The sequence below is a fragment of the Dama dama genome, chromosome 12 (assembly GCF_033118175.1).
Source record: "Dama dama isolate Ldn47 chromosome 12, ASM3311817v1, whole genome shotgun sequence".
Lineage (NCBI taxonomy): Eukaryota > Metazoa > Chordata > Mammalia > Artiodactyla > Cervidae > Dama > Dama dama.
In genome coordinates, this window is record NC_083692.1 from 75,218,155 (window position 1) to 75,290,243 (window position 72,089).

The 72,089-nt window shown below is 42.3% G+C and overlaps 4 protein-coding genes across 4 annotated transcripts; 3 read left to right on the forward strand and 1 right to left on the reverse strand.

The window, feature by feature from the left end:
• The first annotated feature begins 19,883 nt into the window (after positions 1-19,883).
• On the forward strand, positions 19,884-20,360 carry LOC133066900 (angiogenin-1-like). Its single transcript, XM_061158287.1, has one exon. The coding sequence runs from the start codon at positions 19,884-19,886 to the stop codon at positions 20,358-20,360; it is 477 nt and encodes a 158-aa protein (XP_061014270.1).
• A 3,926-nt stretch (positions 20,361-24,286) lies between these two features.
• On the forward strand, positions 24,287-26,238 carry LOC133067324 (ribonuclease 4-like; the record flags this gene model as incomplete). The annotated part of the gene is made up of 2 exons (XM_061158474.1): positions 24,287-24,710; positions 26,207-26,238. Coding segments are annotated over exons 1-2 (417 nt in total), but the record flags the coding sequence as incomplete, so codon positions are not given.
• A 647-nt stretch (positions 26,239-26,885) lies between these two features.
• Positions 26,886-27,326, forward strand: EDDM3B (epididymal protein 3B). The gene has a single exon (XM_061158475.1). It carries the CDS (start codon positions 26,886-26,888, stop codon positions 27,324-27,326), a length of 441 nt encoding a protein of 146 aa, XP_061014458.1.
• A 20,859-nt stretch (positions 27,327-48,185) lies between these two features.
• LOC133067326 (brain ribonuclease) lies at positions 48,186-49,840 on the reverse strand. The gene is made up of 2 exons (XM_061158476.1): positions 49,785-49,840; positions 48,186-48,986 (listed from the first exon to the last, which is right to left on the reverse strand). The coding sequence occupies exon 2, from the start codon at positions 48,959-48,961 to the stop codon at positions 48,428-48,430; it is 534 nt and encodes a 177-aa protein (XP_061014459.1). The 5' UTR covers positions 48,962-48,986; positions 49,785-49,840; the 3' UTR covers positions 48,186-48,427.
• Positions 49,841-72,089: the final 22,249 nt, after the last annotated feature.

The following is a 72,089-nucleotide window of genomic DNA, read 5'->3' on the forward strand; positions in this document are numbered from 1 at the left end:
TTACAAGACTTCCCATGTCTCTTCCTGTCCATCCCACCCTCATACACCCAGCAGCACAAACCGGGAAAGAAAGGGGTTGCCAGAATTCCCTGGTGGACCAATGGCTAGGACTCTGTCCTTTCACTGCCAAGAGTCAAGGTTCCATTCTTGGTTTGGGAACTAAGATCCCACAAGACACGAGGAGCAGTCAAAAGATAAAGGGGGAAGGGGTTCCAACACCTGAGCACAGGCTGCACTTTCCCAGAGGGTGGCTCTGACTCCCTTGTGACCCGCCAGGTGCAGTCCATGGTCTGGACTTAGGTGCACACAGGACTGGGCCCCCGTCTCCCGCTTTCCACCTCCCAGCCTCTCCACGTTATCACTGTTTCCTCAGCCCAAGGACGCACACATTCTCCACATGTCCTTTCCCACTCCAGTTCCTAGCTCTGGTTCTTCTTAAAGCAAGGTCAAATATTGCCTAAGGTGCCTAAGGAAAGAAGACTTCGGTGTCTGCAGTTTCTGATTGGAGGATACTTAATTAACTAATTAGTGTGGGTTGTTCAGTGGTCTCTCCATTTCAACCATTTTAGGAGACCACCCCCGCCCCTGACCCTTCCTCCTGCTTCGAGCAAGCCCCAACGCCCTCACCCCTCACATCAGGGATAGCCACTTGTGCCAGCTCTTCTTACCAGAAGAAGGCTCATTACAGGGGCATTAATTGTTGACCAAGACGCCTGTGTGAAAGAAAACAACTGGTAAGCGAGGAGGGCAGGGCACCTGAAGAATCTAGGAACATCAGATCTGCAGTCTCCCCCAGAGCCATACACTTGTCTTCTCCTAAGAGGGGCTGAGCAACTAAATCACGGACTTTTATTTAAGACCCAAGTGCTGAGAATTCTCCCCAACAGAAGCAGCCTCTAGAGTTGTAATACAAACTAGACCTTGAGAAGAATTCCAACAGAGGTGAGGATAGAGTTATCAGAAAGCAACAGGAAGAATGGGGTGGATTGAGGGGGAATCAGGGAAGGTTCCAGGGCAAAGAGTTCCCTGGGGCACACTTTTAAGCATAAATAGGGTTCCCACCCCATCATGAAGAGTAGAGGAAGGGCAATTCAGAAAGAGATACTAGACACATTCGGCAAAGCACCATGTGTTAAGAAAAGGGCAAATTTCTCCATGTGGCCAGGAGGAGGCAGGGGATGGATGGCACAGAAATAAAATGCAGGCCAGGGCAGAAGTCTGTTGACGCCATGGAAAACACTTCAACTCGTAAAAGATATAGACAGTTACCTTGAACTCAAGGAAGAACTGCACACGAGCAATACACACCCGAGTAGACTGAGAGCCAGAGCGGTCCCGAGGTCGGATGGACGCGTCTTGGCAGCTGGAGCGTCAGCTCAGCCCCAGTCTCAGGCTCCCAGGGCAGGGCTCTCACTACCCTAAGTGGCCTGGTGTGCTGCTGGGGAGGAACCCGCTCTCGGAATGGACTCCAAAGGACCTGCAATTCCTCATTGTGAAATAATCCCCTTCTTCTAGCCTTCCAGCTCTTCCTGCTGTGCCCTGTGGTGGGAGATATTGTTTAGGTGGGGGCTCATGTCAAGAGACAAACCACGTGGATGGGGAAGTCATGCCGGCATCTAAGGTGAAGAAAGTCAGCTTTATCGAGTTTAGGGGATAATCTCACCTTTACTTAAGTGGGGTCTATCATGGGGTCACTAAGTTCACTGTCTTGACCTGTTGGCTGACCTGCTTTGAACTCTGAATTAAACAGTCCTGATACCTTCCCTCATTGCAATCGGATCCAGCCCTTTTTCATTCCCTGACCTGAGTGTTTCACTTCTCCAGAAGGGCTAATTCTTAATCTCTCTCGTTTTCCCGGTTCTGCCCCAAATTCAACTGTTTTTATGTTTTATGTAATTCTATTTCTCATAAGGAAGCTAGAAAGGGAGACATCAGCAGGGCTCTGGGTATTTTCTATGAATAAGAGAGGGTATCTCCCACTTGGCATACACGTGTATGAGAAAAAGTATGTGATCATGGAATTCCAACTCCCTCTACCAGCTGGGCCAGCAGACTTCCCTCGCTGGACCCTGCGGTGACTGGCTAGGTCGTGTGATCTCTCTGGTCCTTAGTATTATTTTCTGAGAAATGGAAGTGTGTAGAAAGATGATCTCTAAGATTTCCCTCAGTTAAAAATTGTTTTGTTTCTTTGTAAGTATTTCTTATTTTAAAAACCTGCTTATATTTCCCAGGAAGAAAGACAACGTAAGATCTCAATATCAAATCTATTTTCTTAAGACTTTTATGTTTTTCACAGCGCCAAAGTTGCTTTTATGAATCTATTTGCCAATTGCATTCAGTTCTACTTGGTTTGCTCAGTGGTAAAGAATCCGCCTGCCAACTCAGGAGGTGCAGGTTTGATCCCTGGGTTGGGAAGATACACTGGAGAAGGAAATGGCAACTGCCTCCAATATTTCCACAGGGGAAATCCCACGGACAGAGTAGCCTGGCGAGCTACTGTCTATGGGGTCGCAAAAGTGTTGGACATGACTTAGCAACTAAACAACTGATTGTGGAACGAGTCATTCACACACATTAGTCCAGAAATACAGATATACACAGACAGAGGGGAAAGTTCTCACCTACACTGCCCCCCCGCATCCTTACCCTACTGAATTCCCATCACAGATCAGTAAGAAATGGATTTTGTGTATTTTCACACAATACACAAATTCCTATCTCGCTATGATAAAATTAAATGCCTTCAGTATATTCAGAGATATAAGGGGAGTACAGAGAAAGCATTGTCCTGTGCTTGCCAATTAATTCCCAAATGTCTTAAGCTCAAAACAATCCTCATGCCACTGTGACACTTTCTGGAACTCTTTAGGCATACACAATTATTTAAAGAAAAATCTGACCCAGTTTTCTCATTTAGGAATGAGAATTCCTAATGTAGAGGACAAGAAACTAGAAGGAAACTTGCGGTGGTAGATTGAAACTTGAACAAAGACTAGTCATAATTTTCAATGCTGATATAAAATGGAGATGTAAATCTGTGTGTGAATTTACATTCATAAAGTCCCTCTATCTGTTCATTCAAAGATTCTGGGAATAGCAACACCCCAAGAGTGACAAGCATGCTTAGCTTTTAGCAAGAACTTGGCTTTTAAATACCGTGTACTATCCTTAAAAGAACCTTGGAGAAAGGGCTTCCTGAAGAAATGGCTGACCCCAGGGCTAGGACAGGGAGCACAAAAGAGGAGACTAGAATATTTTGTGCCAAAAAGCAAGGAAGTACCCAAAGAATGATGGGGACATGTCAAAAGGACACGGAAGTCAGTTTAAGGGGCTCCAAATGGCCAAATCTGTGACAATTTTAGCATCAAGATAAATAATGAAAATAATTTTTAATATAAAATACTAAGAAAGTGAGAAACCATGAGGTTACACTTGTACAATAAATAAATGAATAAGTTGAAAGTTTGATGAAGAACAGGATATTGACATAGTTTCAAAGTACTGTCTCCCCCAACACTTATTAATCACAAAAGGGAAAATAGTCACTATATCTAGAAGCCTGGAAGACACTACCTTAATAAATGCTCAAAGTGAATTACATATTTAACAAGGCAAATGTCTAAACGTCATGTGCCACCTAATAAGGTACAATAACATACAATACAAATAACAAGGCAACAATTCCCTGACCTTTCTATCAAAGACACACACGTTGAATTTAGTCATGAGGATACACTAGACAAACCCTCATAGAGAGGTACAGCTTCAAAATAACTATCAAAATCATCAGAGTCAAGAAAAGACTGAGGCACCGCTCCAAGTTGAATAAAAATAGACACAACAAATAAAAGCAGCAAATTATTCTCAATGGAAATTTTTTGCTCTGAAAGACACTATTGAGGAAATTGGCAAAATGTGACTGTGCCTCTGAAGATTAGAGGTAGTCATAAATCAAGGATCATTTCCTGATTTTGACGGCTATTTGATGATTGTGATGAAGTAGGAGAATGCCCTTGTTTGTACAAAATGCACATTGTTATATTTGGCAAGTGAAAGGGAGAGGAAGGAGGTGAGGTGAAGGTGAAGTGAAAGTCACTCAGTCGTGTCTGACTCTATCAGACTGTGTAGCCCATGAAATTCTCCAGGCCAGAATACTGGAATGGGTAGCCTTTCCCTTCTCCAGGGGATCTTCCCAACCCAGGAGTCAAACCCAGGTCTCCTGCATTGTGGGTGAGTTCTTTACCAACTGAGCCACAAGAGAAGTCCAAGAAGACTGGAGTGGGTAGCCTATCCCTTCTCCAGGGGATCTTCCCGACCCAGGAATCGAACTGGCTTCTCCTACACTGTAGGTGAATTCTTTACCAACTGAGCTATGAGGGAAACCCAGGAAGGAGGTGGTGGGCATCCATCTTCATTTGTCTCAATTAGTTCAATAAAGAAACAGCTCATGGAACTTTCCTTTCAACTTTTGTGTAAATTCAAATTTTTTTCAAAATTTAAAAGGAAAAAATATATCACAGTGGAAAAGTCCTGGCAGATTTTACAGACTTTGCTCTGGGTGTTTTCAGATTATGCTACTTCACAGGAAGTGATTGCAATAAGCAGGCCAGGGTGAAAACAAGAGAAAGTGAATTTAATGCATGGAAAGCATAAAAATATGACTACAACAATAACAAAAACTCATCTATGCATCACAAACTGCTTGGATTATTTATAAGATTTTGAGCAATGAGAATCTCAGAGTTCAAGTTTTCAGCACAGAGAGGTGAGGAGATAAAGAACATTTGCATGAGAGGGAACCAGACGATCACTAAAGTGAAAGGAGGACCTGGGTTACTCTTGTGCAAACAGACCTCCCCAACTCTATTTGCTCTGTGTACTGAGCCTGCCTTTATGTACTTGAGTCTTTCCGTGTGTTTCCCCCAAGCTGAGTTATAAAATTTAAGGCCATTCTTCAGCCAGTGATACTTTTCATTTAAGAAGTCCAGATCCAGTGGCAGAGCTGTGCCCTGCACAGGAACCTGGAATTAGATTTGCTACAAGAGAAGCAGCTGTGGTGTGTCCCTGGGGACACGTGGATTGGCAATTGATGAAACAAAGAGGCTCATTGCATAAGTGGGCCCTGTGCCAGTCTGTGGGTTTCTTCAGGTCTTAGACTCAGAACCCTTGTGTTTCTGCTGGCCCCACCCACAGGGACTGCTCTATATCTCCAATCCCAAGGATGGGGGTAGACCAGCTGCCCCTGAGCCCCAGGACTACCAGCTGGATCAGTTTATGCAGGAGTCACAGCAGAGATACTGGGTAAGACAAGGAGCCCTAGAGCTGAAGTTAGTGACCAGGACACAGAACAGACTTTGGGGAGCAGAGGGAAAAGGAGCTAGAACCACAGTGACAGCTGGGGGCCTACTGGGTGAGCAAGGAGGGAGTGTGTTATTAGTTGCCAGGATGCAGAAGATATCCCTCTTTTCACAGGAAGTATGGTTCCTATACGGTAGGATTCCTGGCTGGCTTTCTCTTTTTTTTTTAATTTACTTTTATTGGAGTATAGTTGCTTTATAACGTTGTACTAGTTTCCACTGTACAGCAAAATGAATCAACCATACATATACATATATTTTGTATATGTACAAAATGATGCTGAAATTGAAGCTCCAATACTTTGGCCACCTGATGCAAAGAACTGACTCATTGGAAAAGACTCTGATGCTGGGAAAGATTCAAGGCAGGAGGAGAAGGGGACCACAGAGGATGAGATGGTTGGATGGCATCACTGATTCAATGGACATGAGTTTGAGCAAGCTCTGGGAGATGGTGAAGGGAAGCCTGGAGTGCTGCAGTCCATGGAGTCACAAAGAGTTGGACATGATTGAGCAACTGAACTGAACTGACCCTCAATGCAATGCTGCAATGTTACAGGATGGTATGCAAAGGATGAAGTACTTTTCTCCACACAATGCTTGCTCATGTAGCTCATATTTGTACCATCAAAAATGTAACCTTTCCTACATTACTCGGAATGAATTGTCATAATAGCTCAAAATGCCTGTAACCTCCTGCAATCTCATAGGACATGCACTGCATTCATTATACGAACTGCCCAATGGTCAGACACAGACACAAAGTCTGTGGTCACCTCGTCCTGTGGTCACACAATCTTCATCGTCGCACGTGATCACAGGACAATACCACATCGTTCTAGCTCACTTGCATGAGATCATCTAAACTTTGGGTCAGCACTATGGGCCATGCTCATTGGCCAAGGCCCACAGTTACAACCATGGTCCAGCCCTATCATCCACCCTGCCTATCAGCATCAGTCCTTGTGGCACAAGCCCCCAGCCTCCTTTAAGTCTGGCTCAGCTGGGTGATTCATGTTGATACATGACAGAAACCAACACAATATTGTAAATCAATTATCCTTCAATTAAAAAAAAATTTTTTTTAATGAAGCTCCCTGCATGCATGCTAAGTCACTTCAGTCCTGCCCAACTTTTTATTACCCTATGGACTGTAGCCCACCAGGCTCCTCTGTCCTTGGGATTTTCCATCAAGAATACTGGACTCGGCTGCCATGCCTTCCTCTCTGGGATTGAACCCACATTTCTTACAGTCTCCTGCACTGGCAGGCAAGTTCTTTACCACGAGCACCGCCTGGTGAAACTCCTGGTGCATACACAATAAACTTTACAGAACTACCCACGAGGCTGTGTGTCTGCTTGTACCCTTCTTTAATGTGGTTACATTCTGCTCTAGAAGCTTATCCCCTCCTTTGTGTCTGAGATTTGTGGGAAATAGAGAGATATGAGAATACTGTGGCTCATTCACATTTGGGTCAGGAAGGGGCACAGGCTCTAGAATCTGGAAATGTAGACTGACAGAAAAGGGGACAGATAATGACAGCTCCTACCCTCCCTCCATCACAGAGCTGCACTCAGGAATCAGTGAGGAACAGGAAGGGAAAACTCTTCGCACTCTGTGGTCAGGAGCAGCATTCAAGTGATTGCTTGAGAGACAGTTCGAATCTTTTGCAGGACTTCTCTCAGAATAGAACAGAGGTGGCTTGTCATCAAATTTGTACGTCTGTCCTTGAGTCTGGGGCTCCTGACTTCCTTTCTATCAGCTACTTTTCCAGGCCTAGATATATGGCAATTTCCATTCCTTCCACCCTCCATATGGTCATTCATTCTTGTTCTTGGCAATCCTACACACAGCAGCTGCACTTAAGCATCTTTTCCAGAGAAACCACTGAAGGATTTGCTCCTCCGGGTAGATCTGTTGACTCAAGCTATGGCATAGAGATCCTAGGTTTGGAAATTTTCAGGGCTCAACAGAAACCACTGACTTCAGCTTGAAAAAGAGTGGCATGATATGATCTCATTCTTCCAACAGCCTAGGAGTAATAGAAGGAGGGCTTGGAATACTGCAAGGCTGGAGTCACACTGGCCATGAGACAATGAACCTTCCTTGTCTTGGCAGACTGCATGTCCCTTCCCAGTCATGGACACAACATCTCCAACAGTTAACTCAGCTGCCCCATCACTCTCTGCTTTGTGTCATCATCCCCTCTCCCATCACTCATTCTTAATGACAGGAAGCCATGCAAAGTAACCTTGTAGGTTATTCCATCTGTATCCCAGGTCAGAAAAAAGCAATCTTTACCACCACAATGATGGCTCTTCCCAGAATCAGAACCAGAGGGGTGTATAGAAGATGATAAATGACAATTCTCATTTCAGGTAGACACTTAGGCCAGGTGTTTTATCAGACTAGTTAAAATCTTGTGGCTATAGCCAGCTCCACTCTTTGAGTGTGAGGATTCAAGCTTCCTCATTGCTGAAGATGTTTAGGCAGGTGTACTTGCTCCATAGGTATCCACTCACTTGGAATATGTAAGTGAAAAGGCATGAACCTGATTCATTTCCTGATCCAAGGCTGCTCCCCAGCCCACACCCAAATAAAAGCACCACAGGCCAAGCCAGTTCTTAAGACGTTTGTGGTGAGAGGAGGCCTTCAGAGATCTGAAGCCCAGTGGAGGGAAGCTGTGTCCCGCTGAGCCGGCATTGCAACAGGAGGACTCATTGACGAGGTGAGGCCTACGGTGGAACATGGGTAAGGGGAGAGGACAGGGAAGGGATGGGTTCTGGTCAGATAAGAGTACCCTCAGGTGAGTGACAAGGTGGGCAAAGGAGGGACTCAATGTGGAGGGATGAGGACACACAGGGGGGAGAGGAGAGAGATGCTGGGGGCTGAGGGCACAAAATGGGACTTTGGAGGAGATGGGGATGGAGTCGTGGATGGGATGAAACACAGAGAAATCAATAGGGACACAGGGATTCGGGGACACAGAGGGATTGATGTGAGGGAGAAGAGAAGGAGAGAGGAATGGGAGGCATGGGGCAGAATGAATGAAAGAGGGCAAGGATACAAGGTGAGGGGGACAGGAAGTGTGGTCACAGCAGTTGTAGGCACACAGTGAGGAGAGGAGGGAAAAGACAAAGGGGGATGGAAGAAGGAAACAGCAGGGCAGGAAGATGCTAATCAGTTAGAAGAGGCAGGTGTTCAAGGTAAGACTCCTAAGACATCATGAAGCCACATCAGTACTGGCTGATCCCAGGCCCAGCTGAGAAGGTGAAAGGAAGTGTACATTGGTCCCCTTCACAGAATGCTTGGAAATTAACCCCTGAAATCCCCTTAAATTCAAAGGCAGTTTAGGAATGTTAGAACTACTATACCACACCACTGGGCTCCAGGCCCCAAGGAACCCTTAGAGAGGCTGTGGCCAGGCCCACCTACACCTCCCACACTCTTCTCTCAGGTAGGGCACTTGCCCCTCTCCCAAGTTATACAGTTTTCCTGGCTCCTCTTCAGGAGTGGGGCTCTGGATTCTGGGTCCTCTGAAGCCAGCTCCATGGAAACAGAGGTCACTGTGGATGGAGGAAATTTGGGAATTCCCTAGGAGTCAAACAGCCCAAGTGGCCCATCAAGCCTGTCACAAAGCTATGCATTGATCAACCTTTACTGAGCAGCCCCTTCCCCAGGGAAACATTGTTCAATCTTCTCCTAATTTCCACCTCCTGCTGACACCCCAACACTTTACCTCTCAAGACAAATCAACTGCCAAAGGATAAAAAGCTTTTGAGGCTGTGCAGGTCCCTGTTGATGATCCCCATGTTACAAGACTTCCCATGTCTCTTCCTGTCCATCCCACCCTCATACACCCAGCAGCACAAACCGGGAAAGAAAGGGGTTGCCAGAATTCCCTGGTGGACCAATGGCTAGGACTCTGTCCTTTCACTGCCAAGAGTCAAGGTTCCATTCTTGGTTTGGGAACTAAGATCCCACAAGACACGAGGAGCAGTCAAAAGATAAAGGGGGAAGGGGTTCCAACACCTGAGCACAGGCTGCACTTTCCCAGAGGGTGGCTCTGACTCCCTTGTGACCCGCCAGGTGCAGTCCATGGTCTGGACTTAGGTGCACACAGGACTGGGCCCCCGTCTCCTGCTTTCCACCTCCCAGGCTCTCCACTTTATCACTGTTTCCTCAGCCCAAGGACGCACACATTCTCCACATGTCCTTTCTCACTCCAGTTCCCAATCCTGGGTCCTCTTAAAGTGAGGTCAGACATAGCTAGGGTACCTGAGAAAAGAAGACTTCGGTGTCTGCTGTTCCTGACTGGAGAAGACCTAATTACCTAATCAGCCTGGGTTGTTCAGTGGTCTCTGGGCTTCAAGTATTTTAGGAGACCCAACCCCTACCACCACCCCCTAGAGCAAGCCCCAGTGACCCCACCCTCACATCAGGGATAGCCACTTGTGCCAGCTCTTCTGGTAGCTTATCACAGGGGCATTAATGGTTGACCAGAACGCCTGTGTGAAAGGTAACAGCTGGTAAGAGAGGAGGACAAGGCACCTGAAGGATCTAGGAATGTCAAATCTGCACTCTCCCCCAGAGCCAGATACCTGTCTTCTCCTGAAAAGAGCTAAGCAAGTAAATCATGAACTATGATTAAGACCCAAGTGCTGAGAATTCTCCCCAACAGACACAACCACGAGAGTCATAATATAAACCAGACCTTGAGAAGAACTCCAGGAGAGGTGAGGGTGGAGTTATTATGAAGCAACAAGAGGAAAGGGGTGGAGTCAGGGTGAATCAGGGAAGGTTCCAGAGCAAAGATTTTCCCTGGGGAGAGTTTTAAGCATAAATAGGGTCCCCCCTCCAATTAGGGGTAGAGGATAGGCAATTCAGAGAGAAAAAAAGGTCAGAGACATTACACACATATGGCAGAGCACTATGTGTTTAGAAAATTGCAAGTTTCTCTGTGGCACCGGGGATAACACAGAAATAAAATGTAGGCCATGGGAGACATCTCTTGAATACCATGCAAAACACTTCTATTTATGAAAAAAATATATATATAGACAGTTACCTTGAACTCACGGATGGACAAGACACAAGCAATGGAAAGAACCTTCCTGCTGGCATCCCATTGTACACCTGAGGAGAATGAGAGTCACGGTGGACCCAAGGTCAGACAGTTGCATCTTGGCACGGAAGCAGAAGCCAGTGTGAGGTCCCCAACTCCCCAGGGCAGAGTTCTCACTACACAGTGTTGCCTGGTGTACTGTGCATGGGGAACTGACCCTAGGGATGGACCCCCAAAGGGCTACAATTTCTCATTGTGAAATACCCTTCTTCCTCAAGCCTCGGATTTCCCCCTTTACCTCTTCCTGCTGTGCCCTTGGCAAGGGAAGGCTTTGCTGCTCACCCCGCCTGTTGAGTTAGGAGCCTGGGGACTCATACTGGGGTAACATCAGGGGCTCTTATATCAGAGCAGCTAGAGTGAGGAGCAAGGAGGCAGGGTGGGGAGACAGGGCAACCTGTTTAGGAGGAAGGCTGCTAGTCCAAACAGTACCCTCCATCTCCTTAAAAGGCATCCCATGCTGGTTCCACCAAGGAAGCAAGGTCTCAAAAAAAGTCATTTGCTTAGAAATTTCTTGAGTCACACATCTTCCATCTTCTGCTTTCTTCCTGGTGTTAATCACTAGGACAGTTCCAACCAGTACAATACTGCTTCTTTCTCCACAGGTGGGGATATAGTCAAGAGACAAGCCACATGGGTGGGGAAGTCAAGGCAGGCATCTAAGATGAAGAGAGTCAGCCTTATGGAGTTTAGGAGACAAGTCTCACATCTACTTAAGTGGAGTCTTTTAAAGAGTCACTAGGTTAAACCTCTTGACCTACTGGCTGATCTATTTTGAGCTTTGCATTTAACGGTCTCAAGGCTTTCCCTCATTGCAATCTGATCTGGCTTGTGTTCTTGCTTCCTGACTATGAATTTCATTCTCCAGAAAGGCTAATCCTTAATCCCCCCTCTGCTTTCTTGGTTCTGCTGCAACCTCAACTTTTGTCAATGTGTGTGAATTTATGTATACACAGTTCCTCAAAGAGTCACTCAAAGAGTCTGATAATAGCAACATCCCAAGAGAGTCAAGCATGCTTAGCTTTTAGCAAGAACTTGACTTTTATTTAAATACCATGTACTATCCTTAAAAGAGCCTTGGAGAAATGGCTCCCTGAAGAAATGGCTACCCTCAGGGCTGGGACAGGGAGCACAAAAGAGGAGACTAGAATATCTTTAGCCAGAAAGCAAGGAAATACCCAAGAAATGATGGGAACGTCAAAAGGACACAGAAGTCAGTTTAAGGGGCTCCCAATGGCAAAATCTGTGACAATTTGAGCATAAAGATAATAATGAAAATAAGAGATTATATAAACAACTAAAAAAATGAGAACCCATGAGGCTACACTGATAAACAAATGAATAAGTTGATAGTTTGATAAAGAACAGGATATTGGCATAGTTTCAAAACAGAGTAAGTCTCCTACATAAGAAGGAGTTCTACTCTGAGAGCATGTTTGTAAGTCCTCTTTTTCATTAGTCCAAAAAAGTTAGCTGAGGGAGGCAACTGATATAACCTGCTATGTAGTACTATAGTATAATAGTTTTATAATACTTCTATAATATAGTTTTATAATAGTTTTATAACACTTTTCACACAAATTCATATAAAAATTAAAAAATTTTAATCTTACAGTACAGTACCTTGAAAAGTAGAGTAGTACAGTACAACAGTTGGCATATGGGGCTGGCATCGAGTGAACAGATGAGAGTTCCTGACCAGAGGAGGGAGAGAAGGTGCGAGATGGTTCAGCGGAAGGGTCATCAGCAATAGGAGATGGAGGGCAGGCTGCAGTTTCACTCATACTTGACATCGATGGCACAGGTTCTGGTTCCTTGCTTGATTCAATTCTACCTGTTGTTCAGCCATTCAGTCGTGTCCGACTCTGTGCAGCCCCATGGACCACAGCATGCCAGGCTTCCCTGCCCTTCACCGTCTCCTGGAGCTTGCTCAAACTCATGTCCTTTGAGTTGGTGATGCCATCCAACCATCTCGTCTTCTGTCATCCCCTTCTCCTCCTGCCTTCAATCTTTCCCAGCATCAGGGTCTTTTCTAGTGAATTAGCTTTTCGCATCAGGTGGCTGAAGTATTACAGCTTCAGTTCTACCTAGCCTCTTGTAAAAATGATCCAGTGATGTCTGGGTAGTAGCCTTTCTACTCTCATTTTAAATGACACAGTAGCACTGGATTGCATTCTGAACAGTTTCTGCAAGCTTTTTATGTCTTTCTATGTTCTGGTCCTGTGGCTCAAAAACTAACAGTGCCTCCTCAAGTAAAGAAAATCCCCTTGCCATTTCTTGTGTCGTGAATCTCATCAGTTCTTCAGTTACTTCTTCCTCTTGTATCTCTTTGTCCTTTCTCTGGGCCTCCAATTCCATTAGGTCTTCATCAGTAACCTCTTGTGTTGCACAGTAAGGATTTCAGTGAAACTGTCCCCTTGTGCATCTAAATCCAGCTTCTCACTGAGGGTCACTAAGTCACTGAAGACCTCTTTGGACTTCTCATCCACCTTCTCAAACCCACGAATTGTGAACAAACTGTAGGCAAATGTGCTTCCAAACCCCGTTCTCAGTGACATTGGAACCTCACGCCAGGCAAAGTCAAAATTTTTTATGGCCTTGTAGATATAATAGTCCTTCCAAAATTGGCACAAGATTGTTCGTGATTTGTCACTTGCCTTTACTTCCTGATGAAAAATATGACATAAATAATATTTCCTGAAAGTCAGTATAACTCCCTAGTCTTTAGGTTGGATGAGCAATGTAGTATTCAGTGGCAGATGCACTTCTTTGATGTTGAGATGAAAGTCAGCCATGAATAGCGGGTTTCTGGGAGCACTGCTGAGCAGCAAATGAATGTTGAATGGGATATCCTTCTCCAAGCAATATTTCTCTACCTCTAGGATAAAGTGATAGAAAAACCAGTCCCAGAAAATTGTTTGCGTAACCCACACTTTGGGATTACTCTCACATACAACAGAAAGAGTACCCTTGGCTATGTTCTTAAGGGCTCTTGGGTTCTCTGCATGATAAACTAAGAAGGATTCAGCTTCATATCCCTGGGAGCATTGCCACCAAACAACAGAGCTAGCCTATCCTTTGCTGCTTTATACCCTGGCATCAAACTTCTCCTCCTTACTGATGTAACTTCGTCTGGCATCCTCTTTCAGTACAGTCCCAGCTGTGTGGTTTGTAATGGTAGAAAACTTTCCAAAACTCAATTTTTCAGTTTATTTTTAAAAAGTGATGCACAGTTAATTAAAATAGATGCTCCTCTCAAACAGTGTGTTTGCTCAGAAGAGGAAAGTGAGTGTTTGGATGCATTGTTGGATGCCAGCAGAGGCCCCACATCCTGCTACTTCTCTTTGTTCTGTTAAAAACCAAAATTCAACTGAGTAAATTTGAAGACTTAATTGGTTTTGTTGAATCATTGACGAAAGGGGCAGCATCTCATCTAGTAAATAAGAGAGGTGCTCCAAGGAGCCTGCAGTGGAAGGGTTTTATAGGCAGAAACTGGACGAAGCAAGAAAGTTATTAGTAAAAAAAAAGAGAAAGGATTGTTTCAGTTAAGGTTCCCCTGCTGTTTGATTTCAGAGTTTCCTCATAAGAAGAACTGACTTAAAAAAAAAAAGAAGAAGAACTGACTTACATACTAACCACCTCACATAGTTCTGGTGAGGGTTAAATATATGAACTTTTCATAGAATGCAAGGTAACACTGATTATTATAATTATTATGATGATGTCAAGTGCATTTGTTTTACTGGTAGGCAGCATGTCTTTAGCTAATGCCTAAAATACCGGGAGACTGAAAACGTAGAGGTGGGTAAATGACAAGAGAAGGTTGGTAATTTTTAACAAGATGACAGAGTCCTAGATCCAACACCAGTGAAGGTGGTTGCTGGGGGTCTGTGAAACGGCTGGCCGCCTGCTGCTACCTCGTTATGGTCTTTACAGACCAGGACCTGGGGACTGGAGTCGACGAAGAGAGGGACGCGGGGGACCCAAGTCTCGAGTGAAACAAGGGTGCTTTATTTGGAACAGCCTGTGTGTATATACTTTCATACAAGGAAGCTTTAAGCAGCAAAAATAAAGTTGAGCAAAAACAGAACCAGGTGAATAACAGTCGTCACAGGGCCAGAAGACAATCCACATCCTGAGTAGTAGGGACGTGACTGAATAGTTTACAGTAAGGTAAAAGGTCACTGAAGAGAATCCACGCATGCGCTCTGTCTCGTGACCTCAGTCCTGAGAACTGCGTGCAGCTCTGCTCATTCCTATTTCCCAGGAACTGATGAGGAACAGAGGGCCCTTGAGAAACAGCACACAAGGGAAGAAAACAACATATAGGATTCCTTAAAGTTGAACATCCCCTGATATTTGAAACCATAGGATCTGAAAGTGATCCTGGTACCCTTGGGTCCACTTTCTATGCAGGCAACATAGCCATTTTGTGAGCGGATACAAGTCAGTGTTGCATTGATGGTGGAATTAGACAATTTTACAACAAAATATCAGGTGCTCACAGTTAGTCATTTGTGGACAGGTAAAGAAGAAAGGAAACAGAAGCCCAGGATAAGGATATTTCTGAAGGTTAAGAGCTGGGAAGTTGAGGTCAGGTGCAGGGTGCTAACAGCTGTCACCTAACCTACTCTGGAAGTGCTTTCCCGGTTCTATAAAACCTACTTAGCACCTGTTCATGAGACCAAATTCTGTGGGTAAAGAGAAAGTACAGTGGAGCTGCATCCTCCTGGGGGACCCCGTCTTCTCTGCAGGCTTCTACAAGGCAGTTCTTGGAGCTTGCCCAAGAAACAACATCTTTGGGATCCAGATCATTGCATGGGAACAATGAAACCTGGGTCTTGTCTTGGGCAGGGGTAAGAACCAGGGATGTCAGAAAAAGCCAACTTGGGGACAAAAGGCCATATTTATCAAATTTTGCCTCCTAGAACAAATCTCTAATCCATTCAAGTGAGTTAATATTCGACCCAGTTGGGCCCAAGGAAGAGGCGAATGACTCTCCATGTTTTGTCCAAGAGTAGTGTCCTTGGTCTGTGTGTCTCTGACAGGACTGAGGATTTTCAGTTCTAGTCTGTCCACCCTGTCCATCTGATCACTGTATGATCAGAACCGGAGGGGCCTCCAGGTTCACTCAGCTGGAACCCATCTCCAGGAACAAACAGTTGGAATTCCTCTGCAGTTGGAAGGAAACTTCTAGATTTTTGTAAGATTCTTCCATCTGGGTAATCTATTGTTTTATATATGTTTGTTTGTTTATATGCTATTTCTAGCTGTCCATCCATCTCAATGAACCTATTCCCCCACCCTTTAAAGCCTCTGGGCCCAAGTTCATGAATTCAGAAGAAAATGAATTAGGTTCCAAAGTCTAAAACGAAAACAGATTTCTTTAGGGGATATTCTATATGTAGATAAAAGCAAACTAGTGCAGCTGGGAGCAAGCGGAGGTTTAGGAGAGATTCCTAAATTGTGATAAAATCCCCAAAGAAGGAGAGACAGGTGCTGAAGGGCATCTGGATGCCCCCACCCCACCCCAGACACAGACAGTGTATGTGGCTTAATAAGGGAAAAACAGAAGTATATTTTTAGCTCTGTTTTCTTTCTTTCCTTTTTAATATTTATTATTTATTTGGCTACACTGGGTCTTAGCTGAGGCATGGGAGATCTTCCATCCTTGTTTTTAGCTGCAGCATGGCAGATCTTTTTTTTTTTTAGTTACCACATGTAGGATCGTTAGCTGTAGCATGAGGGATCTACTTCCCTGACCAGGGATGGAACCCAGCCCCTGCATTGGGAGCTTGGAGTCTTAGCCACTGGACCATCAGGGAAGTCCTAGCACTGTTTTCTTATAACATGCATGCATGTGTTCTCAGTCTTATCTCCTTCCCTGCTATTTACTTTCCTTAAGAAAGTTTGGGGAAATTCCATGTCAGTCCAAGTGTTTAGGACTTTTTGCTTTTCACTGCCACGGGTGTGGGTTCATTCCTTTGTCAGGGAACTAAGATCCCACAAATCATACAGTGCAAACAAAAAAAGGAAGAGAGAAGTTCTTGGATGCTCCAAGAAGTAAGTGGAACACATCCAAAGTTCAAAGGAAGGTACACTGACAGTAGTTACTCATAATCCAATGTCAAGGTAATTTTTTGGTGCATAAAGTTTGATGGATCTGTTGAGTACAAAATATTGCCTGTGGGGAGAGGACGAGAATATTAATTTTTATAAAGATCAAGGGGTGGGTTTGAGACACAGGTAAAGTTAGTCTAAAGAACATTTGGAACAAATTCCACTGACAATTAAGTGCTTGGGTCTAGAAGGACCTGACGATTATGTGCTTGGGTCTAGAAGGATCTGTCTAAATGAGTCTGACAGTCCTTGACCAAATGTGAGGCCCTGCACTTTTGGCCTACGCAGATTCTGTACCATAAATATTCTGTCCTTATTTGTGTTTTTCCCACAAATATTCTGTACCACAAATATTCTGTCTCTTATTTGTCTTTTCCCAATTCCCTTTTACCTTTCTTTTTGGGAAATTTAGAATTGCAAACATTTGTGTGGAAGGTATGAGTGAGGGAGCAGATGTTAAATAGAGGTGGCCATGGTGCATGTTTGCTAGGGTTTGGTTTCTGGATGTTTCAGGGAGTCATGATTGGAACACATTCATGCTAGGTCGCTCAGTCGTGTCAGGCACTTTGCAACCCCAGGGACTGTAGTCCCTCTGGCTTCTCTACCCGTGGGATTCTCCAGGCAGGAATACTGGAATGGGTTGCCTTGCCCTCCTCCAGGGGATCTTCCCAACCCAGGAATCTAACCTGTTTCCTGAGGCTACTACATCGCAGGCAGGTTCTTTACCACTGAGCTGCTGGGGAAGCCCCCAAGTTTGCAATAAGCCTGAGCAAAATTTAGCTGAGTTGTTACAGGATGAATATGCAAATTTTGTACATCAGAAATAAATATATTCCTTTACCTCCCCAGACCGGAACATAAGGACCTTCAACCTCCCAACAAACAAGTGCCCTTTTAGGGTGCCAACCCTGAGGTAGGGTCAGAGCCTTAATTAGAGGTGGAGAGGCCTGGGCTTACATCCTGAGCCTTACAGAATGATGCACACCAGTGAAACTTGGCTCAGATCACCCTGACATCTCTTTCTTTTTGCCTTGTGACACCAACTAAGCCCATACAAACTTATCTTTCCAATTCCATGCTCACTGGACTTTTGCTAGTGAAACTAGAATGGGTCCGTTATGCTTAATGAGAGCCATGGAATTTCGAACTTTTATAGCTCGCAACTCTCATTTCATAGATAAGTTTAGACCTGGAGAGGAAAATGACATCAGTCATTAAAACAGTTATTACTGAGGGTCTGCTATGAGGCAGGCAGTATGATTCAAGGTGAATACTATATGTCTAAAGCATAGAGTGTTTGGACAGAGACTGTGGCCAGGCCTGCCAGCTCACACCCCTTTCTGTGATCAGCAATATCCCCTGTACAATACTGACTCCTACAAGGACCCACCGTTTCCTCCAAGCGAGGGAGACAACATTCCTATCCACCGCTGCCACCTAATGACTCTTTTGGGTACGACCAGCTCAGGTTCTGCTAGATTTTTGAACTCTGGGATTCTGGCCTCTATTCACAGTGTGATCATTAAGGATACTTCCACCCTTGACAGTCTGCCATTCTACAACTGCTTTTGATGTTAAAAGGCAATATTTTGTCCATTGCAGAGCAGGGGACTTAACTGATTACAATTCAAGAAAAGTGTCTTCCACAAAAGTAGGAAGGAAATACGCACTCAGGAGACTGAAAGCGCCGTGTAAATGTAAAGAGCTTGGCGTGTGGGGGGCGTGGCAGCCCAGCGGCTGTGCTGGAGCAGTGGTCCTATAGGACGGCTTGTTATTCTTTTAGGCGTGACTCTCCCAGTCGTCTACCACTTTCTTGCCAACCTCCCCAAATTATTTTTGCTGATTCTATTACAAATGATAACTCTTATGTGCTTAATGGAAACCTTTTCAGGGACTATTTCAATAATGAGGAATGACCAAAGAATTTCTTAGTGTAAAATCTGATAATTCTTTGGCAATATACCGAATTTGTCTATAGTCATGATAAACAGATAAAGATCAATGCCAGATGCTGATTAGAAAGGGCAGTCATTTCACTCAGCCTGTCACATGGCTTCCCATGTAAACTGCAGAACCCCAAATGCTCTTATATTTCTAGAGTCACAGTTGTACTCCCAGGACTGTTTAGCATCATGACAGGCTTAGTGCTACAACCGGTGGCCTCTTTAAGGGCTACAAAAACATTTAATATGAAAATATGTTTACTGACTTACACACAAGAAAAGCACAATGTAAAAATTAATAATTAATTTAATGTCCATGACACTATACCATTTATCTTTCAATTTAGGATTCATAAAGATTATAGTATATCTAAAAATAAATTTAAGGTCAAACTTTCATCCCATTATAAGAATTTTGCAGCATGTGTGATTGCTAAGAAGTCATGAAAAAGTGAAAGTCTCACAGTCATGTCCAACTCTTTGGGACCCCATAAACTGTAGCCTGCCGATATCCTCTGTCCATGGAATTCTCCAGGCAAGAATACTGGAATGGGTTGCCATTTCCTTCTCCAGGGGATCTTCCCAACCCAGGGATCAAACCCAGGTCTCCTACACTGCAGGCAGATTCTTTACTAACCGAGCCACCAGGGAAGCCTACTTCTTGGGGAATTAGGTCCGCTTCCTCTCACCTCAGGGTGAAACTGCGCTCACTACTCTTCTCACAGTCAGCTGATGGACTGACTTGTGCGGGAATCGTGTCTTCAGCAGTCCTCTCTGATAGCCCTTCCCTGGGCTCAAGGTTCCCTGAAAGTCCTTCTTCTTAGCTCTCAGAGTGTATCTTACTGTCTCTTCTCAGTAAATTGGCACTCCCATCCTTTCCCCATGGGTGCTGCATCCTGGATTAGCAAGGCACTGGATGTGTCTTAATGGCCTTTGTGTTCTAGGACCTAGCACAGTGCCTGGTACCCAATAGGGGCTTATGTAGTGCTTGTTATTAAATTAGTTAATAAATGAATTAAAGAATGTGAGTGGATTTTGAACTGCAACAACTGATAGAAAGGTAAATTCTTAGAGATCCTCAGGGATAGGGATTGGTGGTTGTACTTGGAAGTTGTATTCAGGAAACGTTTTTACAGATGTTACAAAGGAATCAATTGAGAAGACATACGAGACTACTGAGGAAAGGAAAAGAAAAAAATATATCTAGTGACAGAGGATACATGATTCATGATGCCCTGCCAGAGAGAAAAATCCTTGTCCTTTTAGCCTAATTTGGCAATTCTATTCTGTGCTACTATTGCATCTCCTTTTGTCCTTGGCAGGAGCCCTTGTTGAAAGAGATGGTGATGGTCCTGAGCCCCCTGTTTTTGGTCTTCATGCTGGGACTGAGTCTGACCCCACTGACTCTGGCTAAGGATGACCGCAGATACAGACACTTCCTGACCCAGCACTATGATCGTAGCCCAAAGGGCCGGGATAACAAATACTGTGAAATGATGATGGAGAGACGAAAACTGACCAAACCCTGCAAAGGCATCAACACCTTTGTTCATGGCAACAAGAATGACATCAAGGACATCTGTAAAGATAAGAATGGAAAACCTTACAGAGGCAATCTCAGAATAAGCAAGTCTGCCTTCCAGGTCACCATTTGCAAGCATAAAGGAGGGTCCACCCGGCCTCCATGCTATTACAAAGCCACCAAAGCCTACAGAGTCATCGTTATCGGCTGTGAAAAGGGCTGGCCCGTCCACTTTGATGAGTCCTTTGTCCCTCCACGCAAGCAGTCCAGAACTGGCTCTGCTCTTCCTTCATAGCATTTCCCCATTACACCGCGGCAACATTCGTTGCTAGGAATCCAGAAAATGAGCTGCTGACCTTTTCTTTTCTGCTTTAGAATATATTTCATTAATAAATATGTCTCTGAGTCTTCTCACTGATTCTTGGTCTATTGATCTTTCCCCATTTTCCCTGTTCAATTGAAAGGGTTGGATGGGAAAGCAATGCTTTTTTCCTTGTCAGTCAGTTCCTGATCAGGCATTCAAGGAGTGGACTTTACTTTTCTGTGAAGGTAAAAATGTTAAATTCATCTTACAGAGATTGTTGGGAAAATTCCAAGGCTTAAGGCCCCTAAGCAGAATTTTTAGGAGAAGCAAATTGTTATTGCTGTCACCTAATAAGCCAATGTTACTTTTACAAATGTTAAGCCTTAGGAAGAAGAATTTAGTACTAAATACCAACAGATTAATTACACTTTCTTTCTCTCTCTCTCTCTCACAAACACACACACGGGCAAACACACCCACCCACACTTTGGTAATCCTGCATAAACAACAAAACACAATCAGGATAGTCACCTCTTACCTTAAGTAGGAAGTAATTTGATATTGTTTTGACTGGAACACTCCCAAGATATTCTCATGGTTATTTTATATCAAGATAAAAGACTGATTACTACATTATTTTCTCTTTAATATTTTACTTTATTAACTGATATCTAGCAACACTGAGGTCTTGGGAAGGTCATACAAAGATTTCAAGCTTTTCCTTTGTTCTTCAACTTGATATGTTTTCAAGTAAATACAAGCTTAAGTTAACAGACTGTCTCTGTAAAATATGCTAATTAACCCATGAGTTCAAAGTTACCTAATTTCATCAACAGATGCCTGGATATCTTACTTAGAAAGTAGTTAATAAACTACAGTTATGCATTGCTAGTTCTTCCATTTTATGAATAACTATCACAGTCACTATTCCCCATGGTTGCCTCCCCTTCTGCCTACATGCCCTGAAATGGACCAAAAGCCCTGGTTCCTCAATACTTGGGTTAGAGGCCAGTTGTCTTGGTGCCACACAGAGCCCAGCCTCACTGAAAGTATTCAATTTATGGAGGAAGGGATGAAAGAGTAGGTTACTGGTTCATCTATTTAAAAATTGGAAACATTGTAATTTCTCTCCAAAGTAGGAAGAAGGATTTTCCAAACCTCTTTATTGGAAAATTTGTCTTACTATAAAAATGAGAAAAATCCTTAGGAAGCAAGATATTAACAATGTTTGATAGACTATCGGATTTTTTTTTTTTTGGTTCTCCAATCAGTGGTGAAAGTGAAGTCGCTCAGTAGTGTCCGACTCTTTGTAACCCCATGGATTATAGTCTGCCAGGCTCCTCCTCCATCCATGGAATTTTCCAGGCAAGAATACTGGAATGGGTTGTCATTTCCCACTACCAGGGATCATCCCAACCCAAGGATCAAACTCACATCTCTTGGATTGAGCTCAGGTCTCCCACATTGCAGGCAGACTCTTTACCCTCTGAGCCACCAGGGAATCCCAATCAGTGGTAGTGTGTATTAATTGTTCAGTCACATCTGACTCTTTGCCACCCTATGGATTATAGCTGGCCAGGCTCCTCTCTCCATGGGATTTTCCAGGCAAGACTATTGGAAAGTGGTAGTCGCTCATTCGTGCCCGACTCTGTGACCCCATGGACTGCAGCCCACCAGGTTCCTTTGTCTATGGGATTTTCCAGGCAAGAATACTGGAATGGGTTGCCATTTCCTACTACAGGGGATCATCACAATCCAGGGATCAAACCCACATCTCTTGCCTCTCCTGCATTGGCAGGAGGATTCTTTACCACTAGTGTCACGTGAGAAGACTGCAATTCAGTGTAGTTGTTATTTTATCAGATTGAAGGGAACAAAGGAAACCAAGAAAATTGGGAATCCTAAAAGTGATCATTGCTGACACCTACTGAACACTTAGGCTAGGCATCGTGATAAGCCCTTTATGTTGATTTTTATCATTTCTTCTTCACAACGTTCCTTTGAGGAGAAGGACCCTATGGACCTTGCCCCTACACCATGTCCTCTGCCTGCCTTTTGTCTGTGGAAAACTTTAGTCAAAGAATAAGTTTAACGAAAGAAACGAGAAAAGTGGAAACAAAGGGAAACAGTCCAAGGAGACTAAATAATAATGTAGTCAAGGACCTTTAGTTCTTTCTCAAGGGCTATAGATAATATTCTGAGCCATAGCCTGTGAGCTGTCTTACAGATACTAAAACACCAGGTGGAGAAGTTAACATCATGATGACCAGACTGTTCCAAGGACATGAGCTGCCACAGTTCCGAGAACTGGCCACAAAGAAATGGGAACAAATAGATGATGGAACTGAAGACTAGCTGTACCTAAAACAACCAACATGTCGCTAGTCAGACCACCGATGACCAATCTGAAGACGACTATCAGAGATGACTTTGCTGTTCCTGCATGTAGTCCCCCACCCCGACTTGTGTCTGTAAAATCTCTTGCCCCACTGGTTGTGAGGGTACGGGAAGTCGGCCTTTGGATGGATGTCCACCACCCTCCCCGCACAGTTGCAGGCATCTGAAATAAAGCAAACTTTCCTTTCCACCAACCTGGCCTGCTTATTGCCTCTTAAGCGGTGAGCAGCTGGACTCCCCACAACTCTTTCGGTAACATTGAAATGAAAGTAAAAGTCCCTTAGTCATGTCCAACTCTTTGCGACCCCATGGATTATTCAGTCCATGGAATTCTCTAGGCCAGAATATTGGAGTGGGTAGCTTTTGCAGCCCCATGGACTTATACAGTCCATGAAATTCTCTAGGCCAGAATATTGGAGTGGGTAGCCTTTCTCCAGGGGATCTTCTCAACCCATGGATTGAATCCAGGTCTCCCGCATTGCAGGCGGATTCTTTACCAGCTGAGCCACAAGGGAAGCCTTTCATTATGTTTATTCTACTTCTAAGGAAACACACTGAGAGAAGTTAAGCAATTTCCCCAAGATCATACAGTTAGTGTGCTAAAACTAGGTCTTTCGGATCTCACCATATCAAAAGAAGTTCTTACTGAGATTAAACATGTCAGCAGAGCAAGCCATTGGTGCAAGCTCTAACCTAAAAGTATGTGTTGGGGGCATTTGGGGATCATTTCATTTTCTGTTGTAGGCAGAAGCTTGAGAGGCACCCATTGATGTCGACTTTGAACTCTGTTCATAATATTTTTCCATGTCTTAATAAGTCAGCTGGTTACTGTGCCTGAGGCCACTCATGCTCTTGTATAAAAAGTAAAATCTTCTCTGTAGCTAGTCATATTGCTAACCCATGTTGTTGGTCACAAAGAAGCAGAATGAGAGAAAGGAGACAGAATTGTGCACAACTAGTTTTGGGACAGACAACACAAAGTACATTGTGGGGATGAAGCTCTTACCCATGTGCTAAGTGTATCTTCAGAAGTTGAATCCAGTGGTCCTGGGGTGAGGAGTAAATCGAGCATCATTTCTTCCTGCCACCCTGCTTCCCACAACTCCTTCACTTCCCTCTCCTCCTAACTCCATATCGCTTATCTGAAGCAGCAGACACAGCAATGTGACTTAGAGCTTTGGGTCTTTCTGTGCACAGGCAAAATGTGGTTGTGAACTGAGAAGGTGGCATTTAAATGAATGATAGTTATGTTTAATCCTGATCATTATTGTTAAGGATAGGCTGTAGGTGGAATAAGATGCAAGTCCCTCATCAACGTTATAATCACACACAGTGTGATCCACCATCATGAAGCAGCATCTTTGAAAACAAAGGACAGTAGTAACATACGTATCAAACTAGGAACTCAGCTGGTCCTAACCCTTAGACTGCACGTGTAGAAAATGGGCACATCTGATGCTCCAAAAATTGTCCTTGCTGCTTTGGGTTGCTCACTTCCTGTTGAATCTGGGATGATTTTTCTTGCCCCTTGGTCTTCTCTAGGCATCTCCAAGGCAGTGATGGCTCTCCAGCAGACCCAGGTCTTTCTTCTGTTCTTGCTGCTGAGCCTGCTGGGGCTGGGGCTGGTACAGCCCTCCTATGGCCAGGATCGCATGTACCAACGATTCCTGCGGCAACACGTGGACCCTGATGAGACAGGAGGCAATGACGGCTACTGCAACCTGATGATGCAAAGACGGAAGATGACTTCACATCAGTGCAAGCACTTCAACACTTTCATTCATGAAGATCTTTGGAACATCCGCAGTATCTGCACCACCAACATTCAGTTCCAGAACGGCCGGATGAACTGCCATGAGGGTGTAGAGATGGTCACAGACTGCAGGGAGACAGGGAGTTCCAGGGCTCCCAACTGCAGATACCGGGCCAAGGCCAGCACCACAAGTCAGCATTTGAAGTTTGACTCCTTTGCTCCAGGCTATTCTCAGAGTAAACCCAAGTGTTCCAGATGAAAAGATGCAGGACTGGTTCTTTTAGTAAGGCCATCTAATCCCCTCCCCCCAACTACTGCCAATCAGTTGGAGCACTGTACCTCCCACTGACTGTTATTCCTTCCATCTTTCCTTCACTGCTGCAGACTTCTTGGCTCTAAGGAAAGGGGAAAGACACACACTCTCTGCCCTGCACATCCATAAACTGATCCCCACTACGGCCAGTGACAGGAGTGTTGGATCTAAATAGGGTGAGTTATGGTTAGAAGGGCTGGTGCTGAGGATGTTTAGAGGGAAAGGCCCAGGAATGCTGGAAGAGGAAATTAAGATGGTGGGATTAAGAATAGACAGTGACCCAACTTGTGAGAACTAATGACCTGGATTCAGTCTTGCTGATACAGTTTTTATAGCCTCTCCCCACTCTTCCTAAGTGTAATATCACCATCCCTTGGTATCCATGGGGTATTGGTCCAGGATCCTCCATGCCCAGGATACCAAAATGCAAGCATGCTCAAGTGCCTTGTATAAAATGGCACAGTGTTTGCATCTAAACTATATACTTTTCTCTACATCACTTTTAATACCTAAACAAGGTAAATTTTATGTAAATAGCTGTAGATACAATGTAAGTGCTATGGAAATAATTGACAGCACAAAGCAAATTCAAGTGTTACTTTTTAGAACTTTCTGGGGGGAAAAAAATTTTTTTTGGAGTATTTTTAATCCATGTCTGTGGTTGGTGGAATCCCTGGGTGCACAGCAGGTGGATTCAGAGGGTTAACTGTATACTGAAGTACCTTGAATCCTGGTCTTCTCATCTTGTTTAGGCCTTTTGAGCCAGGGATAGGGTATCACAAAAGAGAAGGTACCTACCCCTTGTGCTATATTTGGCACAGTACTTGACATTCTGAAAAATGCTGTCAATAAATGTATCTCATTAGACTCTCACAGGTCTGAGGGATGAATTATTAGGCCCGTTTTGAGGCATCATGCTCAGAGAGTTGAGAATTAGGATAGAGGTTCCACATCATCAGGCATACTCCTCATGGTAAATGAGAACAGGGAGCTAGTTTAAAGGGGAGACTTTTTCAAGCAACTCTCTGTCCTAATTTGAATAAAATAGCTCTTGTGAAGGCAGCTTCAATCTTGATATTTGAATGACTGAAATAATATTTCAAAACTGGAGCTCCTTATAACATTCTTAATGACAAATCAAGATCAGTTATAATGACAATAATTAGGAAAATGTCTTCCGAGCAGTGGTGTGTGTAGTCAGAAGTGAAAATATGTTTCACAGGTTTTGGGGAAGTGTCATAAGGAAGACAAGATTCTAGAAAGCACCATCTTGCAGAATCAGTATAGTTGCAGCCTAGGATTTCAGGGAACCAAAGCCTCCTGCTTGGGAAATATTCTTCAAGTCTCTATTCATATTCTGCATCCCCTTTAAAGGGATGTGCGTGCTCAGTTGCTTCGGTCATGTCCGAGTCTCTGTGACCCCATGGACTGTAGCCCACCAGGCTCTTCTGTCCAGGATTCTCCAGACAAGAATTCTGGAGTGGGTTGCCGTGCCCTCCTCCAGGGGCTCTTCCTGACCCAGGAATCAAATCTTGGTCTCCTGTGTCTCCTGCACTGAAGGTAGATTCTTAACAGCTGAGCCACCAAGGAAGCCCCTTTCGAGCCCTTGCTCGAAGGGACAACCCTTCCCTTCGTTGCAATTGCAACCCTTTGCAATTCACAGACATAATGCTTAAAATCCCATTTTCTTTAAGATACACACTCTTTTGAGAATTGAAGTGGATGCAAAACAGCTAGCTAGAGTGAGATTGATTCCTCAGTTCAGATGAAAGAGAGGGCAGACAGGAGGTATTTGGAAATGCCAAAATAAACTTCAATTTTTTACAACTTTGCTCTTGTCTCAGACAGGCTATAGCATATTTTCATTTCTTATAAACTTTATTATCTCATGAGACTTATCTTCCAGCCTGGAAACCAAATGGTAAAATTGGGTCCAAGTGCCTACAGTGACAGAGAGAAGAATTTTAAGGTGGAGCTCAGCTCTCAGGGCAGTGCTGAGACAATGCTTTCCTCTCTCTTTCCCGTGCATCCGCAGGTGGTCCTGGTGACTGAGATGGCATCCACTCTAAAGGTCCTAGGCTCTCTGTGGGCTCTGCTGTTCACCCTATGTGGGCTTCTTGTACACAGCCAGAACCTTTCCTGGAGGGAATTTATGAAACAGCACCACCTGAGCACAAACTGGGAATTCAGCAAGTACAAATGCAATGATCTGATGAGGGAAAGAGGCATTCCAAAAGACAAGAAATATCACATCTTCATCTATACCTTATGGCACAAAATTGAGCGTATATGCCTGAGGAACTGGAGAGACCGCTACAGAAATGTATATATATGGGCCCCAGATCCCTTCAAGACACTCAAGTGCATCCGGAAGAACAGCAAAAGCAATTATGAAGATTACAAGAGCTATAGCTACATTGAATTCCATTGCAGCATGAATGGGTTTGTTGATGTTGTAGAGGACATGAGGTTATTAGAGGATATCAACAACTAGAAAGTCCAACCAGACCCACAGCTTTCAGTGTTCAGTGCTTCCAAGTGGTGGCCCCACCTACATCAAGAGCCCTTACATTTATGGGCCAATATTTCCAACTACTTAGAGTTGGTTCACATGGTTTCTTGCTCTCATAACTTCGCCTGTGTTGTCTCTCTGCCTGAAATACCCTTCTGCTCTCATTTATTTGATTTCCTTCTACATGTTTGTTTGTTTGTTTGTTTTTAAAGATTCAGCACATATGGCATCTTTCTGACTAATCTGGGAAATTTTCCTGATATTGATTCTCTTTATACCTTTGCAAGCTGAATGATCTTTCCATCCCTAAATAAATTATATCATTTCAATGTGTGTGAAATTTATTTATGTGTGCAGAGTATGTGTTGTGTGATTAGTACAGGTATTCTAAGTGTGTGTTATATAGCTTTTGCTTGAATGTGATTTGTGCTTTATGTAGGTGTGTATTATATGTGTGTGTCTAAAGCATATACTAGTTTTTCTTGTGTGTGTGATGAAACTATAATTGTTTATGTGCTACGCTGGGGAGATTTTGTAAGCATTGATGGTGGGGAAATGTTAAGATCCACCCAGATTGGTTGATGTGACCAGAGCTGATTAGGTATAAAATATGTAGCATGTTCCTGACACATGGCAGTTGCTCAGCCATCACTGTTTTCTTCCTTCCTCATCCTTTGACTTGAAATTTTAACTTTGACAAAATAAACATGACAAATGCCTACCAATCATTTCTCTTCCTGGCTTTTGTTAAGAATATCTCTAAGGAGGCTATTGCATTTCAGATGAGTTAAATTGTTACATCTCTTGATGAATAGTACATTAAGTAGATGATATGAGCAAAATGAGTTTATCTGACAAACAACCATTTCACATGGCAGAGATATAGGGTAGGGCTTTGTTGTTGTTTAGTACTTAAGTCTTATCTGGCTCTTTTGAGACTCCATGGACTGTAGCCCATCAGCCTCCTCTGTCCATGGGATTTCCCAAGCAAGAATACTGAAGTGGGTTGCCATTTCCTTCTCCGGAGGTTCTTCCTAGCCCAGGGATCAGAGTTGCGTCTCCTGAATCCTCACTGGCAGGCCAATTCTTTACCACTGAGTCACCAAGGAAGCTCCAGGGTAGGCAAAGAGGACTTTAAAAGTGGGGCTTAAGACTTACATTTTGTTGGAGGAAAGAAGAAGTAGATTGGAGAAGGAAATGTTAAAGACACAAGTAAATAGGGTTCACCGAAGTTGTTTGCTAAATTGAGGATAGAGAAACAGAGTAAGAAATGTTCATGTCATATAATTTTGCCTGGGGCAGATATTTGAAGGAGACATACTGAACATTAAAGGACCTTGTGTTCTTCAATCTCCTGCATCACTGAGTGACTCAAGCCCTGAAACTAATAGGGACAGAGTAATGGGACAAAGTAGATGATTAAACAGTTAATTCCACTAGAGGATTGTAAGTAAAGAAAAAAGTATGGGAGATCCCTGTAAATTAATGATTACTCAAGAAAGCAGGTTTGCTTAACCACAAAACGGAACAGACTTGCTTAGAAACAAAATCCACACAGCAGAGGCATGAAACATGTCCCCAAACAATAAAACAATGGTGGCATGAGACCAAGTATTCTTGCCTGGAGAGTCCCATAGACAGAGGACCCTGGCTGGCTATAGCCCAGGGAGTCTCAAAGAGTTGGACACTACTGAAGCAACTTAGTATGCACCCACGCTGATTCCGAATAAACCTATCTTTGCTGGAGAAATATCTGGCAGTCTATTTGTTTCAGGGCAACATAGTACAATAGCCTTGTGTTGTTGCTTAGACTTTCCCATATTCACTTCCCCTATTTGGATAGATGCATATTCATTTACTGTGGATGATGACTGCAATCATGAAATGAAAAGATGCTCACTCCTTGAAAGGAAAGTTATGATATAACCTAGGCAATTAAAAAGCAGAGACATCACTTTGTCAACAAAGGTCCATATAGTCAAAGCTATGGTTTTTCCAGTAGTCATGTACAGATGTGAGAGTTGGATTATAAAGAAGGCACCCAGCTTTTGAATTGTGGTGCTGGCAAAGATTCTTGAGAGTCTCTTGGACAGCAAGGAGATCAAACCAGTCAATCCTAAAGGAAATCATCCTGAATATTCATTGGAAGGACTGTTGCTGAAGCTGAAGCTCCAATGCTTTGACCACCTAATGTGAAGAGCCAACTCATTGGAAAAGACCCTAATGCTGGGAAGATCTAAGGCAAAAGGAGAAATGGGCAGCAGAGAATGAGTTGGTTAGATAGCGTCACCAACACAATGGACATGAATATGAGCAAACTCCAAAGGGTAGTTGAGGTCATAGGAGCCTGCGGTCCTACAGTCAATTGGGTCACAAAGAGTCAGACATGACTTAGCGGCTCAACAACAACAATATTCATTTCCCTTAGGGAACTATCCTTCTTATTTTTGTGTGTGTATTGGTGGGGCTGTCCATTAAGATTCCTGAACTCCTCTACTGAGTCAAACCATAGTAATAGGATCCAAGGCAGGCTAGCTGTACTCTCTTTTATAGGAAACCAAAATGTACCTCTTTGATACAGGAGTATTTTGAGAAGTTGCAGATAAAGGAGAAGCTTTGAAATAAAGTATAGATTATCCTATAGAAGGGAAATTGACAATTACAATGAAAATCTCCATTTGTAAGGATGCCTCCCTCTCTTTCCAGGAAAGAAAAAATGACTCTAATCATAAGACACACTTGTCAACTAAAACCTGCATAACAAAACTTACCCTTGTTTACTGTACCTTTCCTGGTCACCTCCCCATAATTTGCTGCCTCCACATTCTTCTTTCTTTGTTTTAGCTGAAGAGAGAATGTAAGCACAAGTTCTAGCCACCTCATTGAGTTGCTCATCACTGAGCTTCTCTCATGTCTATGTGCGGTATTCACAGGAATAAACTTCTGTCCATTTTTCTCTTGTTAATCTATCTTTTGTTATAGAGACCCTGAGAACTGGGAAAGAAAAATGGAAAAGGTTTTGTTTTTTTTTTCCCCTACACTGTCCTCAGAGTATAAATCTCAAGTAGTGATGCAAGAATTTTTTTTTTTTTAAAGGTAAAGTGGATTCATGCCCATTTGGCACTGTTCAGCCTTTGATCCAAGGTTCTTGGGTTCCAGCTTTTTCAAAGACAAATTCTGCTGCTATATTTTATATTGTAATCTCTCCCAAATTCTTCCAATAGATCCCCACCCCATTCCCACGATTGAAACAAGAAAGAAGGGGCTAGGACACAACCTCTGAAAGAATGACATAAGCCCTAGAGGATATGATATAAACTGTTTAGCACCAACTAGGTCCATTATGGCAGAAGATTTGACTTCCAGTAGACTTTGAACCTCACTATACACTCATTGTAATACTTTAGCAACCAAATACATACCAAAGGTGCCATGACAATTTCAAGGCTAACCATATAAGGTTAAAAAAAAAAAAAGCAGTGGTCCAATTCCTGGAAATCTCCACCTCTTCTCTGAAATGGTTGGCATAATCCTCCCAATCTTTAGTCTATGAAATTACCTAGCCGATAGATGGTTGGTAAAAAACCAACCACCCCATGTTTTGGGGCCTTTTGCCCTCTTCTGAGATGGCCCACACTTTCTGTGGAGTTTGCTTTTCCCTTCCAAGGCTGTTCTAACCTTTTGAGACAACCTTCTGTCTATGGAATGTGTATGTTTCTAATTAAACCCACTTCTTATCTAAAAAGGACCTTTCAGAAAAAGAACTGGATATACATAACACAATGAAATTGACATCTGGTCCTGAGAACTCACTTTTCCATAACATTGCTTTAGAAATAGTGCAAGGGATCTTTATTTCTCCTACCCATGAAGAGGTGGCACAGCTGAGCGGCTCTATCCACCCTCAACTGATAAAGAATTTCCATCAGTGTTGTCTCGCCATTCGTGCAGGCTGAAGAGAAAAAGAAAGCACTAAATGGTAAAGATCATTCCGGTTCAACAAATTCAGCGTCTTCCCTGAACCCTGTGAAAGAACATGGTGTATTGTTTGAATGCTCACCTGAAAACTGGACTGATCAGAGGAAAACACCGCCAGTTATGGCTTACTGCGTAGTAGGGAGACTCTTTCTTCATCCCAAGCTTCAAGAACTTTGTGTCTGTTTTCATGACTCAGTTACAGAAATTGCCATTGAAATGGCTTTTAAATTGTTTCTTGGGTTAACCTTGTAGCTGTATTTTCCTGATGCATAGCAACACTGTGCACAGACCATCAAGCAGGGTTAGAACTGCTGCTATCTATTCACAAAGAGATAAGGTTTAACTTCTTTTCACTAATCAATACTGAACATAAGGCTGATGAAGACTGAGATGATATGCTGCTGGATTTGATGCACTAAATCTTATTCTGAGACTTTTGAAGAGAATACTTGATCAAAATATGAAGAAGAGATTGTTAAGTTATTTTCCATTTTGGTATATAACATTAATTTATTTACTGATTTGAAATAATGTGATGTATTTTATGTAAAATTAATATAAGAATGTTTATCTTGGGAAAATACCCAATTTTTTGTGTATTTTTTTCGAGACTAATATTGATGTCTGGCAAAACAATCATGAAATTGGGACGAGATGACCAGGTTCTGTTACTAATTAGTACTGTGGCCATGAGCGAGTTTTTGTACCTCTCTGAGCTCAGATTTTTCATGTACAAATGAAATAATTGTTTTGAGGTGTCTAAAGATCCTCTTCAGTAAAATGTGCAACTTTTCCCTCTAACCTATTGTTTGGTACCTAAATTTGTAATGTTGAGTACTGATTCCTTCTTAGATCAGATACTTTTCTTTTAGGTGTTTTAGTAGATACCTCAGTGTGGGGGAAGAGAGGAGTGAAAATTACTTACTTTTTAATTTATTTGATTTTCTTTACTCATTCAGGTCAGTTCTATTTTGACTAAGATATGTATTTTTAAACTATTTGTTCATATACTTTCATTGTTTCTCTCTTTTTTGAAATATATTCAGGTATACACACATTTTATACAAGTTCATGAATTTTAGGAAAGTTGTATGTAAATCTTTTTTAAAAACCCAATCATGTTGAAAACACTGAAAAAGTTAACTAAAAAAATTCTATGGTGACTTCCAATCAATACAAAGTTTTGCCTTACAAATCTGGATGCATTAGGTTTTCCCAAAGGGGCACCCCTAATGAACAATAATTTATTTGACCATGAATAGAGAAAGAAAAGTACTAAGTTCAGAATTTTCTTTAGCTGTCAGAATTTGGCAGATTGAAAGGAAGGAAGAAGATGACAATTCTTAATTGACATTTACCCAGTGGATTCTCCTGAATTCTCAGATGCCCCCATGACTTTATAGTACTGGGTTCTCTCTTCAGGATTTATCTTGGGAAGGCAAATCACACCAGCACCTCTAAAGCCAGTCTCTGCCTTTCCCCTACCTCAAGCATGAGACTTCCAGCTTAATCAGAATTAACTGAAAAACGTAGTGGATGCACCATGTAAAACATCTGGTCTTAGAAGAAACACTATTATCCCTCTGTCATGAGTTTAAGAGATTTTCACTCAGGTGTTGAAGATGCAAACCACTATATTTGTCCTATTAGTGACTTGTGGGCCTTAATTTTGGCATTCAAAACAGAGCAAGAAACTTTGGTAGAAAATGGCTTGCAATATCCTCCCCTTCAGATTATAATTTTGGTCAAATGATAGACTCTTTACTACTGTCTTAGGACTGCTTGTGCACATATATAAGTATCAAAGTATTGTTTAAGAATATTTAGTTTCATTCTTTTACAAGTAGTTGACCAATTTTCCCAGCACCACTTTCTAACACCATACACAAAAATAAACTCAAAATGGATTAAAGATCTAAATGTAAGACCAGAAACTATAAAACTCCTAGAACATAGGCAAAACACTCTCTGACATAAATCACAGCAAGATCCTCTATGACCCACCTCCCAGAATATTGGAAATAAAAGCAAAAATAAACAAATGGGACCTAATGAAATTTAAAAGCTTTTGCACAACAAAGGAAACTCTAAGCAAGATGAAAAGATAGCCCTCAGAATGGGAGAAAATAATAGCAAATGAAGCAACAGACAAGAGATTACTCTCAAAAATATACAAGCAACTCCTGCAGCTCATTTCCAGAAAAATAAATGGCCCAATCCAAAAATGGGCCAAAGAACTAAACAGACATTTCTCCAAAGAAGACATACAGATGGCTAACAAACACATGAAAAGATGCTCAACATCACTTATTATCAGAGAAATGCAAATCAAAACCACAATGAGGGACCATTACACGCCAGTCAGAATGGCTGCTATCCAAAAGTCTACAAGCAATAAATGCTGGAGAGGGTGTGGAGAAAAGGGAACCCTCTTACACTCTTGGTGGGAATGCAAACTAGTACAGCCTCTATGGAGAACAGTGTGGAGATTTCTTAAAAAACTGGAAATAGAGCTGCCATATGACCCAGCAATCCCACTTCTGGGCATACACAAGAGGAAACCAGATCTGAAAGAGACACATGCACCCCAATGTTCATCACAGCACTGTTTATAATAGCCAGGACATGGAAGCAACCTAGATGCCCATCAGCAGACGAATGGATAAGGAAGCTGTGGTACCTATACACCATGGAATATTACTCAGCCATTAAAAAGAAATCATTTGAATCAGTTCTAATGAGATGGATGAAACTGGAGCCCATTATACAGAGTGAAGTAAGCCAGAAAGATAAAGACCAATACAGTATACTAATGCATATATATGGAATTTAGAAAGATGGTAATGATAACCCTATATGCAAAACAGAAAAAGAGACACAGATGTACAGAACAGACTTTTGAACTCTGTGGGAGAAGGCGAGGGTGGGATGTTTCGAGAGAACAGCAACGAAACATGTATACTATCTGGGGTGAAACAGACCACCAGCCCAGGTTGGATGCATGAGACAAGTGCTCGGGCCTCGTGCACTCGCAAGACCCAGAGGGATGGGGTGGGGAGGGAGGTAGGAGGGGGGATCGGGATGGGGAACACATGTAAATCCATGGCTGATTCATGTCAATGTATGGCAAAAACCACACTACACTATTGTAAAGTAATTAGCCTCCAACTAATAAAAATAAATGGAAAAAAAAAAAGAATATTTAGTAAATGTCTTAAATTTCTTAATAATGTTCCCTCAAATACCATGAAGCTATTTTTAATATGTAGAATTATTCATAAATGCAGCCATTGATCACCTCAGATTTTCAAACAGACTGAACTTGGGACTTTACCATTAGGAACTTTTTGTTTCATTTAGTGAAATTTTGATCTGTTGAACTGCTCTCCTGGTCTCAAAGAATCATAAGACCACTATTTAATAACTGAAATAAAAAGACAGACTACTGATCTTATATAAGGCCAAGTCATTTGAAGTATTGCAGATGTGCTCTGTAATGTACATGTTGCAGAGACATCGCATTTTTAAGAAAGAAAACCAAACATTATCTTGGCGTTTATCTCTAAAGAGATATCAAAATAAGCGTGGTAAATACTGTAAACTTAGCTGCTCATTTCCCCATATATGTTCAGATTCACACCTGAGAGTAGATCCAACTCATTGGACAATAAGTGCCTATCTGCAGCTTTATTAAATAAAGAGGGACGTAGAATGCTTTTGCAGAGAAGGCAACGGTACCCTACTCCTGCAGTACTCTTGCCTGGAAAATCCCATGGACAGAGGAGCCTGGTGGGCTGCAGTCCATGGGGTCGAAAAGAGTCAGACTCCACTGAGTGACTTCACTTTCACTTTCTTATCTATCACTTTGTCTCTCACTGAATTCTTTCTGCCCTGAGGCATAGAGAACCTGAGCTTCAGTAAGTCCTGACATCAGGTGTGTGATCTCAATTAAAAGACAGTGAGTTTGAATCCCAGTCTGGGTTGTGTGGTTTCACTGCCACTTAAAAATACCCCCTTCAAATTGCTTTGTGTTGCTTGCAACCAAAAATACCCTAATGGATAAACTTTATCTGCAAAGTTTGTGATCCTCACAATCACCAGCATGATCATAACATCTAGATTCAGAGATCTGCTATGCATACTAAGTACCTATCCTACCAGAAACATTAACTGCTTTTATGCAGCACTGTGTCAAAACCAAGTTAGTATGCATGATGTACTGTGATGCCAACTGTGCCAAAACATCATAGTTTGGAGCAGAAAAAGGTTCATTGCAGAGCCAAGCAAGGAGAACGGGTGGTTCATGCTCAAAATACCTGAAATCACTGATGGTTTTCAGGGAAGAGTTTTTAAAGGCAAAATTTGGGGTGAGGGCTGCACAGTGTATGACTTTCTTCTGATTGGTTGGTGGTGAGGCAATACGATGATAACCCAGGACTCTTGTGCTCACTTGAAGTTACCATCCTCCACCTGGGTGGGGGCCTTATTTCCTGTAAAAGAACTCAAAAATATATTGTTACTATACCCCTTGAAGAGGAACTAGGACTCTGCTTTGTCTCTGCACTATTTTTGTTTCCTGACCACTTTTCCTTCATTTCTGCATTTCCCTACTTCTCTAGTTAGTAACTGTCTGCATCAGCTCTTTGGAAAAGGGGAAGGCCTACAAACAGGAAACAGAAAGACTTCTGTACCTGGAGGGTCCTGTAGGATTCTGCTCAGTTTCAAGCACATAATCTTCATAATCTACCCTCCCCACCTCACTAGGCTCATCTCCTAAAATCTCACTTTGTTCTCTTAATAGTAGTCACTTACAGTTCCAGAAATATGTCATACACCTTTCAGCCACTGAAACTTCTTTCTTACTTGTTGCCGCTTGGTGACAATCTGCCCTTTGTTTACCTCCCAGTTCAGTCCCATGGCCACTGAGAAGCTGCTAGCCTTCTATTCATGATGATCCCTTCCTCCTAAATCATTTGTACCATACATTTGGGACTCAGCATATGTTACCTTGTGAGTTTCTCTAGTGGTTCAGATGATAAAGAATCTGCCTGCAATGCAGGAGACCCATGTTCAATCCTTGGGTAGGGAAGATCCCCTGGAGAAGGGAATGGCTGCCCACTTCATTTCTTGCCTGGAGAACTCCATGGATAGAGGATCCTGGCAGGCTATACAGTCCATGGGGTCCCAAAGAGTTGTCATTAACACTTTCACATATGCCACTTTGTATGGTTTAAATGTTTCTCATATTCACTCACTCATTCATGCCTTCACTTATCCAACAGCTTTGTAGAATGTCTACTATGTGATAAATACTGTGTTAAGCAATCATGATAGAAGGATGAAAAAGCCAGTTTCCTGCAGGGAGTCAAGTTCCCTAAAACAGTTTCTTCTAACCTGGGGAACTTCAAGAAGTCCATAAGCCCACTGAAATTATAAATTCTTGGTATGTTTCCATTTGGGGATAGCAAGTCAAATGGCTTTCCTCAAATTCTCAGAGAAGTTTACAGTCATCGGTCTAGTGGCTGTGGTATAAATACCACACATATGTACATAACTATCAAAAATACCGTTGTTGCTGTTGTTCACTCTCTAAGTCCAATCCAACTCTTTGCAACCCTGGGGACTGCAGCACAACAGGTTTCCCCATCCTTCACTATCTCCCCGAGTTTGCTCAAACTCATGCCCATTGAGTCTGTGATGCCATCCATTTCATCCTCTGTTGTCCCCTTCTCCTCCTGCCTTCAATGTTTCCCAGCATCAGGGTCTTTTCCAATGAGTCAGCTCTTCACGGTGGCCAAAGTACTGGAGCTTCAGCTTCAGCATCAGTCCTTCCAATGAATATTTAGGGTTGATTTCCTTTAGGATTGACTGGTTTGATCTCCTTACAGTCCAAGGGACTCTCAAGAGTCTTCTCCAGCACCACAATTTGAAAGCATCAATTCTTCAGCACTCAGCTTTCTCTATGGTCCAACTCACAGAGTCATACATGACTACTGGACCTTTGTTGGCAAGATGATGTCTCTGCTTTCTAGTATGCTCTCTAGGTTTGTCATAGCTTTTCTTCTAAGGAGCAAGCATCTTTTAATTTTGTGGCTGCAGGCAGCATCCACAGTGATCTGGGAGCCCAAGAAAATGAAATCTGTCACTGTTTCCACTTTCTCCCCTTCTATTTGCTATGAAGTGATAGGACCAGATGCCATGATCTTTGTTTTTTGAATGTTGAGGTTTGTTTTTTTTCTGGCTGTCTTTGGCTGACTGTTTAACTGGGTACCAAGTGCTGGTCTCTTTTATTCCTTTCTACCCATCTAGGGAGTTGGTGATGGACAGGGAGGCCTGGCGTGCTGTGATTCATGGGGTCGCAAAGAGTCAAACACGACTGAGCAACTGAACTGAACCCATCTACAATCTCTACTTCTTACTATTTGTGCTGCGTTTATGTAGCATTCTGACCTGAGCAGGCAAAATGAACTCCATTTCTCAGGTCATGGGTTTTATTGGTAGGATACCAGTCTTCTGCAAACAGATAGTGTTATATCAAATAGCCTGAGGCACATGCAGTGTGATTTCTGCCAAAGCCAATCCTCTGCAAAGCACTGGACCCTCTTAAAGACTGCCAGGCCTACTTTGTTAATTATTGAAGCTCTTCTTCCACTTTTCCCCCAAAGAATCTGAACCCCAGATTCTTTGTTTTTCTTTATAGATTTCTGGTAACCCACACTGTTTCTTCTGCCACCTTGAACTTGTCTCTGACCAGGAAGTGACTTCCAGATTTGCCAATCATGTGAATGTTGAGTTTAGCAAACCTACAACTTCTGCCTCCAAAGCTGCGATAAGATCCATCTGCTTTCTCCAGCTATGCTCAGCAAGTTCCTCATCCCAAAGCAGCTGTCAGAGACTTCCGCCTGAGTGCCAAACACATGATCACTGAATGTTGAGTTTTAAGCCAGCTTTTTCACTCTCCTCTTTCACCTTCATCAAGAGGCTCTTTAGTTCCTCTTCACTTTCTGCCATTAAAGTGGTATCATTTGCATATCTGAGGTTGTTGATATTTCTCCCAGCAACATTGATTCCCTGCTTGTGAGTCATCCAGCTGGGCATTTCGCCTGATGAAATGGCAACCCACTCCAGTATTCTTGCCTGGAGAATCCCACGGACAGAGGAGCCTGTCGGGCTACAGTTCACGGGGTCGCAAAGAGTCAGACACGACTGAGCGACTTCACTCACTTCACTCTTCATTTAAGTTAAACAAGCAAGGTGACAATATACTGCTTTGACATAATCCTTTCCCAGTTTTGAAACAGTCCATTGTTCCATGTCCAGTTCTAACTGTTGCTTCTTGACCTGCATATAGGTTTCTCAGGACAGGTAAGCTGTTCTGGCATTCTCATCTCTTTAAGAATATTCCAGTTTGTTGTGATTCACATAGTCAAAGGCTTTAGCATAGTCAGTGAAGCAGAAGTAGATTTTTTTTAATTCCCTTGCTTTTTTTATGATCCAACAGATGTTGGGGGTTTGATCTTGTACATCTGGAAGTTCACAGTTCATGTACTGCTGAAGCCTAGCTTGAAGAATTTTGAGCATAATCTTGGTAGCATGTGAAATGAGTGCAATTGTACGGTAATTTTAGCATTCTTTGGAATTGGAATGAAAACTGACCTTTTCCAGTCCGGTGGCCACTGCTGGCTTTTCCAAATTTGTGGACATATTGAGTGCAGCACTTTCACAGCATCATCTCTTAGGATTTGAAATAGCTCAGCTGGAATTCCATCACCTCCACTAGCTTTGTTCATAGTAATACTTTCTAGGGTCCACTTGACTTCACACTCCAGGATGTCTGGCTCTAGGTGAGTGACCACACCATCATGGTTATCTGGGTCATTAAGACATTTTTTGTATAGTTCTTCGGTGTATGCTTGCCACCTCTTCTTAATATCTTCTGCTTTTCCTAGGCTCTTGCCATTTCTGTCCTTTATTGTGCCCATCCTTGCATGAAATAGTCCCTTGATAGCTCTCATTTTCTTGAAGAGATCTCTAGTCTTTCCCATTCTATTGTTTTCCTCTATTTCTTTGCATTGTTCACTTAAGAAGGCTTTCTTATCTCTACTTGCTATTCTTCTCTCTGCATTCAGTTGAGTATATCATTCCCTTTCCCCTTTGCCCTTTGCTTCTCTTCTTTTCTCAGCTATTTGTAAGTCCTCCTCAGACAACATTTTTGCATTTTTTTTCCCTTGAGGATGATTTCAGCCACCATCTGATATACAATGGCATGAACCTCCACGCATAGTTCTTCAGGCACTCTGTCTACCAGATCTAGTTCCTTGAATCTCCTCATCACATCTATTGTATAATCATAAGGGATTTGATTTAGATCATACATGAATGACATAGTGGTTTTCCCTACTTTCTTCCATTTGAACATGAAGTTTGCGATAAGGAGCTGATGATCTGAGCCACCATCAGCTCCAGCTTTTGTTTTTGCTGACTGTATAGAGCTTCTCCATGTTTGGCTATAAATCATATAATCAATCTGATTTTGGTATTGACCACCTGGTGATGTCTATGTGTAGAGTTGTCTCTTGGGTTGTTGGAAGAGGGTCTTTGCTTTAACCAGTACATTCTCTTGGCAAAACTCTGTCAGCCTTCTGCTTCATTTTGTACTACTCCAGGTACCTCTTTACTTCCTACTTCTGCATTCCAGTCCCCTACGATGAAAATCAAAACTCATTCTACCAGCTGGAATTGATGGTTCCAAAGGAATTTATATTGAATTTAGAGAAACTGACAAAATTTCAGATTTTGTTATCCAGATTTTGTTACCCCTATCACCCTGGGGCTTCCTTGGTAGCACTAGCGGTAAAGAATCCACCTGCCATAATGAGACTCAGGTTAGATCCCTGGGTAGAGCAGACCCCCTGGAGAAGGGAATGGCAACCCACTCCAGTGTTCTTGCCTGGAGAATTCCATGGACAGAGGAGCCTGGCGGGCTATAGCCCATGGGGTCACAAAGAGCTGGACACAACTCAGCAACTAACACACATACACATTGTAGAGGCCATATTTTAGGAGTCAGCATTACCTAGAACAAGGATATTATTCAAAGATAGATATTTTCATAAGATATTACACACAACAGATTTATAATAACTTCACAAATACTCTCACACAAAGTTTATTTCTGCTCCAAGACAGTACTCTAATTCACATCAGCAGTAGCTGATAGAGAGGATAGTAAGAAAAGGGAGAGATGGTTTGCTGTGCTATCTTTGCCCTTTGTTTGTATTCTGAGACAATTTCTATCCCTTCTTGTTTTTGTGAACTTACTGCATTTTATAATCCTTAAATCCTTCCAACAAATATTGAAGAATCTTGGTTTTATCATCTTACGACAACCATCAAAGCTTCTAAAGTTCCACGCCAGATATGTGAAGTATGCATTCTTAGGAGTAGCTGGAAGTCAATTTACTTCATAGAGAAATTCTAACTCATTCAGAAGTAAGGAGAGAAAGCTATTAAGTAAATGTGTGGTTAGTAAAAACCACCCTGCTTTGAAGAGCTAGAACAAAGAGTGGAAGAGCAAGACAGCAGATCTGATGTTTTCTAACTGAATTTATCCTTCAATTATACTTTGATATAACTGTAATATAATTTAACAGTTAGAATCCAGTGAGTGCTAACAGGGTCTGAACAAATTAGGGCTGGACGAGTTCTGTGCCTGAATAGAGGAAAGTTCAGAGAAGTGGATATTTGAACACAGTCTAGAAAGATGGATAAGCAACCAAGCAGACTAGGTTGGAAAGGAAAATCCAGGCAAAAGAAATAATGCTTGTAAAAGTGTGAATGCTATTTTTTAAAGTTAAAACTGTGGTTATCATAAAAGTTTTTTATTTTAAAAAAACCCAAGTCATCAAACAAACTCATAAACAATCCCATTTTATTTAGCTCATCTTGAGGATGAGGAAATGTTTCTCCTAATAAGGATATTAGTAACATGCTAAAAACAGTTCAAATGTGATTTTGGTTTACAGAAATGTATATTCTCTGCTGGACAAAATTCATTTGTATCACTATGAACAGGAAAGATATGTATGTTATTAGTTTTATAGAAGCACATTTCTACTCTGCAAGTCAAATATATACACCTTCACAGTGTCTGTTCATCCACAGTGGGTCTGCTAGACAAATCCTGGTACTAAATGAAAAGACTCTCAGATATACAGATGACACCATGCTTATGGAAAAAAGTGAAGAACTAAAGAGCCTCTTGATGAAAGTGAAAGAGGAGAGTGAAAAAGTTGGCTTAAAGCTCAACATTCAGAAAACTAAGATAATGGCATCTGGTCTCATCACTTCATGGGAAATAGATGGGGAGACAGTGGAAACAGTGTCAGACTTTATTTTTGGGGGCTCCAAAATCACTGCAGATGGTGATTGCAGCCATGAGATTAAAAGGCACTTACTCCTTGGAAAGAAAATTATGACCAACCTAGACAGACAGCACATTAAAAAGCAAAGACATTACTTTGTCAACAAAGGTCCGCCTAGTCAAGGCTATGATTTTTCCAGTGGTCATGTATGGATGTGAGAGTTGGACTATACAGAAAACTGAGCACCAAAGAATTGATGCTTTTGAACAGTGGTGTTGGCGAAGACTCTTGAGAGTCCCTTGGACTGCAAGGAGATCCAACCAGTCCATCCTCAAGGAGATCAGTCCTGGGTGTTCATTGGAAGGACTGATGCTGAAGCTGAAACTCCAATACTTTGGCCACCTGATGTGAAGAGCTGACTCATTTGAGAAGACCCTGATGCTGGGAAAGATTGAGGGCAGGAGGAGAAGGGGACGACAGAGGATGAGGTGGTTGGATGGCATCACCGACTCGATGGACATGGGTTTGGGTAGACTCAGGCAGTTGGTGATGGATAGGAAGGCCTGGCATGCTGCGATTCATGGGGTCGCAAAGAGTCGGACACAACTGAGCGACTGAACTGAACTGAAATCTCTTTCGTCCATTTCCAAATTTTGGATTATTTTCGTTTCTGAAGACTCAGAAGCTTATGAGGTGTTCAGGAAATGTATAGAGGTCCTTATGACTGATGTGAAGAGGAAAGGAGTCATAAGAAACAGTCTGATCTAGCAACTGGACAAAGAAGAAACAGTATTACGTGCCCAAATTGACCAAAGAGCTAAAGCTTGGAGGCCATTTTGAGTGTCAGGCCTTCAGCTCCACAGAAACAATAAAACTAAACCTCAGAAAGAAACTTGGAACTCATCATTCATATATATAAAAATGTATCTTTCTTGTTCTTTTATTTTTCCTGATGTATTGTTTCTTTGTATTAACAAACCATTATCTATTTATCAATAGTTTGTTCATGGATATTTGGAACATTCCCAAATTTCCACTCTAACAAGCAGTGTTGCAATAATATCTTTGTACATTCATCTGTGCACACATGTGCAAAAATTTTTACCAAGATCTATTTTTACTTTTATCAAATTTTGCCATATTTTCTCCAAACTTGTCAACTGAAAGGAAAAAAAAAGCAGCATAAGAATTGTGAGTTTAAGTTGCATTCATGATTTTACTTAGTATTAAAGCCTAGGAGACAGCTACTCAGTTAGCTCTGAGTAACTGCTCCAAAGAGGTAGGGGAGGAGCCAATTTATACATGATTTTTATAGCTAGGGAATACAAACAGTCAAGCATACATCTTGGTTTAAAAAAAGTATGGCTAATCACAAAGGACAGACATCTCAAGTTAGTGACTTTAGTGATTTCTATGTATGGGAAACAGCAAGAATCTGGAGTCATTGAAATTATTCCTGAGATACACATGTAACCATCCAAAGGCCTGTTTACTCAGAGCACAGAGTGTCTTATCTTGTTTATCATCCTCAGTTCCCCACAGGGTGCCCTGTCAGTGAGCAATTGTAGTGGATTGCTACTTAATCCTCGTATAACTGGGTGATGTTGTTTAGTCTCTAAGTTGTGTCCAACTCTTTGCAACCCCACAGACTGAAGCCTGCCAGCTCCTCTGTCCATGAGATTCTCCAAGCAAGAATACTGGAGTGGGTTGCCATTTTGTTCTTTGTTCTTCTTTGTGCACAAATTGATTGTAACAGATTGTATTTTTCAAAGATGTCCATATCAACATATCCCATTATACATACACTTATAGTGTGATATTGATTCTTCTCTATCAAAATCTCCCCTTTCCTTGAGTATGGGTTAGTCTTAGAAAACCCCTCCTAATGAATAGAATAGGGTGAAAGTAATACTGTATGATTTCCAAAGCCAGGCCATGGACTTCCTTGATGGCCCAGTGGTGGAGAATCCATCAGCCGATGCAGGGGACATGGGTTCCATCCCTCGTTCAGCAAGATTCCACATGCTTTGGGGCAGCTAAGCCAATGGGCCACAAATACTGAGCCCAGCAGCAGCAGCTACTGAAACTGGCGGGCCCTAGATTTGCTTCTGCAACAAGAGAAGCAACTGCAATGAGAAGCTCTCACACCACAACCAGAAGTAGCCCCCACTTCCCACAACTAGAGAAAGCTCACATGCAGCAACAAAGACACAGTGAAGTCAAAAATAAATAAATGAAACTAAAAATAGAGCTACCATGCGATCCTGCAATTCCTCTCCTGAGCACATATTCAGAGAAAAAATTGATCCAAAAGTATACATGCACCTCAGTGTTCATTTCAGCACTGTTTACAATAACCAAGACATGGAAGCAACTTATTAATAAATACTCATTGATAACCAATGGATAAAGAAGATGTGGTACATACATATATACAGTGGAATATTACTCAGTCATTAAAAATAATGAAATAATGTCATTCGCAGCAACATGGATGGACCTAGAGAGTGTCATACTGAGTAATGTCAGACAGAGAAGGAAAAATATTATATTACATCCCTTATATGTGAGATCTAAAAAGAAATGATACAAATGAATTTACTTACAAAACAAAAAGAGACTCACAGACTTAGAGAATGAACTTATGTTTGTTGGGGGGGAAAGGATAGTTAGGAAATTTGGGCAGGTCATGAACACACTGCTATATTTAAAATGGATAACCACCAAGGACCTACTGTATAGCACATGGAACTCTGCTCAATGTTTTGTGGCAGCCTGGATGGTAGGGGCTGGGGGAGAATGGATCCATGTATATGTATGGCTGAGTCCCTTCACTGTTCCCCTGCAAATATCACAGCATTGTTAATCGGCTGTACCCCAATACAAAGTAAAAAGTTCAAAAATAAATAAGTAAAAAGCCAGGTCATAACAGGTGAGACAGCTTCTGCCTGGTTTTCCCTCTCTGTTGTGGGACACCCACACTTGGACCCAATCATCAGGTTGTGAGTAAGATGATACCACATGGAGACCTCGTGTAAGTGTTCTAGCCAGCAGGTCCAGCTAAGGTATCAGGCAACACGAACCATTCAAAAACATGTGGGTGAATGAGACTTCAGATGATTCCAGCTCTGAACCTCAGAGTCTTCCAGCTGCAGCCTCAGACATTGGAACAAAGACAAGCTGCCCCCTCTGTATCTGAACTCTTGGATCACTGGGAGCATAAGAAATGATTGTCTTGTGCCACCAAGTTTGGGGGTAATTTGTTACACAGCTGTAACTGAAACACTGATTGTATAATTTGACTCTCTCACCAGAAACTATGGTATGTGTGTTTTGATGTCCCAATGTCCTGTCTCTGGCAAAACATGAGAGTATCATGCTCCTGCATTTTTGCCAATCTAATGGGTATGAAATAGCGCAACATTGTCATGAAGGCTAAAAAATATGTTGCTTGCATCTTTAGATCCTCAGATGCTAGTACAATGCCTGACACAAGTGGGTTTCCAAAAAAAAAAAAAACACTGAAAGTATAACCAAAACTAATCATGAAGGACAAAATTAGACAAATTCAAACTTAAAGACATTTTGTAAAGTAGTAAGCACGTATGCATCAAAACACCACAATCATGAAAGGCAAAGACTGAATTAAAGGAAACACGTATTAAAAGAGACTACACAGACCTGACTAGATCCATGGTATGAGCCTAGATGGAATCCTGAAAGAAAAAAACTTTTTCCCTTTGTTGTAAAATATGCTAGTGCGGCAATTGATGAAAGTTGAATAGTCTGAGTATTAGATAATAGTAGAGTTTCAATTCAAAATTTTCTGATTTTGATAAGTATATTTCTTAATCCCTTGTGAAAAGAATGATCTTATTTTTAGGAAGTGTATAGTGAAGTACCTAGGAAAGGGGCAACATGTGTATCATATACTCTCAAACATTCAGAAAAAAAATTATATAGCTGTATATAAATATATGACTAATAAAACAAATAGGAAAAAAATTATAGTTTAGAGAATATAGACAAATGATATACAGGAATTCTTTGTATCATTTTGCAACTGTTCAGTACCTCTAAAATTATTTCAAAATAAAAATTTTTTAAAAATTTTCAGTACAGTCATTTACTACCTGTGCAAATTACTTACCTTTGCAAACAAACAACACCTCATTTACTAAGATAAAATATTATATTTACTCACTTTCATTTATAGAATCTGCCAAACTCTACTTTGTCTGGCACCCTGCAAATCACCAGCTATAGAAAAGTGAAAAAGACCTGGTCACTGGTATCTTTAAGCTGAGTGGAAAAAACAACCAAGAAAACTGAAATATTCAACAAAGAGTGATTAGTGTTAGCTCTCAGTGTGGTTTATATAAATGCACATAAAAAAGGGGCTTTAAAAATTCCTAATACATCATAAAATAGGTCCATCTCCTCTTTGGATGATTACAAGCTTAAAGAAAAGTTTTTTTAGCTCTTTGAAAAAGACATCCTCAAATAGCTCACTTTCTAGCCAGCTCTCAACTTCCTGTCTTTCCGACTGGGATAATGACTTACCACAGCAGTCTGGCACCCCTGGTGTCATCTCCCTGTGTTCAAATTTCCTCTTTTTATAAGAACAGCAGTCACATTGGATTAGGGTCCACTGACCTCAGTATTCTTGCCTGGAGAATCCCACGGACAGAGGAGCCTGGTGGGTACAGTCCATGGTGTCACAAAGAGTCAGACACAACTGAGTGACTGAACAACAACAGCCTCAAATGCAGTCATATTCTGAGATGCATTTCACATTTCTGACAAGTCAGGGCTTGAACATATAAATCTGGGGAGAACACAATTCAGCCTATAATAGCAATTATAAAGAGAGGTTTCATCAGAGCTCGCAAGGATCTATGCAATAGTGTTAGGCATCCTTATATTTAGGTCTTTAAATGCAGTTTGACAACTTTTCTGAAGTGAGGATACAATGCACAAAGTTAACTTGTTCCCTGCTCTTATGACAATTGTTAAGTGGTAACTACCTGTGGTTTGGAGGATTTCACAGACAGCAGCTTGTAAAGAAACGCAATAAGGAAAGAAGTGATTTTTTAAAGCATCTCCCATTATTTTGGCTAACTGAAGGAATTGCAGGAGTACGTGTGTGTGTGTGTGTGTGTGTGTGTGCATGCTCAGTAGTGACACAATGACAGGCTTTCTAGGGTGGCTCAGCAGTAAAGAATCTGCCTGCAATGCAGGAGACACAGGTTCAATCTCTGGAACTGGAAGATTTCCATGGAAATGGAAACGGCGACCCACTCCAGTATTCTTGACTGGGAAATCCCAAGGGCAGAAGAGCTCGGTGGGTTACAGTCCATGGGGTCACAAAGAGTCAGACACAATTTAGCAACTAAACAACAACACACAATGACAGAATTGGTCAAACTGGTTGGCAGTAGGATCTTTCTTTAGTTCAATGACCTTGTCTAGAGCCAGATACAAGTGTACACAGAGGATCATATAAAATGATTATACGCTGACAGAAGCCAAGTCTAGTCTTTTCAATGATGTAAGCAAGGGTTGTCAAGAAGCAGTCTCATAGCCAAGTGCACTGGCAACTTGTGAAAGCCACCAGAAGCTCAGGCAGAGAAAGCTGTGACTCCACAGCTCTCAGTGAAGGAGGGGGACTAGGGGATTTCCTCCCTGAGGAGATTCCAGTAGCAGAAAGAGCAATGACAGGGAGGTCAGGACACCCAGGGTCTGGTCTCAGTCAGACACTAACTAGTAGCCACCAGGAGTAGGTCCCTTAACCTCTCTAAGACTCAGGGTGCCCTCCTGTAAAAGGCGGGGGTTTCATTTGGTCAGGGATGGCCAACGGGTGGCACATAGACCCTCACCTCCCTCGAGCCTTTGGTAGAGACCACTGCTCCATCACATCGCTGTTTACACCTTCTTCTACAACATTATAGGGAGGCATTCCCACTTAGAGTTGGTCCACAAGCTGATATCTACTTATCTTTCCCCTATTAGATGATCTCTGAAGTCCTTTCTAGCTCCTAAATGGAGTGTTCTAATTTTGCAAGTAACAGAGGACCACCTTTTTGACTTAGCAGTGGCTCCATCAAAAAAAAAGAAAATAGAAATTTAGGGTCATAATTTCATACACTCACCTCCCCCCATCCCAAGATGGAGCAGGGTCTCCCCCTGGGTGACACAGTCTTTCCTTCTGTGTCAGAGATCTTTGTATGTGAGTTTTACCCTCTGTCAGCTCACAAGCATGACAGTGTCCCAGACTACAGATCCTTACTAGCTATAATCACCCACAATTTAAAACTATATTGGATGTCAAGAAACTTACAGGAGAGGAATTATCTTAGGGCAGTGAAAACCGAAAGTTAGAAAAGGTGGTATTTGAGGATTGCATCCCCCTCTCAGCACAGATAACCGCATTCACACTTCTCACCCCTGGCAAGAGAGCAATCACACAAACAGTACCCAAATGGGGGCAGCATCAGGAATTCAGGTGGTTGCAAATGTGTTTTATTGAAAGAAGCAGTGATTTGGTTAACACAGGTCCCATCTCACAATCCACTTCTCACCAACCCCCAAACACACAGGGGAAAGACTCAGGCCAGGGGCGCATGTGTGGGTTGGATAGGAGCCCTAATTTGCTTGAGTTATTGCCCTCAGGTCAGGGAATCATGTGGTTATACGTGTGTGTGTGTGTGTGTGTGTGTGTGTGTGTCTTGGATAAGAAACCTAACTTGAATTATTGCCCTCAAGCCAGAGAAGCCTGTGCTTGTGTGGAGCTGGCAGTGAGGGTAGGGGGGTGGCAGGTAAGAACACCGAACCATCAAAGTGGACTGGCACATACGGGTTTCCCTCACAAGCCACGGTGATGTATTTCTGCTTCTGGCTAGTCTTGTAGGCACAGTTGGGGTACTTAGAGCTGCCTGTCTCACGGCAGTCTGTGATATTCATGGTGGAGTTGCTCTGGTAGCAGTTGGGCTGCCCATTCTTGCAGGTGATGTTTTTCTGGGAGCACACGGCCTTGACACTGTCCAGGGACTCGTGCACAAAGGTGTTCACCGGCTTGCATCGTCCATGTGTCATCCTCCGGCGCTTCATCATCTGATTGCAGTAGTTGGCGTTGCCGCTGGAGGAGCTGCCAGCGTCCATGTGCTGCCTCCGGAACTTGGCAGCTGCAGATTCCTTGCCCAGGGAAGGCTGGACCCGCACCAGCAGCAGCACCAGGACCAACAGTGGCAACAGGACCAGGGACTTCAGAGCCATGATGACTACACTCCCCTGGAGAAAGCTGCCAGGGAAAAAGGGCAGAGAAGGGAAAGCATCGCCTTAGAAAGAGAACCCCATCTCCCACCTGTAGCCTCCCTGGCTTACAGTCAACCAGAAAGATGTCCCTCTTCCTAAGAGCTTTTCTAGGTAAGGAGACACTCACATATACTCTTCCCACAAATATTTGACTCCCACTCCCTACAGAGGGGTTGTCCTCCCCTCTGAGTGATGACCCCAGAAATGACTTAAAATCCTAGCAGTCTTGTCTTTGAATACAGAAAGTCTTTTGATATGAAATACATTTGAAAAATAAAATACCTTTATACCCAGCATTCACGCGGCAATTTAGATGTTCCTTTTGAATAAATCATTAAATAAATAAGCCAGATTTTTAGTAAGACACATTGTATCTTGAAATTGTTGTTGTTGTTCAATTGCTCAGTTGTGTCTGACTCTTTGTGACACCATGGACTGCAGGCTTCCTGAGATAACCGCCAGCATTCATCCAGGATCACGGCTGACAGAGCCCTGTTGTCCTCCAGCACAAGGGAAACTCAGCCCCTGTCCTGTGTCTGACACCACACCATAAAGGATGCCATTGGGTTCCTAAGAGAGAATCGAGCCTCCCCCAACCTGGAGGGTTCTCCTTCTCCAGCCCCGTGGGCTCTCTGCAGCCTGCATGCTCCGTTCCTGACCCCAGCTCTGCTCCCTGCCCATGTCTGCCCAACCCAATTCTTAGGCTAGTCTCACTCACCCTGGATCTCCCTTCTCAAACCCTCAAGCAGAATCAGCTCCTAAGACCACTTCTTGGGCTGCTTACCTGGGTCTTTAGCTTGGTCTCTGACAAAGAAGGCAGTTTTTGCAATCACTCTATCCCAGGGATGTGGAATTTATACAGATGAAAGGGGGCTTGGCTTCCAAGAAGAGCAGGGTGGGTGGAGCATCTTGGTCTCGGTTCACAAGAAAACAAGGTCATGTTAGAAAGGGGTGGGGAATTGCCCAGGGCGCCCTCTTTGGGGGCTACTGGGGAGAGGAAGCCTTTGCCAAAAAGAACCTTTCTTTCTATTAATATAAGCAGCAGGGACAACCACTATAGCACTGATATTCAAACCCCAGTCAAGTCCTTGCTCTGCAGTAAATAGCACTTTGAGATTAGCTAAAGACACATAACATATGATCATGAGAACAGCTGCTTTGGACAAAATTCCACATCTCTCATCAGCACCTCTGGGGTGGAAGGCTGCATGGAGTGGGGAGAGGTGTCCAGCTGCCCCTAGCTAGAAAAGTTCCCAGATCTGGAGAAGGGTGTATTGTTCAGTCACTCAGTCGTGTCTGACTCTTTGTGACCCTATGGACTGCAGCATACCAAGTTTTCCTGTCTTCACCATCTCCTGGAGTTTGCTCAAACTCATGTCTGTTGAGTCGGTGATGCCATCCAACCATCTCATCCTCTGTCGTCCCCTTCTCCCCCTGCCTTCAATCTTTCCCAGATTCAGGATCTTTTCCAATGAATTGGCTCTTCATATTAGGTGGCCAAAATATTGGAGTTTCAGCTTCAGCATCAGTCCTTCCAATGAATATTCAGGACAGATTTCCTTCAGGATTGACTGGTTTGATCTCCTTGCAATCCAAGGGACTCTTAAGATTCTTCACCAATGTCACAGTTCAATAGCATCAATTCTTTGATACTCTGCCTTCTTTATGGTCCAACCCTCACATCCATACATGACTACTGGAAAAACCATATCTTTGACTATACGGACCTTTGTGAGCAAAGTAACATCTCTGCTTTTTAATATGCTATCTAGGTTTGTCATAGCTTTTCTTCCCAGGAGCAAGCGTCTTTTAATTTCATGGCTGCAGTTACCATCTGCAGTGATTTTAGAGCCCAAGAAAACAAAGTCTGTCACTGTTTCCACTTTTTTCCCATATATGTGCCGTGAAGTGATGGGACTGGATGCCATGATCTTAGTTTTTTGAATATTGAGTTTTAAGCCAACTTTTTCACTCTCCTCTTTCACCTTCATCAAGAGGCTCTTTAGTTCTTCTTTGCTTTCTGATATTTCTCCTGGCAGTCTTGATTCCACCTGAACATGGAGAAGAAAGAAGCTTCTGTATGACCTCACCCAGTTCTGACAACTTCAGCACACCTGGACTGTTGAAGTAGAGTATGTGTCCATTCTTATCTGATGAGCAAAACTCAGCTTCTCTGTACATTAGTGCCAAATCAAATCTCAGAGACAGAGTTTTGGGTGAAGTAGAAAAGGATGGCTTTATTGTTTTGCCAGGCAAAGAGGGACATAGCAGGTTCATGTTCTCAAAACCGAATGTACCAGTGAGGTGAAGATAGTGACATGTTTTGTAGTAAAAGAGGTCATGATCAGCTCATGGACATCCTTCCAATGGGTCGGTGAGTGAGGTAAGTAGGACTCAACATCATCACCCTTCAGGACCAACTGACTGCTCTGGGGTCTACATATTTGTAGGCAGCAAACATATCATCATTTCTTAACTTATCTCACCTGGAGGAGGTTTTAGAATCTGGAGAATAGCTTAAAGATATTGTTGTGTGTTCATGGGGTTCTCAAGGCAAGAATACTGACGTGGTTTGCCATTCCCTTCTCCAGTGGACCACATTCTGTTAGACCTCTCCACCATGATCCATCCATCTTGGGTGGCCCCACATGGCATGGCTTAGTTTCATTGAGTTAGACAAGGCTGTGGTCCATGAGAAGGGAATGGCAAACCAGTTCAGTATTCTTGCGTTGAGAACCCCATGAACAGTATGAAAAGGCAAAGTGATAGGATACTGAAAGAGGAACTCCCCAGGTCGGTAGGTGCCCAATATGCTACTGGAGATCAGTGGAGAAATAACTCCAAAAAGAATGAAGGGATGGAGCCAAAGCAAAAACAACACCCAGTTGTGGATGTGACTGGTGACAGAAGCAAGGTCCGGTGCTATAAAGAGCAATATTGCATAAGAACCTGGAATGTTAGGTCCATGAATCATGGCTAATTGGAAGTGGTCAAACAGGAGATGGCAAGAGTTAATGCCGACATTCTAGGAATCAGTGAACTAAAATGGACTGGAATGGGTGAATTTAGGTCAGATGACCATTTTATCTACTACTGTGTGCAGGAATTCCTTAGAAGAAATGGAGTAGCTCTCATGGTCAACAAAAGAGTCCAAAATGCACTACTTGGATGTGATCTCAAAAATTACAGAATGATCTCTGTTCGTTTCCAAAGCAAACCATTCAATATCACGGTAATCCAAGCCTATGCCCCAACCAGTAATGCTGAAGAAGCTGAAGTTGAACGGTTCTATGAAGACCTACAAGACCTTTTAGAACTAACACCCAAAACGTATGCCCTTTTCATTATAGGGGACTGGAATGCAAAAGTAGGAAGTCAAGAAACTCCTGGAGTCACAGGCAAATTTGGCCCTGGAGTATGGAATGAAGCAGGGCAAAGGCTGACAGAGTTTTGCCAAGAGAACACACTGGTCATAGCAAACACCCTCTTCCAACAACACAAGAGAAGATACTACACATGGACATCACCCTATGGCCAACACCAAAATCAGATTGATTATATTCTTTGCAGCCAAAGATGGAGAAACTCTATACAGTCAGCAAAAACAAGACCGGGAGCTGACTGTGGCTCAGATCATGAACTCCTTATTGCCAAATTCAGACTTAAACTGAAGAAAGTAGGGAAAACCACTAGACCATTCAGGTATGACCTAAACCAAATCCCTTATGACTATACGGTGGAAGTGAGAAATAGATTTAAAGGACTAGATCTGATAGACAGAGTGCCTGATGAACTATGGATGGAGGTTCGTGACATTGTACAGGAGACAGGGATCAAAACCATCCCCATGGAAAAGAAATGTAAAAAAGCAAAATGGCTGCCTGAGGAGGCCTTATAAATAGCTGTGAAAAGAAGAGAAGTGAAAAGCAAAGGAGAAAAGGAAAGATATTCCCATTTGAATGCAGAATTGCAAAGAATAGCAAGGGGAGATAAGAAAGCCTTCCTCAGTGATCAATGCAAAGAAATAGAGGAAAACAACAGAATGGGAAAGACTAGAGATCTCTTCAAGAAAAATTAGAGATACCAGGGGAACATTTCATGCAAAGATGGGCTCAATAAAGGACAGAAATGGTATGGACCTAAGAGAAGCAGAAGATATTAAGAAGAGGTGGCAAGAATACACAGAAGAACTTCACAAAAAAGATCTTCACGACCCAGATAATCATGATGGTGTGATCACTCACCTAGAGCCAGACATCCTGGAGTGTGAAGTCAACTGGACCTTAGAAAGCATCACTATGAACAAAGCCAGTGAATGTGATGGAATTCTAGTTGAGCTATTTCAAATCCTGAAAGATGATGCTGTGAAAGCGCTGCACTCAAGATGCCAGCAAATTTGGAAAACTCAGCAGTGGCCACAGGACTGGAAAAGGTCAGTTTTCATTCCAATCCCAAAGAAAGGCAATCCCACAGAATGATCAAACTACTGCACAATTGCACTCATTTCACATGCTAGTAAAGTAATGCTCAAAATTCTCCAAGCCAGGCTTCAGCAATATGTGAACTGTGAACTTCCAGATGTTCAAGCTGATTTTAGAAAAGGCAGAGGAACCAGAGATCAAATTGCCAACATCCTCTGGATCATCATAAAAACAAGAGAGTTCCAGAAAAATATCTATTTCTGCTCTATTGCCTATGCCAAAGCCTTTGTGTGAATCACAATAAACTGTGGAAAATTATGAAAGAGATGGGAATATCAGACCACCTGACCTGCCTCTTGAGAAAACTGTATGCAGGTCAGGAAGCAACTGTTAGAACTAGACATGAAACAACAGACTGGTTCCAAATAGGGAAAGGAGTATGTCAAGACTGTCTATTGTCACCCTGCTTATTTAACTTATGTGCAGAGTACATCATGAGAAATGCTGGGCTGGAAGAAGCACAAGCTGGAATCAAGATTGCTGGGAGAAATATCAATAATCTCAGATATGCAGATGACACCACCCTTATGGCAGAAAGTGAAGAGGAACTAAAAAGCCTCTTGATGAAGGTGAAAGAGGAGAGTGAAAAAGTTGGCTTAAAGCTCAACATTCAGAAAACTAAGATCATGGCATCTGGTCCCATCACCTCATGGGAAATAGATGGGGAGACAGTGGAAACAGTGTCAGACTTTATTTTTTTGGGATCCAAAATCACTGCAGATGGTGACTGCAGCCATGAAATTAAAAGATGCTTACTCCTTGGAAGGAAAGCTATGATCAACCTAGACAGCATATTAGAAAGCAGAGACATTACTTTGCCAACAAAGGTCCGTTTGGTCAAGGCTATGGTTTTTCCAGTGGTCATGTATGGATGTGAGAGTTGGACTGTGAAGAAAGCTGAGCACTGAAAAATTGATGCTTTTGCAGTATGGTGTTGGAGAAGACTGTTGAGAGTCCCTTGGAATGCAAGGAGATCCAAGCAGTCCATCCTAAAGGAGATCAGCCCTGGGTGTTCATTAGAAGGACTGAGCTGAAGCTGAATCTCCAATACTTTGGCCACCTTGTGCGAAGAGTTGACTCATTGGAAAAGACCCTGATGCTGGGAGGGATTGGGGGCAGGAGGAGAAGGGGACGACAGAGGATGAGATGGCTGGATGGCATCACCGACTCGATGGGCATGAGTTTGAGTAAACTCCGGGAGTTGGTGATGGACAAGGAGGCCTGACGTGCTGCAATTCATGGGGTCGCAAAGGGTTGGACACAACTGAGCGACTGAACTGAACTGAACTGATTGTTGTATGTATCCATTGATGGGAAAACAGAACCTTGCCCCAAGGCTGCTCTTGACTGTAAGTGTCTTCCTGGTCTCTCATCCCCTCCCTTCCCTAATTAACAACTGCTTGAATCTGCCCATTGGAACTCAGGGAAGGTCACGGAGGTTGAAAGAAGGCTGTTTCCTATAATCAAAGAAGTGGAGGTTGCAAAGGCCTTGTGCCCAGCAGCCCCTCAGGGCCCTGGTACCAATCGGTGGATTTGGCCAACATTCCACATCTCTCACCAGTACCTCTGCGGGGAGAGCAAGGAGAGGTGTCCAGCGGCCCGCAGCTGGAAGGGTACCCAGATATGGAGAATAAGAAAAGAGTACCTGAATACAGAAGAGAAAAAGAAAGCCTCTGTGTGAGCTCACCCTGTTCTGGCCATGTCTGTGCTCCTGGACTATCAAAGGATGGTATGTGGCCAATCTTATCTACAGTGACCCCTCCTTACATAGGCCAGAGTGGAGGAGAGGAACTTGAGATAAGACAAAGTGCAAAATTCCCTTTAGAGAGGAAATTTGTTGTTGTTCAGTCGCTAAATTGTGTCTGACTCTGCAACCCCATGGACTGCAGCACACCAGACTCCTCTGTCCTTCACTATCTCCTGGAGTTCTTGAAAATTCATGTCCACTGAGTCAGTGATGCTGTCCAACTATCTCATCCTCTGCAGTGCCTTCTCCTCCTGCCCTCAATCTTTCCCAGCTTCAGGCTCTTTTCCAATGAGTCAGCTCTTCACACCAGGTGGCCAAAGTTTTGGAGCTTCAGCTTCAGCATTAGTCCTTCAAATGAATATTTAAAGTTGATTTCTTTTAGGATTCACTGTTGATCTCCTTGTAGTCCAAGGGACTCTCAAGAGGCTTCTCCAGCACTACAATTTGAAAGCATCAGTTCTTCAGTGCTCAGCCTTCTTTAGGGTCCAACTCTCACATTCATACATGACTACTGGAAAAACTGTAGCTTTGACTACACACACCTTTGTCACCAAAGTGATGTGTCTGCTTTCTAACATGCTGTCTAGGTTTGTCATAGCTTTCCTTCCAAACAGCAAGCGTCTTAATTTCATGGCTGTAGTCACTGTCTGCAGTGATTTTGGAGCCCAAGAAAATAAAGTCTGTCACTGTTTCCATTGTTTCCCCATCTGTTTGCCATGAAATGATGGGACCAGGTGCCATGATTATCACTTTTTGAATGCTGAGTTTTAAGCCAGTCTTTTGACTATCCTCTTTCACCCACATCAACAGGCTCTTTAGTTTCTCTTCACTTTCTGCCATTAAAATGGTATCATCTGTGTATCCAAGGTTGTTGATATTTCTCCCAGCAATATTGATTCCAGGTTCATCCAGCCCAGCATTTTGCTTGATGTACTCTGCATGTAAGTTAAATAAGCAGAGTGACAATAAACAGCCTTGACGTACTCCTTTCCCAATTTTGAACCAGTCTGTTGTTCCATGTCCAGTTCTAACTGTTGCTGCTGGAGCTGCATACAGGTTTCTCAGGAGGCAAGTAAGGTGGTCTGGTATTCCCATCTCTTTAACAATATTCCCCAGGTGGTTGTGATCCAGAGTCAAGGGCTATAGGGTAGTCAATGAAGTAGAAGTAGATGTCTTTTTTCTGGAATTCCCTTGCTTTCTCTACGATCCAACAGATATTGACAATTTGATCTCTGGTTCCTCTACCTTTTCTAAATACAGCTAGTATATCTGGAAGTTCTCAGTTCACATACTGCTGAAGGTTAGCTTGAAGGATTTTGAGCGTTACCTTGCTAGCATGTGAAATGAGTGCAATTGTGTAGTAGTTTGAACATTCTTTAACTTTGCCTTTCTTTGGGATTGGAATGAAAAATGACCTTTTCCAGTCCTGTGCCCACTGCTGACTTTTCCAAATTTGCTGGCATATTGAGTGCAGCACTTTAACAGCATCATCTTTTAGGATTTGAAGTGGCTCAGCTGGAATTCCTTCATTTCCACAAGTTTTGTTCATAGTAATTCTTCCTAAGGTCCACTTAATGTCACATTCCAGGATGTCTGGCTCTAGGTGAGTGAGCACATCATTGTGATTATCCGGGTCAATAAAACCATTTTTGTTTGTTCTTCTGTGTATTCTTGCCACCTCTTTATTTCTTCTGCTTCTGTTAGATCATTACTGTTTCTGTCCTCTATCATGCCTATCCATGCATGAAATGTTCCCTTGATATCTCCAGTTTTCTTGAAGAGATCTCTAATCTTTTCAATTCTATCGTTTCCCTCTATTTCTTTGCACTGATCATTTAAGGCCTTCTTATCTCTCCTTGCTCTTCCCTGGAACTCTGCATCCAGTTGGTTTCTCTTTCCTTTTCTCCCTTGCCTTTCAGTTTTTTCTTTCCTCGGTTATTTGTAAAGCCTCTGCAGACAACCACTGCCTTCTTGCCTTTCTTTTTCTTTGGGATGGTTTTGGTCACCACCTCCTGTACATTGCTATAAACCTCCATCCCTAGTTCTTCAGGCACTCTGAATCTATTTGTCACCTTCACTGTATAATCATAAGGGATTTGACTTAGGGATTTCCTGGTAGCTCAGCTGGTAAAGAATCCCCCAAAATGCAGGAGACCCTGGTTTGATTCTTGGGTTGGAAAGATCCACTGGAGAAGGGAATAGGCTACCCACTCCCGTATCCTTGGGCTTCCCTGCTGGCTCAGGTGGTCAAGAATCTACCTGCCAGTGCAGGAGACACAGGAGACCTAGGCTCAGTCCCTGGGTTGGGAAGATCCTCTGGAGAAGGGAATAGCAACCCACTCCAGTATTCTGGCCTGTAGAATTCCATGGACTGTGTAATCCATGGGGTCGCAAAGAGTGGGAAATGACTAGCAAATTTCACTTCACATAGCTGAATGACCTAGTGGTTTTCCCTACTTTCTTCAATTTAAACATGAATTTTGCAATATGGACCTCATGTTCTGAGAAGAAATAGAAAACCTCATATTTCTTAGCAGTAGAATTTCCTCCCAGAAAAGATTCCTGTGTTTTCTGGAACACAATTTTATTTCGATTTATAATGCTCTTAAAGTATAGGCAGGTTACACTATTGCATCATTTTCAGGTGTCCAGCAGAGTGATTCAGCCATATGTGTATAATGTGTAATGGAGGACAATTGTAGTTCTTCTGGAGTGAGAATTATCAAAATATCTCTCCAAGCTCTAGGTTTACACTGTCTCAGTCCAAATTCTGTTTTAGCATGTTAAACACTGAGCAAGTTTCCTCACCTCTAAAATGAGGGTGATAATACCATGTTCCTCTTAGGTTTGTTATTAAGACAAAATAGGGTAAGATGCAAAGGACTTAAAGTAGTGCTTCGTAAGTGAGTGATTGGTCACATGGGGTGGGGTTAAGATCTCCCACAGAAAGCCTGTTTAAATAATACTGGCTAAACTTTCTTGGTGATTTAGTGGTTAAAACCCACCTGCCAGTGGACAGAACATGGTCTGGGAATATCCCCCATGTGGCGGAGCAACTGAGCCATGGACCACAGCTATTGAAGCCTATGCACCCAGAGCCTGTGTTCTGCAACAAGAGAAACCACTGCAATGAGAAGCCCATGCACCACAACGAAGCATAGCCCCTGCTTGCCAAAACTACAGAGCCCATGCAGGGTAAAGAAGACCCAGAGCAGCCAAAAGTAAAATAAATTAAATAACATAAAAATGAATTAAATAGTACTGGGTAATCTTGGAATTGCTTTCTACATGGGATAGAGTCAGGTAACTCCTGCTAAAAACCAGAGCTGAAAATAGCAGGGAGTTTCAAAGCCTTGAGGAGGGAAAAAGAGGGGGAAGAGAAAGGAGAAGAAACCTGATTGGAATAATAGAATTCTTTAAGTGGAAATTTTAAATTGCTTTGCCACATGAAATCTGAAAAAATTTTTGTAAAGTCAGCATTATTTTGTAATGTGTATAAATTTGGAAAGGGAAGTGGGGCCAAGAAAGACATGGTGAGGCATGAGGTTTTAGTTTCCTGTTTCCGTAGGTCACCCACCACCCAGGTTTTACTTGCCTCTTAGTCTTAAGATCTTACTCATATCATCTTGAGAGGCACTAGAAGGAAAACTTTTCCTCTACCTTTAGTTCATGGAAGAGGAAAGGCTTCCCTGGTGGCTCAGCTGGTAAAGAATCTGCCTGCAATGCTGGAGACCTGGGTTAGTTAGATCCCTGGGTTGGAAGATCTCCTGGAGAAGGGAATGGCTTCCCACTCCAGTATTCTGGCCTGGAGAATTCCATGGACTGCATAGTGCATTCGGTAGTGAAGAGTTGGACACAACTGAGAGATTCTCACCCATTCAGTTCACGAGGCCTGTGAATTAACTGACCAAAGACAGATTAACAGAACAATTGTCAAAGTTTATTCCTATGCATGTGAAGGAACACAAAAGAAGCAGTTCCCCGAACAGCATGGGTAAAGGTTTATACATCAACTTAATGGGAGGGAGAGGGACTCTACAGGAAATAGGGACTCTATAGGAAATAAATGAGCTTTTAGGGGAATAAATGAGATGTAAAAGAATTTGTGATAATGTCTGTCTATGCAAGTATGGGTGGTCTGATTTCTTCTGGGCTATAAAACTCCCCTAAGGGGATTTACAGCAGTTTTACTCTCAGAAGACTCTACCTATTCAGATAAGAGATTCTCCCAAAAAAAACTTCTTTCTGCATCTGCTAGGTCTCAAATATCTTATTTAAAATAATCTTCCTATCGACTCTGTAGATCTGAGTGGATACCCACAGTAATCACTTGAGAATTTGTCATTTATTCAGCAGTGGTAATACAGAAATAAGTTACAGGACCTGCCCTCGAGGTGCCCAGTAGGATGGTTTGTATTCACCACGTGAGTCCCACCTAGGTGTTGGGTATGGCTGCACAAAAATAGTCATTCTTGCGGCATCTTTCCAGTGCAAGAAGAATTTCAGGGCGTTGGTGCAACAAGAAGATTTCAAAATCACCATTCAAATATGAACAAGTTTTCAGTAACCCAAATAAGCTTCTTCAATAGCCTACAAGGCATACCAATCTATAAGAAGTCATTTTACCTGTTTGTGTATGTCAATCTGTCCAGTCCCTTGGTTTGGGGGCTGGGGGTGGGGGTTGTTTGTTTTTGTTTTGTTCTTTGGCCATGCTAAGTGACTTGTGGGATCCCAATTTCTTGACCAGGGATCGAACCTGGGCCCCTGCATTGGAAGCACCAAAGTAATGCAGGGGAGAAAGAAACACTTTCCTGTACCAATTAAGTTTCAGTGACTGGGGACCTGTCAATCAAACAAAACATAGATTAACAAGAAAACAAAGCAAATTTAATTGCGTACATATGTACACCGATAGCAGTGAACCATCTTGCAAACTATGACTTTGAGTGATTATAATGTATCAATGTCGGCTCACCAGCTGTAACAAATGTACCCTTCTGGTAGGGGATGTTGATAGCTGGGGATGCTAGGCATGTGGCAGGGATGGGAGTGGGGATACATGGTTACTCAGTACTTTCTGCTCAATTTTGCTGTGAATCTAAAACTGCTATAAAATATGAAGTCTATTTAAAAGGGAGATGCTGATTTCTTCAAAAGTTTCAAAGACCTAAAAATAAAAAAAAAAAGAAGAAAGACTGTGGAAATGTAACAGATTAAAGATGGCTGGACTTCTCTGGTGGTACACTGGATAAGAATCCCCCTGGCAATGCAGGGGATGTGGGTTTGATTTCTGATCCAGGGAAGATTCCACATGTGGCAGAGCAGCTTAGCTGGCATGCTGCAACTTCTGAAGCCGATGGGCCTAGAGCCTGTGCTCCACAACGAGAGAAGCCCAGATAAGAAACCCAGCACCAAAGCAAAGCATGGCTTCCAAAGAGTAGTCCCCACATGTAGCAACTGGAGAAAGCCTGCGCACAGCAACAAAGACCAGAGCAATGAAAATAATTAATCAATTAATTGATTTTAACAAATAATGGTGGCTAAAGAGATGTTAAAAAACAGGGACATTACTTTGCCAACAAAGGTCCATCTAGTCAAAGCTATGGTTTTTCCAGTAGTCATGTATGGATGTGAGAGTTGAACTATAAAGAAAGTTGAGCACTGAATAATTGATGCTTTTGCACTGTGGTGTTGGAGAAGACTCTTGAGAGTCCCTTGGACTTCAAGGAGATCCAACCAGTCAATCCTAAAGGAAATCAGTCCTGAATATTCATTGGAAGGACTGATGCTGAAACTGAAGCTCCAATACTTTGTCCACCTGATGCGAAGAGCTGACTCAATGGAAAAGACCTTGAATCTGGGAAAGATTGAAGGCAGGAGGAGAAGGGGACAACAAAGGATGAGATGGTTGGATGGCATCACTGACTCGATGGACGTCAGTTTGAGCAAGCTCAGAGAGTTGGTGATGGACAGGACAAGGAAGACTGACATGAGGCAGTCCATGGAGTCTCAAAGAGTTGGACACAACTGAGTGACTGAACTGAACTGAACTGAACTGAACTGAAAGAGATATACAGCTAAATGTGCCACTTCACACCAGGCTGGAACCAGTGCTAGAAGGAAAAAGATGCCAAAGATATTATTGGGTTGATTGACAAATTTGTATACAAAAACAGATTTGATAAAAGTACTGCATCAAGGTTAAATTACTGTGCCAGCCAAAGCTGTCTATTAACCATTTTCTGACTTTTCCTTTTGAATCATTTACCATTCCTGCTGCCAAGGGTGCACTTGCCCATCCATTCATGTCCTATTCACCTCCAAGCTTCAACTAACTACCCCCTGACCCTCGATAGACTCTCCTGGCTATTTCAGCAGGAGGCATTTAATCTTCCTCTGAACTCAGAACCTCTTTCTGCACTGTTTACATGATGCTTCTGTGGCCTTGCATTTTCAGCTGTGGCCTTGTATAAATTTAGTTTCGAACTAAATGGGAAGCAAACTAACATAGGGATATGGTGTTATACTTCCTTTTACCTCTTTGGCCTCCCTTATGATAGATGTGCACTATAATTAACTTCTTTGACAATTCTTTACCAAGCATCTATTACGCACTAGTCCTTATTAACACACGGAGATGAGACACAGTACCTGCCTTCAAGGCACTTACAGTTCTATAGCGGGAGCAAAACTACTACAAAATGTTTTCAGTGAACAAGGAACATAAGGAAAGGAAAAGGAATTGTTCTAAGGAAGTCACCACAGAGTAGCTGACCCTTAAACTGAGACTTGGAATGTGTGTAGGTGTTCACCGGTGGACAGGTCTCCCCCTGGTACACAGCTGAGAGAGGGTGGGTGAGACAGGGAAGGAATCTGTATAGCCTCCAGGTCCACAACTCCAGATCTTGCATGATGACACCAGCCTCAGGCTGCGCCATGGAGACAGCTGAAATACACACAAAAGAGAGGAGCAGGTGGGTGACCGCAGGAGACTGAAGCCTTTGCTGGAGAAGCTACAGTGGGGGTAGGGCAGGTTCAGGGTTTGCACCAGGCAGAGAAATGAGAAGGAAGCCTTGATATTAATCAGGATCATATAAAGGTCTGTGAGATCAGTAGGATTCAATGAACCTATCCTGAGAACGGGTCACCAGGCACTTGGGCAGGCTGCACCCAGAGGCCGTGCACCTTGAGAGGAAGGGCTGGCTGCTGTCTGCATGAATAGGTTGATTAGACCATGATAAATGAGGCCAATAAAGGAGGAAATTAGACCACTGAGAGAGAAGGGGGGAATGAAATGGGAGTTCTTATTCTATCAGTGATCTTTCATTGCCGTTAATGTATGGGATAATTGGTTAGAGATTGGTCTACCTCTTCCCCTGTTTTGGTAAAAAGGAAAACTACATAGAAAGCTAATGAAATAAGTTTCAACATCTATCCTTAGTAATCCAGCGGATCACTTCACACCCCTTCTCTGCAGCTCGATAATAATGATGCTGAATCTCTGTGTTTGCATTCTGACTTTTCTCTCTCTCTCTTTGGCCATATAACTTGCAAGATCTTAGCTTCCTCACCAGGGATGGAAACCGTGCCTTCTGCAGTGAGAGCAGGGGAGTCCTAAACACTGGACGGCCCCGGGGATTTCCTCTGTTCTTACTACTTCCGATAAATTAACATCTGAACAGAATTCATCATTGCTTAACACAGCTTGTTTGGCGGCTGCTGCTGGTGTTTCAATGAATACTCCTAATGACAGCTGCTGCTGTTAGAAATGTTAGTTTAGCCTGGTCCTCCAGGGAGAGTATCACTCAACTTCTCTATCTAGTAATGAGGCTCATTACATCACTCTTTCGTCTGCAGCAGGACCTCAGAAGCTCATAGATACACTCCCAATTTTGAGGGTCCCAGTGGACAGAGAGCTGCTCACCTGAGATTGTGCACTTGCTTGAGTCAGACCTTACATAACTTCTCGCTGTGAGCTGATCCCTATTTCATTCCAATGACAGTTTGCAGTCAGTACTGTCTCTTTCTTTAAGAAATCGGAGTTTCTCTTTATCATTTTCCCGAGGCCATGCCAACTCTGTGACACATCAATAACATAACTAGGATGTGTTATAAATTGTCAAATGTTCAACAGATAACTAAAAGGTATTGAGTAAGTTTTGACTTTTTTATGTTTATCATGCAATTTGGAACTTCTAAGGTAAACAATGAGTACAAACACATTGCATGAATTCCAAACTAGCAGAGACTAATTGTAATGTGGATCTGTTGGGATAGGTTAAGCTGTAACATACAACCTCAAAAAGTTAAATAATATAAATTTAATTTTTCACTTCTGGGCAAACACACCGAGGAAACCAGATCTGAAAGAGACATGTACACCCCAATGTTCATCACAGCACTGTTTATAATAGCCAGGACATGGAAGCAACCTAGATGCCCATCAGCAGATGAATGGATAAGGAAGCTGTGGTACATATACACCATGGAATATTACTCAGCCATTAAAAAGAATTCATTTGAATCAGTTCTAATGAGATGGATGAAACTGGAGCCCATTATACAGAGTAAAGTAAGCCAGAAAGATAAAGACCAATACAGTATACCAATTTTTCATTTCTGCCACATGCTATCCCTGATCCAGCCAAGAGGTTATGCCCTATGTAGTCACTGGGGAAAACAGGTTGAAAAATATGCATATTGTAGCAAGATGAATGGATTTCATAAACCTGATATTAGTTTAAGTTATAAAAGATATGCTCAATGTGATTCTATTTAGATAAAATTCAAGAACAGGCAAAATTAAACTGTAATTTTAAAGATACGTAAGTAGGAAATAAAAGTAGCAGAAAAATAAAGGAAATTTCTATTTCAAACACAAATACAATGCTTTCTTCTAAAGGGAATGATAAGACTGTGGTCAGAAAAAAGCACATGGCTGGGGGCTTTGGAAGTGCTGCAGTGTTCTGTTTCTGACCTTGGCTGAAGTTATGAGTGTTTGCCACATAGATATTCTTTAAAGTTTCTGAACATGGGAGGGGGGATCGGGATGGGGAACACATGTAAATCCAAGGCTGATTCACGTCAATGTATGGCAGAAACCACTACAATACTGTAAAGTAATTAGCCTCCAACTAATAGAAATAAATGAAAATAAATAAATAAATAAAATTTCTGAATATCAGTGTTTTGGGCACTACTACAAATTTATAAAATACTTAAAAAAGAAATATATTATTAGATGAATAGATGGGAAAATTGAGGGTTCGCTCAATTATTTACTGGCATAACTTCAGAGCATCCTTATTTCAGAAAGCTGAAAAGAAAGTCAGAGATAAAGAATGGTGTTGACAAAACACCTGATGAGGAAGAGAAAGCACTCCAAGTGCACTAGCTTGGTGAGGTTAGGCTGGGAGAGGCGTACATCCCCTGAAGAAAGAGTCCATCCAGGAAAAGACGCTGAAAGAAACAGCACAGAGATAGACCATTGCCCCAAGAACTGGCAGAGATGGGATCCAGCTTTGTTCCTGTATGCCAGAATGTGTAAAAGAGAAGGGGGTGGGGCAGAATGTGTACCAGATAAGGAAAGGGATGCAAACGAGAAACAGAGATATTGACCTGGAGTGAGGAAAACAACAGAATGGGAAAGACTAGAGATCTCTTCAAGAAAAATTAGAGATATCAAGGGAACATTTCGGGCAAAGATGGGTTCAATAAAGGACAGAAATCGTATGGACCTAACAGAAGCAGAAGATATTAAGAAGAAGTGGCAAGAATACACAGAAGAACTGTACAAAAAAGATCTTCACGACCCAGATAATCATGATGGTGTGATCACTCACCTAGAGCCAGACATTCTGGAGTGTGAAGTCAACTGGACCTTAGAAAGCATCACTACAAACAAAGCTAGTGGAGGTGATGAAATTCCATTTGAGCTATTTCAAATCCTGAAAGATGATGCTGTGAAAGTGCTGAACTCAATATGCCAGCAAATTTGGAAGACTTAGCAGTGGCCACAGGACTGGAAAAGGTCCGTTTTCATTCCAATCCCAAAGAAAGGCAATCCCACAGAATACTCAAACTACCACACAATTGCACTCATCTCATACGCTAGTAAAGTAATGCTCAAAATTCTCCAAGCCAGGCTTCAGCAATATGTGAACTGTGAACTTCCAGATGTTCAAGCTGGTTTTAGAAAAGGCAGAGGAACCAGAGATCAAATTGCCAATATCTGCTGGTTCATCAAAAAAGCAAGAGAGTTCCAGAAAAACATCTATTTCTGCTTTATTGACTATGCCAAAGCCTTTGACTGTGTGGATCACAATAAACTGGAAAATTCTGAAAGAGATGGGAATACCAGACCACCTGACCTGCCTCTTGAAAAACCTGTATGCAGGTCAGGAAGCAACAGTTAGAACTGGACATGGAACAACAGACTGGTTCCAAATAGGGAAAGGAGTACATCAAGGCTGTATATTGTCACCCTGCTTATTTCACTTATATGCAGAGTACATCATGAGAAATGCTGGGCTGGAAGAAGCACAAGCTGGGATCTAAATTGCCAAGAGAAATCTCAATAATCTCAGATATGCAGATGACACCACCCTTATGGCAGAGAGTGAAGAGGAACTAACAAGCCTCTTGATGAAAGTGAAAGAGGAGAGTGAAAAAGTTGGCTTAAAGCTTAACATTCAGAAAACTAAGATCATGGCATCTGGTCCCATCACCTCATGGGAAATAGATGGGGAGACAGTGGAAACAGTGGCTGACTTTATTTTTTTGGGATCCAAAATCACTGCAGATGGTGACTGCAGCCATGAAATTAAAAGATGCTTACTCCTTGGAAGGAAAGCTATGATCAACCTAGATAGCATATTAGAAAGCAGAGACATTACTTTGCCAACAAAGGTCAGTTTGGTCAAGGCTATGGTTTTTCCAGTGGTCATGTATGGATGTGAGAGCTGGACTGTGAAGAAAGCTGAGCACCAAAAAATTGATGCTTTTGAACAGTGGTATTGGAGAAGACTCTTGAGAGTCCCTTGGACTGCAAGGAGATCCAACCAGTCCATCCTGAAGGAGATAAGTCCTGGGTGTTCATTGGAAGGACTGATGCTGAAGCTGAAACTCCAATACTTTGGCCACCTTGTGAGAAGAGTTGACTCATTGGAGAAGACCCTGATGCTTGGAGGGATTGGGGGCAGGAGGAGGAGGGGACAACAGAGAATGAGATGGCTGGATGGCATCACCGACTCGATGGGCATGAGTTTGAGTAAACTCTGGGAGTTGGTGATGGACAGGGAGGCCTGGCGTGCTGCAATTCATGGGGTCGCAAAGAGTCGGACATGACTGAGCAACTGAACTGAACTGAACTGAATGAGCAGATCAGTAATGTTCTTTTCATCTATGGAAACTGGTTGTACAAGTGGAACTTGAGACACTTCCTTCCCCTTTCCTCAAATATCTGTTTTGATATAGCTTTCTAAGAACATCTGCATCACCTCTGTTGTCCTCTAGGTCATGGGGTAAGTCATCTGTATAGTCTGAGTCTATGACCCATTACTGAAGGTGAAAGTTAGTCACACAGCCATATCCAACTCTTTGCGACCCCATGGTCTGTAGCTTGCCAGGCCCCCCATCCATGGAATTCTCCAGGCAAGAATACTGGAGTGGATTGCCATTTCCCTCTCCAGGGGATCTTCCCGACCCAGAAATCAAACCTGGGTCTCCTGCACTGCAGGCAGATTCTTTACTGAGTCACTAGGGAAGCCCATGACCCATTACTGAGGGGCATTCATTTCCAATACATTAAATCACAGCTACAAGTTTTACTGTCATCACACATATTCAAAAACAGTATTAATCTCTAGGGGTTCTTCTTATGTAATTTGACATACATCACAACTGTGGTTTTGTAACCGAAAGTGGGGTCCACCAGCTTGCTGCTCAAAAGCCAATAGAGGCAACATTGGTGGAAAGCAAAGTTTGTTTTATTTTGGATGCCAGCAATGGGGTGAGGGAGAGGGGTAGGAGAGGACCTCTCCAAAGGCCAACTCCCCCACCACTGACAATCAGTGGGCAGGACCTTTTATAGGAGGGGGGCTAAGATGTAGAAACAGCACCATTAGCTCTGACAGTCATCTTGAAATTGGTTATTGGTGGACTGACCAGCATCATCTTGATTGTTTTCTACATACAGTTAATCTTCTGTTCTAAGGTCAATTTGTTCCCTTTCCCTTGAGGCAAATTTTCAGAACTTTTTTTTTTTTAATTAGTTGGAGGCTAATTACTTCACAGCATTTCAGTGGGTTTTGTCATACATTGATATGAATCAGCCATAGATTTACACATATTCCCCATCCCGATCCCCCCTCCCACCTCCCTCTCCACCCGATTCCTCTGGGTCTTCCCAGTGCACCAGACCCAAGCACTTGTCTCATGCATCCCACCTGGGCTGGTGATCTGTTTCACCATAGATAATATACATGCTGTTCTTTCAAAACATCCCACCCTCACCTCCTCCCACAGAGTTCAAAATTCTGTTCTGTACTTCTGTGTCTCTTTTTCTGTTTTGCATATAGGGTTATCATTACCATCTTTCTAAATTCCATATATATGTGTTAGTATGCTGTAATGTTCTTTATCTTTCTGGCTTACTTCACTCTGTATAATGGGCTCCAGTTTCATCCATCTCATTAGAACTGATTCAAATGAATTCTTTTTAACGGCTGAGTAATATTCCATGGTGTATATGTACCACAGCTTCCTTATCCATTCATCTGCTGATGGGCATCTAGGTTGCTTCCATGTCCTGGCTATTATAAACAGTGCTGTGATGAACATTGGGGTGCACATGTCTCTTTCAGATCTGGTTTCCTCGGTGTGTATGCCCAGAAGTGGGATTGCTGGGTCATATGGCAGTTCTATTTCCAGTTTTTTAAGAAATCTCCACACTGTTTTCCATAGTGGCTGTACTAGTTTGCATTCCCACCAACAGTGTAAGAGGGTTCCCTTTTCTCCACACCCTCTCCAGCATTCATTGCTTGTAGACTTTTGGATAGCAGCCATCCTGACTGGCGTGTAATGGTACCTCATTGTGGTTTTGATTTGCATTTCTCTGATAATGAGTGATGTTGAGCATCTTTTCATGTGTTTGTTAGCCATCTGTATGTCTTCTTTGGAGAAATGTCTGTTTAGTTCTTTGGCCCATTTTTTGATTGGGTCATTTATGTTTCTGGAATTGAGCTGCAGGAGTTGCTTGTATATTTTTGAGATTAATCCTTTGTCTGTTTCTTCATTTGCTATTATTTTCTCCCAATCTGAGGGCTGTCTTTTCACCTTACTTATAGTTTCCTTTGTAGTGCAAAAGCTTTCAAGTTTCATTAGGTCCCATTTGTTTAGTTTTGCTTTTATTTCCAATATTCTGGGAGGTGGGTCATAGAGGATCTTGCTGTGATTTATGTTGGAGAGTGTTTTCCTATGTTCTCCTCTAGGAGTTTTATAGTTTCTGGTCTTACATTTAGATCTTTAATCCATTTTGAGTTTATTTTTGTGTATGGTGTTAGAAAGTGTTCTAGTTTCATTCTTTTACAAGTGGTTGACCAGTTTTCCCAGCACCACTTGTTAAAGAGGTTGTCTTTTTTCCATTGTATATCCTTGCCTCCTTTGTCTAAGATAAGGTGTCCATAGGTTCGTGGATTTATCTCTGGGCTTTCTATTCTGTTCCATTGATCTATATTTCTGTCTTTGTGCCAGTACCATACTGTCTTGATGACTGTGGCTTTGTAGTAGAGTCTGAAGTCAGGCAGGTTGATTCCTCCAGTTCCATTCTTCTTTCTCAAGATTACTTTGGCTATTCGAGGTTTTTTGTATTTCCATACAAATTGTGAAATTCTTTGGTCTAGTTCTGTGAAAAATACTGTTGGTAGCTTGATAGGGATTGCATTGAATCTATAGATTGCTTTGGGTAGAATAGTCATTTTGACAATATTGATTCTTCCAATCCATGAACACGGTATGTTTCTCCATCTGTTTGTGTCCTCTTTGATTTCTTTCATCAGTGTTTTATAGTTTTCTATGTATAGGTCTTTTGTTTCTTTAGGTAGATATACTCCTAAGTATCTTATTCTTTTTGTTGCAATGGTGAATGGTATTGTTTCCTTAATTTCTCTTTCTGTTTTTTCATTGTTAGTATATAGGAATGCAAGGCATTTTTGTGTGTTAATTTTATATCCTGCAACTTTACTATATTCATTGATTAGCTCTAGTAATTTTCTGGAAGAGTCTTTAGGGTTTTCTATGTAGAGGATCATGTCATCTGCAAACAGTGAGAGTTTCACTTCTTATTTTCCTATCTGGATTCCTTTTACTTCTTTTTCTGCTCTGATTGCTGTGGCCAAAACTTCCAACACTATGTTGAATAGTAGTGGTGAGAGTGGGCACCCTTGTCTTGTTCCTGATTTCAAGGGAAATGCTTTCAATTTTTCACCATTGAGGGTGATGCTTGCTGTCGGTTTGTCATATATAGCTTTTATTATGTTGAGGTATGTTCCTTCTATTCCTGCTTTCTGGAGAGTTTTAATCATAAATGAGTGTTGAATTTTGTCAAAGGCTTTCTCTGCATCTATTGAGATAATCATATGGTTTTTATCTTTCAATTTGTTAATGTGGTGTATTACATTGATTGATTTGCGGATATTAAAGAATCCTTGCATTCCTGGGATAAAGCCCACTTGGTCATGGTGTAAGATTTTTTTAATATGTTGTTGGATTCTGTTCGCTAGAATTTTGTTAAGGATTTTTGCATCTATGTTCATCAGTGATATTGGCCTGTAGTTTTCTTTTTTGTGGCATCTTTGTCTGGTTTTGGAAAAATTTTCAGGACTTTTGCAGCTTATTTCATGGCTACAATCTGGTCATCGTGTAGCTAACTTCTTCCACTTGGCGGGAGTTTCAGTCTCTAAAGGACAGCTCACAAGACGTGGCTCAGAATATTGTCTATAGCCCTTGGGAAGGTGCTAAAAGTCCTTGACTGTGTTTAATGACTAAACTTTCTCAGTCTTATTGGACTATTGTTCTTTGCTTCTGCATTTTCTCATTTCTGTGATTTAGCTTATTCTTTGGCTAAATTTTTTCCACAGATAAAAGGAAGACTGAAGACATACATTCCCGATCCATTTCAGTTTCTTTATATACATAAAATGTGATATTTATCTCCACAAATTGCTCTGAAGAATTTGAAAAGAGCTAATAGAGTGGATAGACTAAATATATTGGTTGCAGCTTCATGACTGTTTTGCTGTTTTCAGGGAATATTCACCTCTCTGGATCTGTTACACCAGAGTAAAATAGATAGACTGGATAATTGGCAAAGCAATCAGTTCAGTCACTCAGTTGTGTCTGATTCTTTGCGACCCCATGGACTACTGTACGCCAAATTTCCCTGTCTATCACCAACTCCCGGAGTCTACTCAAACTCATCTCCATTGAGTCGCTGATGCCATCCAACCATCTCATTTTCTGTCATCCCTTTCTCCTCCCACCTTCAATCTTTCCCAGCATCAGGGTCTTTTCAGATGAGTCAGTTCTTTGTATCAGGTAACCAAAGTATTGGAGTTTCAGTTTCAGCATCAGTCCTTCCAATGAATATTCAGGACTGATTTCCCTTAGGATGGACTGGTTGGACCTCCTTGCTGTCCAAGGGACTCTCAAGAGTCTTCTCCAACACCACAGTTCAAAAGCGTCAATTCTTCGGCACTCAGCCTTGTTTACAGTCCAACTCTTACATCCATACATGACCACTGGGAAAACCATAGCTTTAACTAGGCAGACCCTTGTTGGCAAAGTAATGTCTCTGCTTTTTAACATGTTGTATAAGTTGGTCATAGCTTTTCTTCCAAGGAGCAACTGTCTTTTAATTTCATGGCTGCAGTCATCATCTGCAGTGATTTTGGAGCCTAAAAAAATAGTCTCTCACTGTTTCCACTGTTTCCCCATCTATTTGCCATGAAGTGATGGGACCAGATGCCATGATCTTAGTTTTCTGAGTGTTGAGTTTTAAGCCAACTTTTTCACTCTCCTCTTTCACTTTCATCAAGAGGCTCTTTAGTCCTTCTTCATGTTCTGCCATAAGGGTGGTTTCATCTGTGTATCTGAGGTTATTGGTATTTCTCCCAGCAATCTTAATTCCAGCTTGGGCCTCATCCAACCCGGCATGTCTCATGATGTACTCTGGGTATAAGTTAAATAAGCAGAGTGACAATATACAGCCTTGACGTACTCCTTTCCTGATTTGGACCCAGTCTGTTGTTCCATGTCCAGTTCTAACTCTTGCTTCTTGACCTGCATACATATTTCTCAGGAGGCAGGTCAGGTAGTCTGGTATTCCCATCTCTTTCAGAATTTTCCAGTTTGTTGTGAGTCACACAATCAAAGGCTCTGGCATAGTCAATAAGTAGATGTTTTTCTGGAACTCTCTCGCTTTTTCCATGATCCAACAGATGTTGGCAATCTGATCTCTGGTTCCCTGCCTTTTCCAAATCATAAAGGATAATTTAAACATATACCTGTGTGCATGTGTGTGTGTTTATATACTAATATATATTAAATGTATATATGTAGATGGATTTGGGGTATGGATTCGGTTCAACTTTTTAATGATTCCTGAAAAACTGATTGACATTCTTCTGGGTGAGTGTAGACTTATGCACAAAAGTTCTAATTTGCTATTTAAAAGATCATTTTGTAACTTCTGTAGTTTGTTTCCTAACCTGTAAACTGGGGGTAATTAAAGTACCTTACTGAATGTGTTCCCTCAAAGTTCTTGTATTAAAACCTAACTCTCAATATGATGACATTAGGAGGT

Excerpts from the sequence above, each read along its gene's own strand:
- LOC133066900 (XM_061158287.1), top strand. The coding sequence starts at position 19,884 with ATGGTGATGGTCCTGAGCCCCCTGTTTTTGGTCTTCATGCTGGGACTG.
- EDDM3B (XM_061158475.1), top strand. The coding sequence starts at position 26,886 with ATGGCATCCACTCTAAAGGTCCTAGGCTCTCTGTGGGCTCTGCTGTTC.
- LOC133067326 (XM_061158476.1), bottom strand. The coding sequence starts at position 48,961 with ATGGCTCTGAAGTCCCTGGTCCTGTTGCCACTGTTGGTCCTGGTGCTG.